The following is a 60,948-nucleotide window of genomic DNA, read 5'->3' as shown; positions in this document are numbered from 1 at the left end:
CACGACGTAGCCTTTTGATTTGACCATCATCAATATTGATTGCCTGCTGCTCCAGTTGGCTTCTGGCCACGTTGTCGCTTCGGCAGCCGTGGTATTTCACAATTTAGCCGCTCAAAATTTGTTATGCCACAAATCCCCAGCAGCGCCTGTCAAAACGGATATCCAGGCGCAGAGGCGACACCTCACCTGCCCGTGAAGCTCTGCTAACAGCGCCACCACATGCAATCAGCCCGATCATAAATACTTCATTACCTTTTTCGAAGGCTCGTCGGCTGTGGAATGTGCGGGATGCACATTAGCTGCAGCTCCTGGCTCTTCGCCTCGCTAGCTGCACATTTGAAATGCTTTTTCCACCTGCCAGCTAAAATAATCACAGCCCCGATTGGTTTGCTAAATTGCTATTTATTAAAAATCAATGCTGCTGGCCAGCCAACGTTATCGCAACGGACGGGCGACAACGCCAACAACAGCAAATCAGCAATTTCAGCAGCCTTAACAGCGTGTCCGACACCCTTCTATGTCGTGTCCTCAGGACAGCACCAATCCCAACCTCACAGACACTGAAAAACCTAAGAGGGAAAATATGTTGAGCTATACTGATTTGGGAAAATAGAATCAATCTTATTTTTTAATAGGTTCTTACTCAAACCTTTTCACCCAAAGTTTGCCACAAGAACTCATTCTTGGTTACTAGAAACTGTTTAAAAAAGTTACTGAGGACATAGGTAATGTTTATAATGTTTTAAATTCCTTTTTATGGATATAGATATAAGATAAACAAACGAAATACGCTGCTGCTTAAATATCAAAACAATTATTCAATGGCAGTTCTCAACTCCTAAGTTGGACGTGATTTATTTCTATATTATCTAGAGACTACGTTTAATAGTACTTTTGGTGTTTTTTCTATTACTTTATAAATTTTCAGAAAAGATTAAAGGTATAACGACTTTTTATTAAGTTCCCTAAAATCATCTTATTTTAGTTCAAAACTCTTTGAAGCATTAAATTGCCACACAAGATCAGTAATACAAAGTGGAATTCTACTTTTTAAGCCTGAAGAAGGAATATCGTCGAACTTAAGTCCCATTTTTATCGGTGCACTCGGACAGTGTCCTGTAAACGTGGCGGGTTGAGCCGCAACACTGGACAACAAAGTCGGCATCTGGGGTGGGAGGGCAGCTGCTAATTGAAATCCCATTCGAGGCGGGTGTGTTCGATGTTCCGGAGCCGCAGGGGCCAGTGTAAGCAGATGCCGGCGGTTGTCCTTACAGCACCAGACATATGCCACACCCCCGGAATGTGTGTGTGAAGGCGGGAGGAGAGTGGTGTAGGCGGAGGGAGTGGCAGGCAGGACCTGCTCCAAGCAGCTGCCACTGCTGTCGCTGCTGGTTTTGGGGCGACATTTCCGGGCAGTCCGAAGTAATTGCTCGGCAAGCTGTTGCCGTTGACAAACGTGGATGGGGGGTGGCAGGTGCAGAGAGGTGGGGGAGTACGTGTGTGTGTGTGTGTGGCAGTCTGGTTACCCGTGGACACTGGTGTAGTGGTCAGCTTAGCCTTCAAGCGGCTTACGTTAGGCATTTCGTTGTGGCGGCCAACGCGGCGTATGAGGAATGCCAAGTGATGGCGGCCGGAAGCGAAATTCGGCAGTCGCATTTGCCAGTTCTTAAAGTTAGGACAGCGGGGGGTCACGGAACCCCACAGCAAATCGAATTCGGATGCACCACCCCCTTCCCCACTTCTGTTTTTTCTTTTTTTTTCGCTTGTGCACTGCAGTTACGTGACTTTTTGGGGCCAATTTTTTATCGAACGACTTTCTCTTCTGCGGAAAGAGGGAAGAGCAGAGGGGGAGGGGGAATCAGAACCTCCGTCTGTATCCGTAGCCGTGGCCGTATCCGTAAACATATCCGGATCCGGGGCTTTGCATCGCAGCCGAGCGGCCGCGCTTTGCATATTAACTAAGTGAAACATTTTCGTTGACAACTTTTCAAACATTTGTGCGCCCTGTGTAAATATTTACCGGCCGGATAGCAGGCGGGGCTAGGAATTGGGATGCTATCCGAATCCGTAGCCTCAAGACGTTTAAAATTGAAATTTAAATTCGATACATAAACTGGGGAAATAGCTGAGGAGAGAAAAAAAAGGGACTCCGACACATCCTTTTGACCGTGCAGCTCAACATATCAGTCCCACACTGGATTTTTGGGGCTGCTTTTGGCAATTTGAAATACAAATTTTACACCATCCCCCGGAATCAAATGAGCCAAGGCCAATAAGTCTGTCTCCCCTCGGTTCCTTTATTTTCTTTTCTTTTCCAAATTTTTTTTCCTGGTTTAGCCCTCTAGCCCTTTTAACAGTCTGTCTGGGCCTCACAGGATTTGTGGGCAGTAGTCCTTTCCCCAGTCCTAATTTCCAACTGCAGGAAACACACACACACACATACACCCTCACTGATATTTATTAAATATTGAATGTTTTCCTTTGCTAGATGACTACGCCGCTGGCTGGCAAAAAGGAAAAGTTTCCCCTTTTCCTCGGGCAGGCGACTTTCATCCTTTGTGCCGAAAGTAACTGGGGGAAAAGCCCCAAACAGTCGAGGAAATTCGAAACTTGTCTGGGAGTTATGGGGATTGACCAAAGGCTAATACACGATTATGCAAAGTCGGCCAGAGATAGACACATCAATATGCTATTCCTATTGACAAAGCAAAAATAAAAGCGATACTTTGGATAATATTTTATGATACACTTTATGCGATTCTCAGTTAGCTGTACATGAGAATTATATACAGTAATTGATAAGATAAACTTTATGCTTGAAAACACCACTAATTGTTTGGTTATCACTGTAGAAAGCACAGTTAGCTTTTATTTATTTTAAATGATTATTTGTTTACATTTTTTTAGGGAACAAAAACTGTTTGATTTCTGATTATGAAAAAACAGGAAATTAGCAAATGAAACCGGCTGTTGGTATTGTAAAAGAAACCAGTATTAGTCAGCATTAATTTGTTTTTGCACCCCTGCAGAGAAAGAACAAATTAAAAACATTTCAACAAATTAAATTTGTGTGTTTAAGGATTAGTCCAAATTTAAGAAAACATAATATTCAGGGCCGGCGGAAGGTGTATACCGGGTGTTGAGCACTCCACACGCCAAATCTTAGCGGGTGTGGAATTCAACACCCCAAAATGCTTGACTTGTAGAAAAAAATTTATTTACATCCATTATTATCAGTTGAATGTATGATTCAAAACTGTTTCTCCGGCCCTGCATATAGAGTATATCGAAGAAAAACGAAGAGAAATCCCGCCTTTACCACGGCCCAATTAAATCAGTTTCTATTTAAATAGATAGATAGTAACTCTCCCAAATACTTCCCAAGTTAAGCATTTTCCAACTTAATGTAAAAACTACTTAAATAATTATGAGATTATCATAAATAAATCTTTTCAGATTGGTACTTACTCAGTTAGCTCCTTGATCTGCACTGCAATCTTTCGTCTTCTTGAAGTAAGATAATCACCGCAACCACTTTATTCGCAACATTAACACTTAACACTTTACCCTGAAATTAAATAAGAAAAAAAAATAATAATACATAATTTGTTACAAATAATAATAGTTAGAATTATTTTGTTAGTAAAAAAGGTATTTACCTCTTTGGGTTTTTTATTCACTGCATCTTGAAGTTCACTCCAAGCAGAACGGAATAGTCATCACTGTAATGAAAAGAAGCATTCCAAAATATTAGTTAAATTATTTTATACAAATCGGTTGTTTAAAAAATACATACCCCAATGAGGTGATGCACTGCATCCTGGAGTGGAGTTCAATAAGATAACCACTGCAACCACTTTATCCGCAACATGTACACTTTACACTTTACCCTGAAATTAAATAAGAAAAAAAATAATAATAAATAATTTGTAACAAATAATAATAGTTAGAATAAATTTGTTAGTAAAAAAGGTATTAGTAAAAAAGGTATTTACCTCTTTGGGTTATTGATTCACTGCATCTTGAAGTACACTCCAAGTAGAAAGGTATAGTCATCACCTGTAATGAAAAGAAGCATTCCAAAATATTAGTTAAATTATTTTATACAAATCGGTTGTTTAAAAAATACATACCCCAATGAGGTGATGCACTGCATCCTGGAGTGGAGTTCAATAGAAGATCACGCCATTCATAATTGATCCTGCAGCCTGTTGTCCAGTCCATTTATGTGGTGTCAGCATACTATATATTTCCGGTAACCGCATTCTTACAACTATTACTATATATATACTACATATATTTATATTATATGTCGCTACTTGTTTACAATTATTAATTGTGTTTGATTTTCATGTACTTCAAGTTCAATATTTGATAAAATTTACCTTTCAAATTTCTTTAATGTTCTTGAAAACTTTCAGATCTTTATCTGTTTCTTTTAGTTTCTTTGTCAAAATATTTATGATTTTTTAAAATATATAACTTAATTATTTATTGTCTAAAGGATGTACTTATTGCGTAATAACTTTGGTGCAGTGCATCCTGATGTCGAACTTCAAGTTACAAGTTGGATGGTGTCACCAATTATTTTCTGCAATCAGCCAAATACACAACCAAAAACCTGAAAAAAAAATATAAAAAAAATTTAATTAATTAACTGCATTTTTTTAACAAAAGCCACGTCATCACATAATTAAAAAAAACTGCAACTCACCTTTTCAGGTTTGGAAGCCCTGCATCCTGGAGTCCACTACATGTAGGAAGGGATCGGGCACCTTTAAGTTCATGCCAAGTCAGGTCATGATGCAGTGCATCCTAGGAGGAGTCGACCCATGGTGCACTGCATCCGGGAGTGGACTCCAGTAGGTGGAGTCGACCCAAGATGCACTGCATCCGGGAGTGGATTCCAGTAGGAGGAGTCGACCCATGGTGCACTGCATCCGGGAGTGGACTCCAGTAGGAGGAGTCGACCCATGATGCACTGCATCCGGGAGTGGACTCCAGTAGGAGGAGTTGGCCAGATACTCTCTCCCACTCTGGAACCACGTCACTAACACACACGCACACACACACACTTCCAGAGACCGGAAAAAGTTTCTTAGAGAAACTGCCGGTCATCCCGGAGAACTGAGAAATTGGCCAAAATCAAGGGGTATCCCACTACGTATCAGCCAGAACCACTTGGGAATTATAGGTGCGAGAAAACGAAAAAAATAATTAATTATCATTGTCGCTGACGTGGCCATATTAATTTAATTAACATTTAGTTAACATTACATTTACATTATATTAAATTAACATTATTTTAACATTAAATTAACATTAATATTAATTAATATTGAAAATTTGTGAGGTCATCACCCCACTCAAAACTGTTTCTCCGGCCCTGATAATATTTAAAAGCATTTTATTTTAGAATCAAATCTTGCCCCAAAACATACAATTGACGAACACTTGTTTTTAAATAGAGTTAAACTTTCAACAGTTAACCAAAACAATTTTTAATTATCAAAAGAGCAAGCCAATTTTAGGAAATAAATGCTTAAGCTTCAGCTGATATTGCTTAAACATTATTTGCAAAACTTATAAACAGATTGTATTTTTGATTGAGTAACCACACCTGTTTGTTTTGGGTCTATTAAAGCCGTGGGCTGACCAACTTCGATTAAAATAAAGATAACCAACACGTTATGTATATTAAATTGCAAAGTGTTTTATTTGTTTAGAGTAGATTCGTTATTTCCTTTCTTGCTTAGCGTCCCCAGATCTCGACGGTGGAGTTGATGCCGCGGTTGACCTGACCACGGAGGTTCACGGTGGCAAATCGATATCCTGGACCACCGGAGTACAAACTGGGACTTGCTCCGGAGTTGTTCTTGAAGTTGTCGTAGACGTACACAATCGAGATGTTGTAGTAGCCAGTGGGGTAGTTCACGTTCACGTTCCAGTAGTTGTTCTTGATCGGATTGCGGGCTTCGGTGGTGCGGGACAGCAGGTAGTCGTTGGAGTTCCTGCGGCCCCAGGTGGCACTGTAGGCGTGGCAGCCGAGGATCACGGCCAGGACAACGGAGAGGATGAGGAGAACACGCATTTTGCTTTGGTGCTTTGAACGCTTTTCGATCGTTTAATGTCAGCTGTGCGAAATGCGCCGCTTTTTATACCGCTTCGCGGCGAATGAGTAAGACAATGTTTACAAAAGCGTTTCGCTTTTAATTAACTTCTGTTACAGGGCGGGCTTATCGGGCTCATGAAGTGGCCAAGGGGGCGAGAGTCTGGCGAAAAAGCCAAATAGTGCAAAATGAAATCAAAGTATAAGAATAAGAATCCCCCATGCAATCAAGGGGCCCACCGATAAGATTACCTGACTCACGCCAGTCGTCGTGCAAAACAAGGCAGTTCCGTAAATTTCTTGCCAACCTTCCAGGAAAAGATTTGGTTCGCTTATCATTAAATGGAATAAATATAAAAGAATATCGGAAGAAAATCATATTGCCAGATTTCTGCTAAAAGTTACCACATTTTAGTTGGAAACACTTGAGTTGAAGAGGTAAATTAAGTACTTCTTATCAAAAGTTTTCCATTGCAAACAAAGTTAAGATATCTCAATCATTGAACCTTATTAGTCAGCAAATCTATACCACTTTAATTTCATGGTGATTTAAACAGACCGTTTAATATATTTACAGTTGTCTTTTAAAAAAGAAATGTCTTAAATAATACATAACCCACCATTATTATCTATGCCAAATGGTAATTAGACAAGCTTTCCGAAAATGTCAAAGCTTTTTGTATTTGTTTGGCCAACAAAATCTGTAGTTATAAGTAATTAAATCATGGCTAAGTAATTAAAATGTAAATCACTAGAACAGAGGAATGTTCACTTAAACCAGAAACAATTGAAAAGGCTTTACAAACAAGACTACGTTCCATGAGGAATTTTAGTGTAGAATAAATAAGTTAAAAGATGATAAACATCCCAGATGACAAGTATAGTATTTCAAATGACTGAGCAGCAGAGTATTATTTAAAGCATCCCCATTATAGTCCAACCTAAGCTGCAAGCTATCATTAACTTGTTTGAAATGGAGCTTGCCTCAACTTTAATTAAGTCCAGGGATTATTGGATTCATGCTTGTGGCATTGCGGACTGGGTGATGATTAATCTCCAGCGGAATGCGTTTGTGGAACTTACAATTCGCCCGACAGCGTTTACACTTTCGGCCAGGATCAGAGGGGGTGGCTGGTATCCTTATCCTGTCAGTGAGATTGTGCTGATGGTCTGGTCCTGGCTGCATATTTATTGCGAATTACCACGGCCAGCAGTCGGTTGCTTTGGAATAAAACCTCATTACTTGCAGCAGCCGTGGCTGATAAGGGTGGACGTATTTGTCACTTATGAAAGGGATAATTCGCCACGCTCCCAGGACAGTACCCCTCCTCCCCTTCCCCTCCCCCTCTTATTACTATATCTGCAATACAAAAAAGTTGCCACAGTGAAAACCCAGGGAGACAAAACATCGAATAATGCCTGAGGGAATGTCGGGGGAGCATTACTTTCGCATTTCCACTGGCATCGCCATTATCCGATTGCAGTCTGTGCCGGCATTTTGTGCAGCAACTTGTTAATCACATTTTATTGACACATCGCCGATTCTCGGGGGAGTCGATTTCCATTTTTAAATTGGCCAAATTAAGGGCTGCTTTTGCCTTTGCCGTCGCCTTTGGCGGCCCCTTTTCAGTTTGACTGCTACATGCGTTCGCTTGATAAGCAATTTGTTGTAGACCCCCACACGGACTGGCTCAAACGAACATGAAAGACAGGTACACTGAAAGAATTTAAAATTAGTTATGTATATAAAAATGTCCTTTTTTGCCATGGAATAATACAACTTATTTACAACTAGATGTGCAATGTAGCCTTTAAAACAATTAACTTTAAACTTGGTTTAATATCAAAATGTAAAAACATAGTTCAAAAATACCTTTATACGCAGCTTTTAAAAATTAAGATTAAGCTTTAATAAAATTAAATAGATAAAGTCACTTCTTCGTCTAGATGTACACTTTTAACAACTTCCAATGAAGTTGAAGAGTGTTTAAGTTAACAAATTATAACAATTGATTAAAATGTTAATTTTAACATGCCGAATAAAATGTAGGATTGGTAAAGGTTGCCCTACTTTTTTAAAATGAAAATTAAATTAAATTAAATTTGAATGGATACACATGTATTTTTCCAAGTGCACACACATGCACTTACGAGCGCCAGATTCGACAATTGGCAAATTTAAAAGCAATAAACGTACTGAGAGCAAATTTCTGGGTTTATGCCTCGTTCTCGTTTAGCCTTTTTTAACTGCTTGTCACGGGCGTGGAGAGGGGGAAGTGGGAGGGGCAGGGGGGTGGTGCAACCCCCGAGGGGGGCGGACGAACGCGTGCCGTCCGTATTTTGTGGCGCTGGCTGGTTCCACCCTCTGGGATTGGGATTGGGATTGGGATTGGTATATGTCTGGGATTCCATCGCAAGCTGCCACTGCCATTCAAACGAGGACTTCCCTTTCATTTGCGCTTTCAATGCCAATCGCTGGCACGACACTTTCCCACTTTTCCCCATCAGCTATGAGGACCCCTTGAACCCCCCTGAATCCCTTTCCCCCCGCAGGGCAAGAGTTCAAGCTGCGCTTTGGCAAAATGTCAAGAGCGGAATGTGCACTTTTGACAGTTTCAGTTCATTCGTCGTACCCCCGGTGGAAACCCCAGTCTAACCCTAAACATCCCCTCGACATCCGCACACATGGCAACCCTGACACGTACCCCTAATAAAACTTTCTCGTCGGAACGAAAGAACAAAGTCAAATATTAGAAAAATAAAAAAGTGGAATATGGCAGCAGCAGGAGCAACGGCAGCAGCGGCTGGTTTATTTTATTTTTTCATGTTTTTAATGTGCTTTTTGTGTAGAAAGCCGTAGAAACCCCGCACAATCCCCTTTATTACCCCTTCTGCAATCCGAAATTTGAGTTTAGTTGCTATGCTAAACAATGGAAAGGCGGAATTATAATCCACACAATGGGGCTGACTCCTACTTGCATTATTTCGAATTCAAGGAATTTTTCATATTCGAGTGCTTTTCATGAAATTTGGTTTAACCAATGCGTTTGTTTGTTTGGCTTCATCTACTCAAGTATGCTTGAAGTTGCCAAAACACCACAACTTTCCGTTTTTATTAAAATTACAATTTAGTTTCATTTGAAAGTTAGTTTTTGTGTACTTGTTATGGTTTTTATATCAACAACTTTGCGTATACAAGTATTTTATTTTTATTTAAAATAGTAAAACGGAAAGTAATACAGGTTTGTACACTATGGTAATTGTATATTTTTATGTTGAAAATATATTAATAATTGTATTCACTGTACTGCATATCATTCGAATATTAATTCAGCTGATTCTGAAATGATTGGTGAGAGTATTTTTTTCGGTAATTAAATGTACTCCAATTACCCATAACATGAATACCTAAAATCAATTTAAGTTATCACAATACATGCATTGATAAATAATTCGCAAATCAAATGTGGATTTGCTTTATTTTTAATGTTTCTAGTAATTTTGCCAATTACTGATTTAACTATTAAATTTTAAATTCTCAGCAAAAGTGAAAAGTGTTTCAACATTTAGTTCATTTAAATAAAAAGCTTTAACCTTTATTACTGAATTTTTCAGTATTTAAAAGGCTGATTACTTGGGTCCATAAACCTTTGCGGATTCCCTTCATTACTTCCTTAATGGAAGTGGAAATAATACTAAAAATATATTTGCCCCAGGACTGGAAATTCCTGGAATTTTCCCTTACATTAAAAATTCAGAATAAAGTGGAGTAATTCCATGCGTTGTGAGATGCAGTTTGTCGGCGAAACCAAAGGGTTGCGACTTTGGCCAATGAGTGTGGGTCCTTTATCCTGTGTCCTGTGTTTCTGCTTTTCCGCGATATGCAAAATGGTTTCTGGCGAGGACCACGTGGGGAGGCCCAATGGATGTCCCCCTGCAATCGCTAATGAATTCTCTAAGCGATAACACGGCAAAAAGAATTTAATGCGCCAACAGCAACAAAGCGAAGGCAAACATAATGAAAGCGGGAAGAGCGGAAACGGAAGCGGGAAAATAGGAAAAAGAATAGGAAAAGGAAAAGCCAAAGCCGAAGCCGGAGCTGAAGCTGAAGCCAGGGCGTCAAAGTTGTTTGCCCTTTGTTGACGTTGTTGTACCTTTGCTTTGGTTGCCATTGTTGCCGCTGCTGTTGTTGTTAATTGCTGACTTAATGGCGCTTTAATTAAATCGCAACACTGCAGGCGGCCCAAGTTGGAAAATGAAATGGTGGGGGAGTTTGGTGTGGGTGGGGTGGCTGTGGAACGGAGTTCAGGGGGTGAGGCTGCTGGGTGGCGGAATTCTTGCACATGGCGACTTCCGGTTAGTCACGAGCCAACCCTCCGACCAACTTGATTTGTGACCCTTTGTTAGTTGTAAACGGTCGAAAGTTGTAAACTGCTCTTGCCATTTTATTTTATCAATAGCCAAAACGCAAGATCTGGGAATTTGTCTCTTTTCTAGCCAGATCATAACTTTAAGAGGGAATTAAGTCTCTATGCAAAAACTGTTCTTAAAAAATGTATTTTGGTTCAATGAAGTTTGCCTAAATAAAGCGTTTAAAATTATTCAAGTATAAATCTAGGTAACGTAAATAATATATTATATATAGGTAATAATAAAAATATTTTAAACCCATTCTTAGCATCAAAATTTTGTGGAGTTTTTGCAAAAAATAAAGAAAGAGCTAACATCATTAAATGCAATAAATAGTAAATGTAATTGTTAGATAAATATTATTGTATGTTAAATTGGTTAAAACCCTAAATTGCTCTCTGTGAACATTAAATTTAATTAAAAAAGTATTTGCCTTTATTATTGACAAATAAGAATAAATATAAATTAAAAAACAATATTTGCTTGCTTTAAATGAAGTCATTTATTATTTAGCTGATCAAATAAAACGCATGTATTGCATACATTTTTAATGCTATTGTCGTGGCTTCTTTTCGGATTCCACAGCTGTCATCACTTGGCCCCGCCCACAAGTTATCCAGCCACATGGCCAAAAGCTGCAGCTGCAACCGTCTGGTGTCGCTGGCGATAAGTTGCTGTTGTACTGTTCTGCTGTTTTGCCGTTTGCTGTTGTGGCAGACACAACTTTAGATTCGATCTTGGGTGCACCGAATGTTTAATTGCCGGCTTGGCTGTCTATCAAGCTGAATTATTTCAGTGGTTATTGTTGCTCGCCGTGCAGCCGGGTGTAAAATTTTAATTAATGCAGCGGCAGCATATAACTAACAAACGAACGAGCGAACGAGCAACTGAAAACGATTTCGCTCTGGTATTGAAGTTCGCTGTCAATTTGATGAACTTTCCCAACCAATTGGCAGTTGGAAGTCTGGCAGCTAGTAGTTCTTGCCCGTTGTTTTTGCTACAATATTTACGTTTAATCAAATGGAAAATACACTGCGATAACTGGAAGCTGTAATAACAGTCCAGTGAGCTCTCGCAAACATAATCGCAGTTGCGGGCTTTCCGCTCGTTTGAGAGCGGAAATCTATTTATTTTGTGGTTTGCAGTTCTGCGGCTCGGCCGTATATGTAAGTTTATACATCATTTTAATTAAAAGCGGTAAAAAAAACACATCATCTGCACGGCGTGCACATAATGCTGAGCAGATAAAATTGCAATATGCCCGCAATACCGCAATTTGTTTAACATTCCAGGCAAACGCGGACTGCATAAACAATTAAACCGATTGAGTTGAAAATCGCGCGTAAAAAATGCACTGTTGAAACCGCAGGATAAAAACATTATATTTGTAATCTAACTTTTCGATCATTGCCGGCTGAGGCCGTTTGATATGTTTACCCGGGTTTAATTGGTTTAGTGCCCGGTGGTATCGATTTCCGGCGCGGGCATAGTGCCACAAATCATCAGCATTCATAAATAATAAAGCCTTTTAAATGATTTAAAAACGTTTTGCATATTTCATGTCGCTCTCAGGTCCTCTGGCTGCCAATTAAATGCTAAATAGATTAAAATAGCAAAACGCTGCGATAAACTCAATCAGGAATTCTGATTTATGCCTGCCAAATGGGCCTTTGCAATCCAAGCGAGAGCAATCCCCCCATTCATCAACCACACTAACGCTCAAGGAAATTCTAAACTTTAGGACAAGTGCGTATATATAACTGACAATTCAATAAAGGTGCACCCAATACGATTTGTCTTGTTTCTAACAGATTAAGTATCTGAAACATTCTTTATTTAAATTTTAAAATTAAAAGATTGATTTATGTATGTAACCTAATCCAACAAATATCCTCATAAATAGTTTTATTACTATTTCAGCAAAGTTGTTTTTGTCTTCAAAAGTTTTTTTTAGAAAATGCTTTTACTTCTTCACGATTTCTTGAATTATGTTGCAGAGTGTAAAATATATGCACATATACGTGTACCTACACAAACCCCATCTAAGTCCGGGGATCTTATCAATGCAGCCGACCACAAATCGGGTAGACAGACACTCATAATGCGTCAACTAATTGCTCATTAATTCCCAAACATGATTTCCAATTCAATCAGACTCGGCTAATTACAAAACTTAATCCGATGGAATGGAAGATGGGGAAAGCCCACTGAGTACACCTGTTGCTATATCCGCGTGGGGCACTTCCGCTCCTCGCTCCTCGCACTTCTGATTTCCCATTTTCCCATTTCAAGTGGAGGGGGACACGCAGGACCAACGATGTTGTTCCTCGGCAAACTCGAGCCCGGATTTTTCCATTTAGCTTGTTTTGTTTTCCGATTCCGTGTTTTTTTTTCTCTGTCGGCTCGGAGGCAAACACATAACGCAGCTTTTCCCCTCCTTGGTCACGCCCCCTCTTGTGGGGCTGCCACTCAAAGTTTTGTCGTTATGAGAACGGGTGAAAAAGCGAATGTCCAGTGACAGCTCCGCAGGGTAAAAAGATTGAGTATACCCTGTAATCTAGGGGTATATGCAATCTGTTAATACTGTTCATGATGGAAAAAGTTAGATATTAAAAACCTTACGGAGATTGTTTTAAAGACTTCCTAAGACTTGAGCTATTTAATAAGGAAAGTTATTTAAAGGTAAAAAAATATTTTTGTATCATTAAATGTATCATTTTGAAATATAACATAGTTAAGTTTTAAAAATCTCATAAAGATGCATTTTAATCAATAGGGTATTCCCAACATGAGATTTGAAAAGATTAAACAAATTAACCCTTCAAAGTATTTAAATCTTCCAGAGCAACACTTGAGTATTAGGGAACATGATAGTCGATAGGCCTGACTCCATACTCTTTGTAATTAGAGCGGCGCGAACGAATCCCATGAAGAAAGGGTATCGTGGGGTCAGCAAATGCGCATCGCTCAGTTTTTGACACGCACGGCAAATATGTTTGTCCGAGTTAAAGGATGGCAGTCCCTGTCCAGGGGCGGTTTAAGGAACTGCAGGGTAACTTGTTCAACCCTGCAGCCAAGACACAGAACCGTTTCTATTCTTAATTTCTTCAATGGGATTTTGAGCTTCAATTTAAAACGAAGTTTTTATGGAACGATAACATCAAAATTCGATGAAAATATTTTGAGTTCTGAGAACATAAATTCAAATCCAGATTGCTCGAAAATTATGCTTCATTTTATTGAAAAAAATCAAATCGATCATAATATTTAATCTTTTGTGTGGTTTAAAGGTGAACTCTATATTCGAAACTGCAGCTCTGAAGGAGTTGTTACGCATCCTCTCTGCATTGGTGATGAGGCTTATTTCCATGGCCCCACATAAGAGGCCCAAGTCTTGAAAGTATCGCAATCCGCTCCTGTTGTGTGCGAACGTGCCCTCGCATGGATCTTTACCGCCCATCGAATCGGTCCCCATCCATAGTCCCCTGTTCCCAAACCCCAGTTTCACGGGCCTTTGATGCAGCCTGCTTTTTTCCCCAGCTGCTCCCCATTATACAAACCGTCAGTAGATTAATAAAGCACCGAGATTGCTCAGATTGCAATTTTTGTTTATGATTCAAAAGGAACATTTAATTTATTTGCTTTGTTTTTCTCTCTTTCGTTTTCGCCTGCTGCTCTTCACAAAAATTGAATTTCTGTTTTTTCTTAGCTTTGTCTTAGTGCCACGCCCACTTCCATCGTTATACTAGCGTTTGGATAGAGACAGAGGGGCGGGGTGGAGAGGGGCTAGGTGGTTTTGGGGGTGGGGGTCTTAAAGGTGTGAGGGCGTTTCAAGTGTTTGTGTGTGTGTGTGTGTGTGTCTTAGCAGATATTCCATTTTGTTTTTAAAGACGAAAACGCATTAGTTTCGAGTTTCTGTGTACACATACAATCATACGCTAGAGTATATCTAAAAGTAGGATACAGAGATACATCTATATAGAGTTAAAGAGTGAGACATATGCAGAGTGAATGACAATTTGTTTTTGCTCTGTGGTTTCTGGGTGTTCGTGTGAGAGTGTATCTGTGTGTGTGCGTGTGTGTTAAAGCCTTTTCCTTCCGGGCCTTGCACGTTTGCTGGTATTGGTTTTGTTTTCCTCTTAATAGCCTTTACAGTTAGTTTTCAATTTGACGACAAAATATACGTTTAGTCATAGACATACACTCACGTACACATATATAAACATGAAACACATTCAGTTAGTTATAGTAGTAGTGGGCTAGTGTGTAGCTCTCCTTAGCTTTATAATCTATTTGAAATTTGTGTTTGTCTTCCTCACAGGATAATCGTAGGTGTGTATAGATGTTTGGGTATGTGTGTCTGTGTTCTTTGTGTTTGTGTGTATTTGTGGGGCTGCCCGGCAGCCTTTGCAGGGATACTTATTAAATGCAGAGCGCTTTGATAGTTTTGCAGTTCGGTATTTCCTTTAGTAACGTTTCCATAGTCGAGTGCGAAGCTTAAGAATAAAACATACGGAGTTGGCTTACTTAGCTAGACGAATAAGCGGCTGCTGGTCTGGAACTATTTTCTATTTCATCCTTAGTTATTTTGGGTGCGTGACTGCTGTTTGATTCCTATACTTTGCTGAGTTGCTTGTGTTTGATTATTACAGAGAACATTTAAACTACGTTTAGGTGGCGGCCTTCTGTTAAACGGCAATGCTTTAACTATTAATTTCACTGGCTCATTTGGAATGCATTGGAATGGGGAGAGGTGTTTTCAGCCAAGTTCAAAACAACACGAAATAATTCATCTTCAAAGTCTGATGGTCACACCTCTCCCCACTCCCTGATACTTGCCTAGTGTTATTTGGGGGGTTGGGGGTTTTCTGGGGCATGACAACTTTAAGTTGCCGCCTGACTTGGCTAACGAAAATGCAAATTAATACACAACTCTGGGGAAACGAAAACAGCAACAGAAACAGAAACAGAGAAACAATTCTTGGCTAATTCAACTAAAAGGCATAAACAAACAACAGGACGTCTTAAGCTGGGGATTTTGGCTCACGTTGGGAGCCGAGTGACAGAACGAGAAGCAAGTGCAAGTGCACTGAGCGAAATCCCAGCTGCACTTGCATATCTGATGGCGTGTCCTGTCAAAAGCGAGCAGATTACTCCCCTTTGACATTGAAATAATTGAGCAACGAAACGATTGCGACAAGGTTCTCCAAAACTGAATTATGGTGCGTTATGTGAGCTGGGAGCAAGTTAGGGGTTAAAGGCATCCGGATTTAAGGGGGTTAAGGGGTCAAGGGAGCTCTACGCATGCATGTGTAATTGTGTGTTCGTGTGAATAATGCTTATCGGTTGTTTTGCCATCGGTTTAACATTTGCTGTCTTTGCTTTTCACCTGATTCAGATTCTGTTTTGAACTTCCTCCCTTATGACATACGCAATAGTAATAATAATAATCAAGGTAAATAAATATATCGCTTTCGTAACAATCTCGAGGACAACATTCGTGAACAAAAGATTCCGCATCCTGTTGTCGCACCTCTCTCTCTCTCTCTCTTTTTCTTTTCCCCTCTCGTTCGATCCTTCGTCCTTTGCTTACACCTACACACATTCAATAAAATATGCACATCAATAATTCACATTCATTTATCATGTAAGGTTTCTGTCTGTTTGTTTGCGTGTGTTTGTGTGTGTTGCGCTGCGTGTGAGTGTTTGTTATTCAATTGCTAACTACTTAAATGTCAGTTTTATCTAACGCTTAACCCTCGTGCCGCCTGGGGGCCACTTGGTGCCAGGGTTTGTGTAATCGGGTTCGAAATTGATAGCCACAAACTGTTCTATTGTGTTGGGTGGACCTCAGTTGCTATTTGAAATTTGGTGTCCCAGGATATCACTCATACGCAGTGTAGTTCAAACGTAAACTTTATGCTGAGTGAGCTGTTCAAGCGACGTATTATTTGTACTTATCCCTTATGCACACATGGATTTAGTTTTCTTCTTTTCAACGCTTAAGTGACAATGATTCTAAGCTGCATTACTCATACGCAGTGTGGCAGTGTGACCCAAATGTATTTTGATCTTTGTTTATACTCCTCAACATATTTACATTCAACTGATAGCGGTCCACCCCAGTGTTGTAGTGTGTGTGTTTATCTGTGGTTGCTTACGTATATCTGAAGTTAGCTGGCTTTCATTGTAATTGGTTTTGCGCCAAACTCTAACAGGTAAATTCACATTTAATCTCACATTTAAAATGCAAAAGTTTCAATTAATTTATCATGGGCTTCGCTCCGCTCCGCTTGACTCCACTTGACTCCCGCTGCGGAGTCCTTCGTCAGTCCTTCGTCTCGCTTAGATGTACATGCCCAGGTCCGCATGGAAGTCCTGCAGATACGATAGCAACTGTGAGGGCGTCGGTCGTTGCTTGGCCTCGCTGTGCCAGCAGCAGTTCATAACGGTGAAGCTATGAGTTGAGAAAGGGGTCAAGTCGAGGGAAGAAAAATATATGTGTTCTTTAGCCTCGGCCAGATATTTTTGGGTCTTCCTCAGGATACTCACAATTCATCCGGACAGTTGACGGGCTGCTCCAGCCGAAAGCCGGCGGCCAAGTAATTGGTAAGCTCGAATATATCCACCTCTTCGTGAGGCATCTGGGCCAGTGTGACCAGCTCCCAGTAGGTAACGCCCAGCGCCCACACATCCCCCTGCGTGGCATACACCCGTTTCTGGAGTGATTCTAGCGATAACCACTTCAGAGGACGATTCTCATTGTCGCCCAGACAATCGTAGTCGTCGGGGAAGAGATCGCGGGATAGCGCACTGTCGCAGATCTTCACATAGGACTCCTCATCAAGGCTGGAATTAGAATTAATAAAAAAATAAAGATATAATTTTTGGTTTAAATAACATTTTTTCAAATAACAGCTTGATGTTTTAGATATCTCTTTTATAAATACTCACTAGCAATTGCGTGTGGCAATATCCTTGTGAACGATTCCCAATGAATGAAGATAGGCCAATCCTTTGGTGATGTGCAGCCCAAACTCAACCAGCTGTCGGGTACTCAATGCAGTGCTCGATTCCCGCGACTTTTGTAAGTATCTATTTGAGAAGAGAATTTAAAGATGATTTCATAGTGAGTTACGAAGTGCAATTATATATTATATGTGTAAATTTAAACATGTTCTTTGAAAGGAAATCAAACTTGTAGGTTATTTAAAGTAAGCAAGCCGTAGTTAGGTAATGTAATCTGAATTAAGCAATAGAAGTGATAGTTGAGATCTCAAAAAATAAATAGAAGAAGATACATATAATAATAACAATATAAATTAAGTAATTATTAATTGGAGAGTTCGATATATATTTCATAGCTTAGATGTTTCTTTTGATATTTAAAGTTTTATCTTTTAAAGATTTATTCAAACACTTTTCGTTCACTTACATTTTGAGATTGCCCTTGGACGGATAGGGATAGGCGATCTCCGGCGGTCCCGGCAGCTCCGTGTTGGCCAGGAGCGGCGCCAGGATGTGCTGGTGGCTGACTCCGATCAGCAGGGAGGCGTCCTGCAGCAGACAGGCCACCTGGGTGAGCGAGGCGCCGTCGATGACCGTCTTCACGAGGGCCTCGCAGGACTCGCCCAGCTTGCCGGCGTAGATCCTGCCGAAGGTGCCCTCCTTGACCAGCTCCTCGTAGCTGAGGGCTCCTGGCTGAACGCTGGGAATCCGGCGGAGCCTCTGGTTGCCCTTCTCCCCGTGGCTGCCCATCGTGATGGTGCTGCCGGTGGGGATGCCACCGAAGAGGCTCAGGCTGCCACTGCCGCTGTTGCAATGACCGTTGCCATTGCTCCGAATGCTCTTCGGTGTCGACAAACTGCAGGCCTGAAGATTAAACAGAAAAAATCAAGAGTTAAAAATGTATATAATGTACTGCAATAAAGATTGCTTTAAATTTCAAATTAAATTGGTTTCTTATTCATTAATGAATTCTGACGCGTATGTTTAATTATTAGTGTCGCATTTATATTTGAGCCGGTTCAACCATTAATTGGCTTTTGACATCAAAAGAAAACTAATGACAATGTGAAACACATATTGGAATTCAATTTCACTTTAATATTAAACTCGTAAAGCTTATAGGTTAAATTTTTAAGCTTTGAAAATATTTTCTGGTTGTAATTAACACTAAAACCAGTTAAAATCCCACTCTTTAGTGCATTAAGTAGCTCAAGGCAAAGGTAGTTTTGAAATTTTAAAAATTTAAGATGATTATAATTAACACCTAAACGAGTGAATAACAAATTTATAACAGTGTGCAATACATAAGCAATGCCATCTTAATCTTGGCTGAATTCAAGCCAATAGAGCAATCAAGATGGCCACCCTTGAATGCTTCGGAAAGGGGTTTCCGCTCAAGTAAGCTGCTCAGTGGCAGGACACTTGAGTCGAGGAAACTGTATAAATTTCCATATTTCCGTACCCCATCTAATTTGGGGCAACTAGATGGGCCAGACCCCCCACGACCCCCGCCCCCCCCGCAAAAAGGGCCAGTTTGGCAACAGAAACAGCAATTTCATCTGCCGGATTTGCATCTCTCAACTTGCATCCGTTTACCGTAAGTCATGCACTCGGCTGCGCTCCTCCGTTCATTCATTTTAATGAATTGAGTTCCGTTTCCGCTCCAAGGCACTCCCACATCTTCCCCGGCTATAATTTTTGCCCCGCGCGGAGTTGTCTTACAGCATGAATAATTTATTGGCTGGCAAAAAAGCTTTAATTCGCAGGGCATTATGTTTGCACAGCCGCCCAGGGGGGGGAATTTTCCAGGGCCGTTGAGCTCAGCTGTAGGAAATTGCGAACTCGTCTTGGGCAAACAAAGTCTACTGCGATTCCAGCAGATAACCAGCAGTAGGTTCTGTGGGGGAGTCCGGGATGGAGAGGTTGCCTTAAATTCCTGCCTACGCAGCACATTAATTCTCATAAAACATGAAACAGTTTGCCAAAAAATTGGAGAAACTCGGTCTAATAAACACGAGAAAAATCCCCCAGAAATCTGCATAACTGCGGCGCTCGACTTCAAGTGGATCCAGTGGCTTTCCCTGGACACTAAATCTCCATCAACCAGAAGCGACAGGAGCAGAAGAAGCAGCCAAAGCACCAGCAGCAGCAGCAGCAGGTGGATGGCGTTTTTATTAAAAGCCACCGTTGGCAATATGCGGGAATTATATTATTTTGTGTGGCCTGACAACAGCTCCTGGAAAAGCAGGACAAAAGGACACGACCGCCGGGAGGAAGCCAAACAACACAATTGCAGCACATTCGCACAACCACAGCTACAGCAACAGAAACAGCGACAAAAGGCAATAAAAACAATAGTTGGCTGCCTTTTGTTAGTGAATTTCATTTCATTATTGCCTTCATTGCCACTTTCCTGAAGGGGGAAACCCCCTCTCCTCGCTGCGATTCCTGCTGTTTGTCCTTTATTGTATTTGTCGTGCTGCCACCGCTGCCGCCGCCGCTGCCGTTGTTGGCCCACAAAGAAAATTCAATTAAAACGCAACAATATCGCACTCCATCATCAAAGCTGTCCGCTGGCCCTTCAAGTCGGGAAGGAGGTCCTGTGGCTGGCTGCGATTGGATTGGATGGGTGGGGCGTATCCTGGCTGAGCCATAAATCCTGCGGGATCTACATGCAAACGAGTCCCGCTCCCTCACTCTCAGTCTCAAAGACACAGCGATTGTCTGACAGACCTTGAACCTGCCTGTCTGTTGGCAATCCGAGTCCTGAGTCCTGGTTACATTTGGAGTCCTTTTGTTGGATGGCGAGACATGTGCCTGGTTGCGTTAATGAGCCCCGTTCAAGAGTAATTAGAATTCATTTAATCGGTTTAACATTAAACAGCCAACACGAAGTTGCAAAAGTACCCGTTTGAGTTGTTATTAACTGAATATTGCTGCACAGGAAAAAAATCCACTCAGTTAATGTGCAATTATTTAATTTACTTATAAATTACCAAAAAAAAAAAATATATAATACAAAACTATTTCAGCAATTAGCAGACTTTTAAGAATTCTGCTATTTAAATAACAAACTACATTTATAAGAATAAGATTGACTAGGAAATTTATTTAATTATAAGACATAGATACTGTAAACAATTTGACACTTTTGAATAAACATATTTGTTTCATTTTTTAATTAGTCAAAAAGTAAAATATGAATTTGAAATGCAATGCAGCGTCTTTTTAACTCCTCCAAAAATTTCCTTTTTTCAGAGCTTTCCTTGAAATTAAAGTAGCTGCAATTGTACCAAATCAAGCCTGCAATATTCAAAAGCACTCAAAAAGGGCGTAATAAATAGTTAAGTGCTCCAACTCGGTTTCAAACGAAATAATTGTCTACTTCAATTGACTTCTGCCCTCTTAACTTTATTGCTTTCAATCTTAGTTGATTGTCATTGGAGGAATACTTGAAATTTTTGCTCTGTGTGAGCAGGCCAATAAAGCCGGAAAATGTCTGTAAAATTAAAAGGAGATTGGCCCAATGTTTATTTCCAATAAACAAGGATGGGGAAACCGATTTTATGAGAGTGGTGTGTCCCCTGCTTTCCCCAGCTCGAATTCCAAATGGAAATGTTCATTTCTGTTTTCGTTGCGGGGAGGCGTGGGCAATATTAAATGCGGATGTCAAACGAGGAGACATTATTGGCTTGGCTTTTCATTTGAAATTCGAAATGGCCAAGAAGACCGAAAATAGCTGCCAATTGATGGTGACCCCATCCACTCCACTTTTGATCGCAGATCGCTTTGACATGATACGATGGTAGGTGGTTGGATGGATTTTCAAAACGAATTTCCAGCTGGGCGTCAAGGATACAGGACAGTCGTTCTCAGTCGGGGTTGCAGCTGGTCCTGTTTCGTTGTTGTGACATTTCTAATGACAACAGAGGCTGGGGGAGGGGAGGGGAACAGGGGGCGGGGGATTGGTGTTTTACTGGGGGTTGGCCTGCAAATGACGTAAGCACAAACACCAACGAAACACATACGACTTGACAGGCGTCTGATTTGCTTATGTCACTTGCAGCTCTACGGCTGCCCGCAGGAACAACAACCGCAACCAGCTCCAACCAGCTCCACCGCCCCAGCCACGCCCCTTTTTCGGTTCCACAGTTCGCACGGCTTGTAATTAAAAACGCTTGATGACAATTTTGCCAGAACGTCGCCCGTCAGCACGTCACTTGCCGGCAAACCCGAACTGCAGCCCAACTTTTTGGCAACGGCAGAGGGAAAAGAAGCAGCGGGTGAAGGCAAAGGAAAAGCAGCAGCAATTTTCACACAGTTTTCCCGACACCGCACAGTAGGGCGGGTGGGCGTAAATATTTTAATGAAGTCTCACCGCTGCAACTTTCGAGTTGGGCAACCTCTAACAAAATTCTGTGGCAAACTTTTCTTTTCGAACACAATACTGAAATACCATCGCGGAGTCTCTTAAAAATTAATTAATTTAATTAAATAAAAAACACAAACTATTGCTGACATTCAGCACTCTTTAAATTGTCAACCAAAAATTAATTTCATTTATCATATGATGAAAGTCAGTTTGAGGACAATATATCTCAGGCATTTATTATGTTATTTCGCACGAGAAGATACCACAAAATAAATGTGAATAAAAGTCAACTTGAAAATAATCATGCGAATGTTTATAAGAGTTTATTATTTATTTATTTTATTTATTTATTTATACATATATGATAATAATAAATTATATAATAATAACAATAATAAAAACAAATATATTAATAATATCATAGTATTACCGCTGCCACTTTTAAATTTAAATTAGTAAACAATATCAATAAGAATAAATATACTTAAAAAAAAAAAAAACTGTAAAAAAATTAATGCTTTTTAGGTTTTAAGCTTAAAGTGTGCCCTTAAAATATTTATTGTATTGACTTAGGCATCCGATCTCTACCATATATGATAAACTTTGTTAGGTTGACTGTAAGCTTTTCGATAAATACAATTCCTGGATTAGGTTTATAATGTATTCATGTTCCACTGTGCCGAAAATTTGTGTTGACACAAAATGAAACTATGCAAATTGCTGCTGGTGATGCCGATGCAAATATGCAGCACTTCCCGGGACCCTGGCTGCATTTTACTTTAGACGGAAAATAACAACCAATTTTGAACGCATCACGCATACGACCTGTCGCCTCGAATTAATAAGCCATCGCAGCGAAGTGGAAACAGATGAAATGCTGGCAGGCAGGTGGAGCTGACAGGGCGACCTGCTCGTCGTCCTTGGCTCAATTATATTTCAATTTACCTGACAACAGGTCTCTTCGCTTCCCTTCCAACTTTCCCTGTGATGTGGAAAAGCCTTTAATCAAAGTGGAAAGCCTCTCTGTCTGACTTTTCCCTCTGCAGTTGCCTTTTTTCCTTCTGGGCCAACTAACTGAACTCTCATTATTTTGGCATTTCCATGGCCGATGCTGCCAGGACAAACTGTGTGTGCCTTCTAATTTGCCCGGGCCGACTAATTTGAATTTCGTTTGATTTATGCCTGATCGATTCGACCAGCCCCGCCCATCAAATTCCCCTTAACTCGCCCTCTTCCCTTCGCTCCCTCCTTTGATGCATGGCATTTTGATGAGCCGACCTCGTTAGGCCCGTCGTTTAATAAGCGTTTTCGTGGAACCCAAAAAGGTTCCTTCGACTAATGCATAATTGAAGAGCAAAGATGTCGGCTGGTTTTACCGGCTTCTAATTAAAGGTGGCGCATACTTAACCGAAGTCGCCGCTTACACGCACTTAATCACGCATAATTGCCTTTCAATTAGCCATTGCGTGTCCGGGCCACGCCCCCTACTCCCTGCCCCCTCCCCATTCCCCCTTTTCGCCCCCTTTGATTCTGGTTTCCATAATGCGTTTGCACCATTTACACATGTACCACACGGATTTCCATTGATTTTCTCGGTTTGTTGACTTTGCAAATTAAATGATTGCACAATCCGAAAGCGCAGTGAAGTTTTGCCCAGCAGTTGGGCACTTGTATGCCAATTGGAAAACTGTCAATTAAAGCTACGGACACCGAACACAAGCACATTTTAATGGAGAAATCTTGTACTCTAATTCGCTTCAAACGATTTCCATGTAGCGCCAACGCAAAAAGTGAAGTGCAGCTTGCATCGAGTGAAACGAACAAAAAGGGAAAGGGGGGATTTTCCTTTTGGTCCTTGGACCACAAAGGGAAAGTCGGGACAAAAGAAACATCCGCCACTTCCGTTTGTCTCTCCTGCGGCTGACAGGAAGCAATCAATATAGTGTAATGCCAGACAAAAGCATCCGCGCAGTTTGCCCGACCGAAAAAGGGGGAATCCCCACGGGAGATTCGAGAGCGACTTGAAAAAATATCGACCGGTGGCTGGGTAATTTGTCAACCTTTGGCGACGGCTTTTGTTCGCCGGGTTAACCCTTGGAGTCGCCACCTGGCTGGTCACATACCCCGTCACCCATTAACTATCTTCTTGAAGCTCCAATGTGATTTTTTTGCCCTCTCACCCCAAAGTTTTTTCACAAATGTAACTAATGCCTTTTAATCAAAAGCATGAAATGCGGTAAATCCATTAACGGACTACGTGTTGCCGACTTTAACTGGGGAGAGATGACTCCCCTTTTTCCCAGGATTTTCCCCCCATGGAGCATGACTTTGCCCCATGCTGAGCACTGGTTGATTTACAAATTTCTTTAATGGGGCGACAACAACATTTTTAATTAGCACCTGTTCCTGTTGTTGCTCAGGTTGCCTGCCATTTGTCGATTCGGTAATCTCCATAAAACAGGAGGACATGCTCGCAGCTCCATGGAAATTAATTTCCAACTTTTTCCCGCTTTTCCCCGCCTCGTAATTCCTTCTGCAGAGCAAATACTCCCAAGCTCTTCGACAACTTTCTCCTTAATGATGCCATTCAAATGCGTGGCGCGATGTTCTAGGTTCCTCCTTAACCCATTACAGCCTTTGGGGTTCTGTTCTGTTTGCTCTCTGCTGCCAGCTGAACCAATATTCTAATGCCTCTGTTTAGATTCCGTTTCTCTGGCTGTTGGATCCCCTGCACATGGCGCATCCGCCCCGTTGTCCCATTTGAGCCTCCTTTTTGGAATTTCCCTCTTGTTGTTGGTGCTGCAATAATATTTTGCAAGTGTTTCTAAACAAGCACAAAGTCATGTTTCAGCAGCTGTAGTCTGGTGTCTGATCGCTGCTGTTTTTATTGTTATGTTCCACTACTTCCCCCAAGTTTAGTTCCCCCTTAACCACCCCACCAACCCCCTTTCCACCCCCTTTGTTATAACCTTCGCTGTTACTGCTTTTTGCTAAACTTTCGCTGCACATTAAAGCAATTTGGCCAACGCTTATAGACTGATTTAATAGAATAGAAAGGGGAGGGGTGAAGGGGGAGCAGGGGAGTGGCCCCACACACAAATGAGATATTTCCACACAAGTGAACACAGCCAGACTGCAGATGTGTGTGTGTGTCTGTGTGTGTGGGTGCGTAGAGTGTCTGTGTGCAATTGGATATAATTGTTTGACTAAATGAGTGCGTTCGCCTCTTGTTTGTGCCCCCAAAATGTGCTTTACTTCGCTTAACGCTCACACATATGGCCAAAAGGAAGGGAAGGGAAGCAGTGGAAGTCAAAGGATCCTTCAGATGGGGATATGAACGGAACGGAACAACAATAATTATGGCAAGCACTCTCCAACTCCAACCACATCCGCACATCCATCCCCACTATGAATCCACAGAATATCCACTCCAATTTGGTGGGAATGGGAGGATATATATCGAAGGAGCGGGTGTGGTTAGGGTAATTCCCTTCCTTCTGTTTCGATGGGTCCTTCCACTAGATAGAGACGAATTCAAATGGATATGACTCTTGGCATTGTGCGCCGCCTGATAACCATGTAAGTGAGTTGGCTGTTTCCATAATGAGAACGGAATTGAAGTCTAAACATACAGAAATCGTTGGGCAAACAGGCGATGGGATCAAGCCAAAGGACATGCTTTAAGCTGAGCACATAAAAATCCCCTCGAGTCTCCTTGGAAATTGAATATTTAATTATGCGTCGATGGAAATTGCGTTAGAACTTGGTGACGAAAATGGCCCAGACATCATGATGTTGGCGAAGTGGAGTGGGACTAGAAAAATGCCAGCGAGTTCTGGGAGTCCTAGGAATGTTTACAAGGACAACAATTGAAAGAGGCTGCTAAATAATTTATTCCAATTTGGCAGGGATTTCCACAACGCCAAGAAGTTAACTTGGCCCAAAAGAAATGCTAATGTTCTCCCTAGAGGGAAAATGCCTTAAGGAGGAGGCATGGCACATACATCCCCAAGTCCATGCAAAATAATCTTGGGAACCTTAATGGTTCGCTTCATTTTGTGGTTAGTTTGGATTAAGTTTGCTAATTTTCACCCAGAGGGAGCAAAATTGTAGAGATTAACTGGATTGGAAACAAAAACAAAGATAAACAGGTGCAGACTGTCTGCGTCCGCCTCAATGGAGCACCTTCGCTTATCTGAGCGGACATTCCACCTCCTTCCCCGCCAGACTCACATCACTCGACTCTCGAGGCACTGGGTTTGTGTGTCGCCTCTTGCCACCACCTTCTACAACCTTCCACCTGCCACATGAGGTACGTGAGCGGCACAGCAAAGTTTCCCCATCCGAAATCAGACCCAGACATCCAGACATCCTTGAGCGGAGGAACGGGGAACGAAGGGGGAAAGCCGCATATTTATGAATGGCTCTTGTTTCGAGTTTAACGCACTACGGGAGCTTTATCAGCTCGTAAATATAAATTAGAATTTAATTTTTATCGTCGAGGAAGGCAGTTGGGTGAAGAAGGAGGGTCCTTCGCCCGGGGAGCAATCGAGTGGTGCTTGGCACAAATTAGAGGGTAGTCCTGGCAACTCGGGAAAGCGGAGTCAGCTTCAAGGGTATTCCCATTACCATTTCCATTTCCATCTGGCCTGCCACGTGTCGCAGTATATCAAAGGCTTTGATTTAGCAGTGGGTCCCAGTCCGAAACCCCATTTCGAATCCAATCAAACCCCTGGGATACCCGATAGTGGGTTAGCTAGTTGAAAGAAGGACTCACCTGGGTCAGCTGCGAGGAGGCGTAGTAGGAAATCCTCGAGGGACAGATCGACTCCGGCTTCGAGTAAATCGTCTCTGCGGTCTGCTCGAGGTTCATGGGCAGCAGGGCGGTGGCATAGGGCGTTGGCGTGGGTGAGCTCCTGAAACCTGTGGATTGTGCGAATGCGAATGCGAATGCGATTGGGGTTAGTTATCTACGCAGAGTGGCTAATGAACTTACGGTCGAATATGCTGCAGGACTTCTTGCTGTCCGCCGGGTATTTGTTGAGGCTGGCAATGGTCGCATAGGATCCCGTGGCACTCGGCGGTCTGCCCAGAGGATCCAGGCGGATGAACACGTTCTGGTGGCTGCCGTATGCTGCGGTGGTGAAACTGGTGCTGAGGTTCGGGATAAAGTGTTAATGGGTTGTGGCTAAAAAAACGAGGGGGGTGGGGGGAAGGATAACTTACTGTAGCGAGTCCTGGCGGAGCTGTTTGCGGGCCCTCACATACATCATGCTGGCCACGAGCCCAACGGCCAAAACCAATCCCAGAGCACAGGCGGCGGCGCTCAGGAGGGCGGGTCCTTGCGAGGGGGCGTGGGCGGGGGCGGGCGATTGATTGGGCTCAGGTGAGATGCCTGCGAAACGGGAAACGGATACGGATGAGTGATGGATGATGGATGATGGATGAGTGGGTGTGGAAGTGCCGATGGTAGACCCACCTTTCGCACAGATCTTGTTGCGCTTGAAGTGCAGCCGGGTGTCGTTGAATCGAGGAGGTGCTCGGACCACCATGTTCACATTGACTGGCATCTGCAGGCTCACATTTCCCGTGCAGGGCAGATACACCAGGAAGGACTCGATCTCCTGCGGCACCAGGCCCTTGTGCGGAATACTCAAAGTGGGCGTGCCCAGGGCCTCCTGGTCGGTGTTGTACTCGATACTTATGGCATAAGGCAGCTGCAAAAAGGGGGGAAGACTAAATAGTGAGGGGTTTCCCTTAGAAGGTCCAACGAAACTTACTGGATACGCAATGAGGCTCTGCCAGGAGAACTCCAGCTCGTGGACATCCGCGGGCACTGGCACGGTGAAGTGCATCGCATACGTGTTGATGGCTCCCTCGTGCACATAGAACAGGTCCGCCTCGAGTCCTGCGGGAATCGAAAAAGGAGAAGGTGAGAGTGGATGCGGATGCGGATGCGGATGCACTGCAGTCGCAAAGCGAAAGTTTCCCCGCAATTTGCTTGGTTACACCCACTCCATTAGAGCCAGAAGCTCCCGCCGCTGAGCAAACTTTGTGCATTTGCTGTTTACACTCCCCTCAAACATTTCTTTTTCTGCCATTAAGCGGAAATTGACTTTCTCGATGGGGAGACAGGGTGGAATCGGGCAGCTCGAGGTGACAATGCTGGTGGGTAAACAAAACCCAAGACACAATAATAATCGAAATCGAATCCGTCACCAGCAGGCGACTTTGCAGGGAGTGTCTGGAGTCCTTCTTCGAAAATGAGGAGCGACAGGAGTCCTGGGGGAAGAGGGTATTCGGTATTCGGTTGGGGATATTAAAAGGTGTCAACTGCGACTGCTTCATCATCGGCTAGAATCGCATGGGCGGGTTCAAAGGTCCTGATCTTCCCATTCCCTTCCTCCCATTCAAATTCCCCCACCCGCTGGCACTGAAAGACGAGCTGCTTGAGTTAAAACGACGTGAAATTAAATTTCTTCATCCGCTTTCGTTGTTGCTCTCCCGTTTCTATTCCTTCACCCACATTATTTACTCCGCAGGATCAGGCTAAGTTCGCTTTTCACTGGAGGAAAAGGATAAGGAGTGGGGGAGAGACTCCGCCGGATGTTGAATGTAGCAATTCCGCTTCCGGGGAACTGAGTGAGGGGATGATTGGCGCAGGAGGAAAACGCCTGCATTTAGGATAGAACAAAGCACTCGCTAGCTGCTTAAAACAATTTTAAATCCAATTACAGAACAAGAAAAAGCATTTTTCGTTAGCTTTCATCCAGGTCTCAGCTTCATCTACATCTTCAGACTGTTTCTCTCACCCAGCTCAGCTTTCTATCCTATTTCCATTTCGAGTTTGTTTTCAAGTTCCAAATTGGTTTGCTCCCCGTCGCGTTTTTAACTTGGGATTCAAGTGCACCACCTCAACTACCTGCTGCTACACTTCATTTTTTTGAGCTGGTGGGAAAACACAAACATAACCCCAAAGTGCTTCCCATCAACTATGCACAAACACGAAAAAGGACAATGTTCCGGTTATCCTGTGCCTTTTAGTCCTTTCCCTTTCCTTTTCCTTCCATCCCTTTCTAGAGAACTTTGAGGGGAGTGGAAAGCATTTGAGTAAGTGACTGCATCAATTAATTCAGATCAGATTTGGGGATGTCACAAATGTTCCACCACTCGATTCGCTTAACCCTTAGAGTTCCTGTCACCTCGATTGGCTTCACTGAGGAGCACATTCGTGAACTGCACTTCAAGCAGCGGCAATTGGCATTTCTCACCCTCTTCTGCATCCTCTTCATCCTGCTCTGCTCCTTGATATCTCCTGAAATCCACCTTAAGCTCCCGTTCCTCCTTGTTTCAAACTTTGCTCGTCTTTTATATCACGGTGCCGCCAACTTTGCCTGCGAAAGTTTCGCCGCGCTTATAAAAGCCTCCCCCTTTCTTCACTACTTTCTTCCATATCTCCTCATTTCTACTTCCCCACTTCCCTGACTTCGGAATACCTCCTCTCCTCTTCCATCCTTGGCCATAATTATAATACCTGCCATTGCAATTGTCTGAATGACTCCGCCACACACGTGACGTTCCAACCGCAACTCATAATTACAGAGTGGGAAAAAGGGAGCCAGAGATTTCCAGAGGTGCTGGAGAAAGTAGGGAGAAAGTTGGAGACTCTAGTATTGCCAACAAAGAGCAGACACTATTTGCATAAGAGATTAAGGGGTAATTAGTGTCATTAGTTGGGAAATGCACTCCACTCCCTTCAACCTTCAACTTCAGATTTCAAGGGAACCTGGAATCACCTCATTGCTGAGTAAGGAATTCCTGTTAATTGTCAGTGAATCAGAAATGAGAATTGGTTTCTGATTTCGTCATCTATATACCCCTTCCACTTGATCCCCATTTCAGAGCAATAAAAATGGATTCCAGATGGCGAACCACCCTGCAAAAGAAACATTTTGCGACCCGGAGGGGGAGTACATTAATGTGGGGATTTCGGGACTGTTTTCTATTCATTAAAAATAATTTTCTTTCGCATTAACTTTTCATTTGCAGGGAAATTTCTCAGCTCGCCGCCGAAGGTTGTGGTCCACCCTAAGGGTGAACCAGATGGAAGCTGGTCCGATTGGGAAAGTGGAAAGCGGAGAGCGGGGATCGGGTGGCAAAGAAAAAGTGTGCACATCAAAGCGAAACTTGTTGAAATTGCATTTTTACGCACCCTTGAACAGGAAAGTCTTCAACGGAAGGGGAGGCGGAAAGGGAAGGGAAAAGGGGGCGTGGCAACGGGGGAAAATGGTTCGTTGCTGGGACAACACATCCAAATTGAACTCAGAGGCGGAAAATCACCAACAAAAGCGCAGAAAATATTTAATTTTAATGTCGTCGACACTTCATCGAGGAAACAAGTTCAAGGATTCGTCTGCGAGAATTGAGACGAAATGATAAGAAAGCAATAAACTTTGTTTACTGTTCAGTGTCATTTTGCCCACCGAAGAAGTGGAAAAGCGCACAACAAATTGCTGAAGGGAAGTCCACATTTGCATGTGGGGAGTGCACCGAATGGATCCCAGAAAACTTTGTTGCAAGGAAGTGGAACTAGTCCATGCAACCGTAACGAGCCTTCCACATGAAGAGATTTCCATGGGGACCGAAAAAATGTCGAGGATGAAAGGGAAATGAGGTGGAAGTCGGGATGAAAATCATGCACAGGAATTTTTCATTGGGGAGTGAGAAATGGGAGAGAATGAGGGTCAGTTTGTTTGATTCCATGCTGCTTGTTAATTTTCAAATCGGAACAAATTCGAGGGTGGCAACCATTTCCAATGGAGGAGGGGACATTTGCCAGGGGTGTTAACTGGTCGTTAAAAACATAACGAGCTTTCAGAGGTGGAGTGGGGAAACCTGAGAAGGGGCAGGAAGGACGCTCAAAGGAATCTCCGCGAGTCGAAGAAAGAAAATGGCGAGGAGCAACAAACAAAGTGGAAACTTCTTTTGAAATGTCGCTAATGAAATCCGATTTGCATGGGGAAAATAGGTGAAGGAGGCAGGGAAAGCGGTGTTTGTGGAGTGCAATTGCCGGGAAGGAGGCCACTTGCTACATTGATCCCGAATGCATTTGAATGCCTTGAAGGCGGGAAAGATGGATGATACAGTGGAAAACAAGTAAGGAAAATAGTATGCATTCATCCATCAATCGTGAATCCATCTCCGCCAGCTGTAGATTATTTTACGCCATCTACTAATTGAAGTGCCCTGATTTGGCAACTGGGAAACGGAGTTGAGTGGAACCTGCATAATGAGATGGAAGCGTTTATGCTCCAATTACAGCTAAGTGCCGGAAAATGCTGTGACCAGCTAAGCAACCAATGATGGAGTAGCGACCGCGAACTAGGCCAGTTTTCCACGGCTCCTCTTCGGAGTTTTCCCCTCCCGCTCGCACTCGCACTCCCATTTCCTTTCCCGAGATCCATTAATCAACCTGAGGAGCAGGAAAATCGCGAGCCAAACGACAAGCACGAGGCCATTCCGCCTTGGCACGTCTATGAAATCCATGCAACTCCCATCAAGAGTGGGTGGAAAGTGGGAGTGGATTCGGAAGTGGGGGAACTTGGCCTTGGCTCGATCTGGAGCCGGCGCCATCAATAACAAGAATTCGCGTGGAGCAACAAACGGAAAATCAAGAAAACAAACAAGGAACAGCCGACAGGGAAATAACATGGAAAGCAGACTGAAGATGAGGAGGGAAGTGAGGAAAGGGGGGAAATGTTCGAGGGAAATGGAAAACGGGGGAAAGCTACTTGCTGCTGTCAGCAAGGTGAAGTTGGGTGGTTCAGTGGCTCAGCAATTCAGGTTTAGGCCCAACGGAAATCGATTTGTGTGCGATTTGTTGTGGTCTCGCCTTGCTAAGTATCCCTGTACTATTCCACCCCTCCCTTCATCACTCCACCCAGAACCTCTCCTTAATGGTCAACTATAATTTCGGAACTATTAATGACTGTGACATGGTCGCCGACTCCGGGATTGTTTGTGTTTTCGTGGTCGGGGATCAATGAATTTGTCCTGCCGCACTTTGGCCTCCAACTATTAATCATATGTTCTGGCTTGGAGTGGGTGTGTCATTCTTCAGTTAGTTCCCCCAATTGGAGTTTCATTAATGGATTAGCCACCGGAACTGGATCTGGACTTACCCATCAGTTTCATCACCTCGTGGTGGCTGATGAAAATGTTCAGATAGCCGCTGACCGAAGTGGAAATCGCCAGCCAGAGCAGGAAAATGGGAAGGGGTTGAAGGTGGCCCATTTTGGAGGGGTTCTACTCAGTGGTAGTGGGTGCTGCGTGGAGTCAATAAATTGTCAGAGCATGTGTCGCCAAGAGTGGCGACCATTTCCACAGCTCCACTCCTCCTTCGCTCCTCTTCCGGGCTTTCCCCTTTGACGGCCAATCTCAATGTGTGGCCATTGAAGCGCAGCTTTAAGGGGAGTGAGGGGGAGTTTTCCGGGTGGGGTTTTCCTCTGCAGATTTTAATTCGCCTGCCAGTTGCCGCTGCTTCGGGTGACGGTTGTCAGTGGCTGGTGCCACAAACAGAGGACTCACAACAGATCCCAGGCCCTCGAACAAGCGTTAAAATCAAATTCCAACTGCAGCTAACTGTTCCGCTTGAAGGAGGGAAAGGACAGCCAATGGCCAAAAGGGGTCCGTCTACCAAATTTGGGAACTTTTCAGCCTCGGCTTCCGCTGGCTGCTCCTTTTCCCTCTCCTGCAATATGATTCAGAGCAACTTTTCCAGTTTTGTTTTGCTACGGTTGCTGCTGCCTTCCTCCCCCGGAAAAGTCCTTCCTCCTCCGGCTTTTTGCATCAGTGTGTCCGACTTTGGTCCAGACTGAGTTTGGTTGGCTTTTATTGGCTGAGCTCCTGTCAACTAGTCCTGGTTTCCTCCTGGTTCCTCCTTTGCCGTGTGTTGTTTTGTGGCTATCTGCTGTCACTTCCCTGCTTTCGGTCACTTCATACTTCTTCTCCTCTGCTTTATCGCGTGCCACCTTTCTCCACCTGCTTTTCTCCGACTTTCCCCTTGTTAAAGTCCAGTTTCTGTGAATAGAAAGTGATTTAGTTTAGTGCAAATCAAACTGCAAAAGGGGAAAAACAAGTCGAGAAAAGAGATACGTTTATGAGAGGACTTTGCAATCGTGGTGACGTGTGGTTGAAAAACAAAATAGAAAGTTCCCCCATGCAAAAGTAATTAGAAAGTTGGAAAAAGATTAACAGCTTTAAGTTGTGAAGGAGATCCATCCCAACTTTCCCCGGAGTGACTAACTCACATCGCATACGAGTATGAATTGGTGGTGGAAGTAAGTTGGCGCTTTAATAAATTTGAGGTAATATTTATGTGTTTGTTTGGCATAAATTATGAACTGGAAAAAGGGAACAACTTTTGGCTTTCGAAATGTTTGTGGTTCAAGTGGTTGAGGTGGTTAACCCCCTCGCATTGTTGTTGTTCTACGTGTTTATTCAGGTGCTCCTTCGTCCTTCCCCCTGTTTATTCTTGCTGGTTGCGTGTGCAGGTAACCCGAAAGGAATGCCAACTGCAATTGCGGAGTGGGTTGGTTGGTTGGTTGGTTGGTGGGTTTGCTGGGTTGGTCGGTTGGTGGGTCAAAGTGCAAGGGGCGGTGGTTGGCAGGGCGGAACCGTCGGTGGGACAGTCGAGTGCTCCCAAAATGAAATTGTTGCCAAGAAGCAACCAAACTGCTTCAATCTCCATGGTAAAATCGTTCTCTTTTCTCACTTCTTCCGTTTTCTAGTCGCAATAAAAATCGAAATCAGAAAAGTTTTTTGCCGGCGTTTTCGATTTCTCTTTTTTGTTTTTTGCGCTGAAACATTTTTGGAATTTTAAAGTTTAACCAACAGGAGATAGTTTCCACCGGACTAAGGCAATTTCCGAGTTTAGCCAAGGAATGCTGCGGTCTTTTTAATTAAACTTATCTGCGCCAAAAAGGAGCGCCGCGGGAATGGAACTAAATCACTTGATTAAGGGCCTGATCATCAGCATCAACTGCCACCTTCTACTTCAGCCCCATCATCATCACCTTTATCATGATGAAAAGGAGCAAAAGGAGCAGAAGCAGTCGCATCTGCAAAAGGAGAACGAATCCTTGGGCTTCCGAAGTCATTCAGCGAGTGCATTAATAATTCAAAAGACAAATAAGCGAGGGGGAATGTGTGTCTTTTGCTCTGTTTGTGTGTGTTTTTTCTGAGGGGGAACCCGTGTAACTGATTTAAATGGAGCAGCAGACAAACATTCAGCAGGAAGGACTTCCTGGAGTGGAAAAAGTGGGGAGCAAAGGGGGGAGGAGCACCCATGTTTTACAGCAATCATCCTCTGAGTCGATAACATATTAACTACATCAACTCAATCATAATCAAAGGAGGGAAACTCACGGGGGAAAATAAGTTTCCCTCGAGCATTTTGTGCTTAGTCACACGCATCATCTGTCAGTCTGCCACGCCTACGAATCCAGCCCCCTTTTCTTCCCCTCGGCAAGTGACAAATTGAGCATTTTTCTGTTGTTTCTGAAGCAAAAGGAATGATGCCGCAAGATGAGTCATGAACGGATGAGAAAACTTTTCAATTACTCGGGGGAAAATCTGAGGGAGAAGTCGGTTCCGTAATGAATAATAATCTTTGCCGCTGCCTGCATCATTTTTCCCGGCTAATATTTATCGATGTGTATTATTTTCCGGCCCCCTGAATCGGGCCTAGATTGAAAAGGCTTTCGCTTTGGTGGAGTGGGGGAAACGGGGCCTGAGGCTCCTCCCGACTCGTTTCAATTATAAAATGGCTTTCGCTTCTAATTGAATCGTGAGCTGTGGAGTGGGGGGTGGGCTGAGTTAATATTTTATTTCTACCGATTGCTCCTTCTCCATTTTGCGGGGCTCTGTTTGCTTAGCGTTTCCAGTTCCCCGGCTGCGCAACCCCAACCCCAAATGCCCTGTCATGGCTTCAGCCCACCCACTTCACGCCCACTCCCGCTTTCCTATTTCCCCATTTCCCAGCTCCTGCTACCATTCCCAATCCCAATCCCATTCCCAATCCCAATCCCATTTGTTGTTGCTTTTGCTGGGAAAACAGCCGCGGGGCTTTTCCGAGTAGCAACCAAAACTGGCAATTCCCCACCTCTCGACTAACTGATGATAAACAACCGAGTGCGGCAGGATATCCATCTCCTTGGCTATTAAAACTCAGATGGAATCTATCTTGGCTAATAAAAACAAAAACAAAATTTCGCATTGGAGTAATGCGAGTGGCCAACATTCAGTAAACTGAAACTCAAATTTAGTTTTGCCCACGGCTTTTGCTGGGCACAAAATGCGAATAGTTTTTCCTCCCCCCGAACAAAGTATCGAATTGCTTTTGTTCTCATCCCAAAGGCAAGCCTCATTAGCTTTAACTGACTAGCCACACTAAAACAAAAATTTATTTTTCAGAGTATTAAAAATTTGTACCTAAAATGAAAAAGAGCAATAAAGAGTGGTAAAAACTCTACAGCAAACAGTTTCAAGCCTTATTTAGGAAGCTTATGAGGTTTTCCAGTACTTTATAAAAAAAAAGTTATTAGATGAAACGGTGATACATTTTTTTTTTAAGAACACTTCGTTAAGATAAAATATTATTTGCTTTTAAGTGGTAAGGGAGCCTTGCTTTACTTTATTAAATTATTACTAACAAAAAACTTGTATCTTATATTAGTTTTTGTTATTGTATATAACATAACAACAAAAAAATTTCATAAAAATAAATTTTTTAGTTTATTACCATTAAATTACAATCGATTAATTCTATATGACGTATAAAGCATTTAATTATTTTTTGATATATATTTATTTGATATATTACTTAATAGTTTTTTCTATTAGATTCGTATCACAAAACATGTGGTAATTTACTTGTGATTTTGTTTTACATACTACATTCATGTATTCTCTTTAGAAAACGAACTGCCTAACATATTTTTTTGTTGTTAAAAAAATGCCTCGTTTGCTTTAATTTGTCTGGTGAATAAACAAGCGCGTTGCCGAGGTCGAAGCTCATTAAATGGGCGTAAATATTTGAAAATGGACTCCAAATGGAGAATGGACTTCGCCAAAAACACAATGCGAAATTTTCGCGCTGACCGGACAAATTGTAGCACATAAATTTTGATAACTGATTAAAAGTAACGAGCGACAGTTTGCCATGTTTACCTGGCATTACCTGAGTATTGTTGTATATTTAATGCCGAATTTGTTGCCGAATGTTGTGCCAACAATTGGGAATTGCACTGCCCCCGAGCGTGGCGCCGAAAATTCCCGGCCTAATGTCCAAAATGTTCGTCGGACTGGCTAATTTGTGCAGGCAATTAATTTACATTATGGCAAGAGGGGAGAGACGGGGATTGGGGAAAAGGTCGGCTCGATTTGTACCATTTTGTTTCATTTTGTCGCTGCGCTCCACTGAGCTAACGATTTTCAGCCGAACATGTGTAGTAAATATATTTGGCCGAAATACCAGGACCTCTAATGAAAGACATTCAGGTTCGTGGTTGAATCGGGTCGCTTTGCCATTAGTGTCTAGCCTGGCCAAGCAATTAAAATCACAATTTGTGCGATTTCGCATGATGACAGTTTCCACTTAATGTGGGCTTCCTAATTACCAACAGTTTGGAAATTACTTTCGTAATTATAGCCCCCCATAAGCTACGAAAATTATTGACCTTTGGCTCCAATAATAACGATTAGGGTGGGATTATATTCCGCTTATTGCAAAACGGCATAAATTGTATTTTCGTTTGAGAAAAATTCAGCAATTTTAACCTTCCAATTATTTACCAAATGATTACTTATTGAAAGTGAATTTGAACGGCGTGCAAAAATGTGAAAGCTATTCAAACGCACATGAAATAAAATAAATCAACAATAGTCATATGCAAATTAATTTCCATTGTGTTGGATTTTCCTTTATGTAAATATGTACTTTTTGCGTTTGCACAAAATGTATTTTAACAATCTTGGATTTCGAAAGTTATGCAACAGAAATTTGGTGCTTTAAAATTAAAGTACAAAACCAAAAGCCGGATTATTTATTTCTTTCCTATTAAAAAGTGTAATTTTTTGGTACATTTTATAACATAAAGAATACATTTGCGCTTTCAGGGCTTGTGTTTGAAACTAAAGACCTGAAAATCTAACGACACGGGGGGATTTGCAGTATAAAGCTGGGTAAACAGAATGTAAGCTTTTAAGGATGCTCGTCTGCATGGAGGCGAGTGCCTAGTAAATAACCCCATAATGACCGTCTCACATATCCAGTTGCCTGATCCCCGGGACGGCGAACTGCGACACTGGCCAGTTGGCCATTTAACATGAAATACAACCTCAATTACGTTTTACGAGTTTAACTCAACACCGTGCGGTCGCCTGATGGGAATTTTCAATATTATGTGGCGTGAATTTATGGTGCCGAGTGACAGAAGCCCAGCTAAGCGACGACACCCAAAAAGGGGGGGAAAGGGAAGGGGATGGAAGGGGGGAATGGGGACTTTTATCTCCGCAAAAGTATCTCAACGACAGTCGGTCCCTCGGTTTTAAAGCCCCTCCGAATGACGAAGGCAGCGAAAACGAAAACGGCAACGACAACGACAACGAGAAAGACCGACACCCAAAATCCCCTCCAGACAATGGGGCAATAATCATTGATTTATGGCTGTCATTTCGGTTATTAAAATGATATTTTCCCCGGCTCAGGCGAAAATCTGACTCGGAACGACATCTGAGCCGGCTATCTGGGTCAACACAGGACACAGGCGAGCAGAACGAGCCAGTCTCCTTCAGTGGCCCTCTTTTTAGAGTTTTATGGCCCTAATTGAAACATCAAGCCGAGTGCCCTGCAATCGAGCGCTAAAAGCGTGCCTAATCTATGCATATTTTCCCAAAGACCCCTAATCAGAAGGAAAGCAGGGCTAAAAAGGAAACTGTGCCCCACACTTAGGCCAACTTTTAGTTTCACTTTGTGCCTCCTTTGTTGCCGCTGCTGTTGGTTGTTGGTCGGGCACTTAGGCATTCAATCAACGTGACTGTCGTGTCGAGGCGTTGGCGTGCACTCAGTGGTGCGGTGGTTGGGTGGCCACTGCCCAAATGCTTATGGCTCATGGGTGCTTGGGTGGTTGGGTGGTTGGGTGGTTGGGTGGCTCGGTGGTTGGGCGGTGCTAAGTGCCGGGCCAGCCCATTTAGAGGCGGCCGAGCGCAACGAGAGATTTGCATTTTCGGCCTTATTCATCTCCATTTGGACGGGGAACTCCTAGAGGGTCAGGGTGTAATTGGTGTTACTTTCGTATCAAGTACTTTTCTAACTTCTCTATAAGTCACAGTACTTCCCTTTTTAATTGAAAGTAAGAACAAGAGGTAAAGTTATTTACTGGTTTCAAATATTTTCTACAAAAACACATTTTGTAGTATTGCAGAATATTTCTAAACAAAAACACAACTCATACTCAAAAAGATTGCAAGGTTTATTATTGTTGGATGAAATACAGTAAAAATAAATTCTATTAGCTCAAATTTTAGAGTTATTGAATTGCGTTTCGGATCGATAAATTCCAATTGTCTTAAACACTCAGATTAAATTTTGAAATACTGTTCGACTTTCCCAGTTCGTTCTTTTCCTGCTTAAAGTCTAAAGTAAAAGTTATACTTGCAAAGGAAATAATTAATGCAAGGAACGTTAAATATATAACACGAAGTCCTCATTTATTAAATTTTTGGCGTAATTGATTGCTCTTAGAAAAAAATATCCATATAATTTATGTTTTTTGTATAAAATTTATTTACAAGAAAATCATTTTATTAAAGGTGAAGTTGGTCTAACGTGATTCTGTTCTGCTTATCTTCTTGTATTGTGTTAAATGTGTGTGTTAAATAACGAAAATTAAAGGCATATTTAAATTTAATGTTGTAACTATAATTAAAACGGAAGAAGGTTTCTTTTATTCTAGAGACCAGACAGGCTAAAAAAGTAAGGGCATACCACAGTTGGAGTCCTATATCGTAAAGTTTTCCTATTTTTTGGCTGCTCATTTAGTCTAGCAGAGTTTGCATTTGCTTTTTATTGCCTACTTCTTGTCGCTCGGAGGTAAAAGCCACTATTCTCACACATAGCAATTAGTGTCAGTCCACCCTCGCAAACTCACTCAGTCACGCAATGTGACACCATAAAAAAGAGCAAAAAAAGCATATATACGTGATGGAGGGAGGGGTTGCCCAGCACAATTATTTATTTAGTTCCGGTCGAGAGTTTGAAATGGGTGCGATTCATTGTGACGGGTTCAAGCGGGTGTTGAAATCGGTCAGAGGCAACAAAACACATTAAATGCTTACTTATTTCACCGGGCAATCAGCTTTACGCCCGTCGACTCAGGACCTTTCGACTGATGTGGATACGGAGCTTAATCCTTTTTCGTTTTCATACTTTTGCAACTGCCAGTTGGAATTTGTACACTTTTGATTAGCACGTATGCTCATATAGTACACTGCACACCGAGCACTTAATGCCCCATTTAAGCCGTGTCAACATGCGGAGACCGCGAAACAATATTGTCGACGGCAGGGCTTTTCTTTATTAATGATTCGGTTTTGCGGCTTGCGGCCCTTCGCAGGAACTACGGCTTTTCGCCACTGGCAATGGTAGTTGTAGCAGTAGTTGCAGTTGTTGTTGTTGTTTGGACGGAGAATTTCGCGTTTTCCTCGAAAATACACACACACCCGCACACACGTAGTTTTTCCCACAATTTCCGGCGGTGGAAGTCCTCGACGACCGAGTGTTTCGAATAGTGGCGAGCGACTGAATCAACGGAAGGTCCTTCGGAGTCCTCGACTCTTGACTCTCTTTTCAACGAACTTACCCCACGAGGAAAGCACTCGGTTTTCCTGTGGGCACATGCGCACTTTTCCGGGGCTTTTTGTTGGGTGTTTTGCTGCTGAAATGCCGGCAGTAAATTTTGGGCGGCCAAAGGGGGTGGCGTGGATTTTAGGGCCAGAGAAAGGACAATTGTTTGTTTTGTGTTGTTGTTGTTGCTGTTGGTGTTGTTGCCACTGCCTGCCACATGCAACTGTTGCGCATTTTTTTTGCAAATGGCTAGCGATAAATGTTGTTGTTGCTGTAAACTGCGCTTGTTTATGATTGCACTTGATGTCGTGTTGAGTTTTGGCTCCTTGCGTTCGCTTTGCGGAAGTCCAACGGAACTGGCTCCACTCGGAGTGCGTATTTTGAATAATTTTTATGAATTTGTGTCAAATAAAATCAGTCTTAAAAGGCTGAAAGGTCTTAAAAAATGGTGTTTGCGTTTGGGTTTTATTATTCGAGATATGAATTATAGATATTCAAAACGCAAGGTTGGTTTGGGAAAATAGGTTAAATGGGTTTTTATGAAATTTGGTAGGGAAATAAAAAAGATGATTTGAATTTTCTACAAAAAATCGAAACCTCACTTTTTAATCTCGATTTATATTTTTTAAGTTTAAAAAGAAAAGAGTTTAAAAAATTATATACTTTTATGCAAGTTTAATCTACAAACTACAAAATTATATGGATTCAACCTTTATTTTAACAGTTTTACTAGTAACAAACTTTATATTTGGGAAAGTACGTAGGTGAGTTTTAAGCTTGGATTACTTTCAGTCTCTTAAAATTGTTTTCTTTTTTTGACTAGAGCTCGGACTTAAACTGGTTCCAACAAAGTTACAGCTAAGTCTGCACTGTTGTTGTGAAATTAGAGCATGGCACTAAATATCCCTAAGAGGACCTCTGGTTGCATTTGGGGAATGTTGGACAGCAGCCCCAGATAAACTAGGTTGCCTCCCCAAATGGGTTTTTTGTGTGGCGAAACAATGCAGCGTGTTAGTGGCCAGAAAGATATAGTACTAAAAATCTAATTGCTCGAGAGTGTGAGTGGCTGATATATCCACTGTCCCTGTGACAGAAACTGATGAACGGCTGCCCTTCGCAAGTAGCCCCATTTTGTCAGAGCAAATTCAATTTGTCACTCAACAGCCGACGAAACGGAGCAATTTCCTGTTGCCAACTAAAGTGGCAGAAAAAAAAAAACAGAAACAGCAGAAAACAGGAGCCAAAGGACAGGGGCAAACAATCTCCAAACTAATTAAATAAAACGAACTCCGAACTAAGCAAATTGGGCAACTTGTCGCAGTAATTACATCAAAATATCTATAAAGAGGGAACAGCGAGCTCTGCACAAAAAGTTCGAGTAGCAAAAAAAAAAAACAAAAACACTGTAATAGAAATATATATGAGCTCTGTCAGCTTGATTCATTTGGCAAGTGAAAATAGGAAATGGGGAGATCAAGGAGAGGGAAAGGGAGCGGGGTAAGAGGTCCTGGGACAGGTCCCCTGTCCAGCTGACAGATGGCCTGGACGAAACTTCTTGCTGAAATGGGCAGATATTTTTACGACACAAAGCTTAATTTGCTGGAAGAACGAATGTCAATTAAAATTTTTTAATGAAATAACTTTCGTTGATTTGTCCCACGGCCTCTGGACACGACAGCCTCGTCGCCAGGAATTCAATTAAAAAAGGTTGATTAGTTCGCCATTAGATCGGAGAATGCCTCATTACCAAAGGCGAGCGAAGGCAAACAAAAAAGTGCCAACTTTTTAGGCCCTCCAACTTGTCCGCTGCGATACGCTCGGACTTTTAATTAAGGAAGGCAAACGACACGACTTGGGAGTGAAATGAAGCGGAGAAGGGAAAACCAATTACAAATCATAACAGGGCCTTGGAAAATAATTGAAATTTTCATGGCTAACCAACCAGGCGGCAGGCGGCAGTCAACCCCGTTTCAAATTCTGCAATCTCAACAAACGACTGCGAGTTGCGAGTTGCGAGCTGTTCGCACGTGGGGCACGTGCCACGTTGGGCGCCATTAAGCTGCCAGCAAGTAAATTGCCTGTGATAAAATCCCCGAAGGTGAACTACGCCAATACCGACTGATAAGAGACCACTAATCCCCCAGCCGAGCACTTATCGGCGGGGCAAACACATCGCGCATCGCACATCTCCATTCCCACCCAGAAACCCCCCACTCTTCCACTCTACCACTCGGATTTGGCCACACGCTCGCTCCTTGAGTAATGAGTGTAAGACTTGCCGGAGATAAAGTAGAAAGTGGAAAGTGGAGAGTGGAGTGCGGAAGAGGAGAGGCTAAGCCAGTCAACCCCCGATGCAACAAATGGCAGCTCTAAGGCGGATATAGTGCACCATAAGCAGCCGCAGCAAAACAGTAAATGGAAGTGGAAACACGAGTGGAAATAAATAGTTGCAGGCGGAGTTGCAGGACTCGCAGGAGGAAGGATAAACCGGAGGAAAAGCTGCAGCCGAGTGCCAAAGTTCACACCAAACCCATCAGGGATTTCGGGGGAAGGAGAAGGAAAGGGTGGAATAGGGATAATAATGCTGGAGTAAAAACAAATATGCGTTGATCTGTGGCAGGATTTAGTCGGGGGGTTGTGCAACAAAAGGAATGTGTGTGGCAAACAGAAAATGGAATCAAATCGCAATAAAGAGAGACACAGCGAGTGAAAACTAAACGGAATGGAATCCCCTTAATGCGGCATGTAAACAAAATGGGCACGTGACCAGAAAGGGAGAAGCCGGCAGGAGTTGGCCGAAGGACCGGGGTGGATTCCTGATCCCGGACAGCGGGATGGGGCCAAAGTTGCCAACTGGCCAACAAATTGCCGCATGAAAGTAATCCTGACAGCCGGCAGATTGTTGCGCCATCATAAAACCCAGTCGGATACTGAAACCGAGACGCAGACTTCCAAGGCGCCAGGATCAGAAAATAAGGAAGCACTTTGCGACTTGGCAGACACTCGCAGGACATTGTACTCTGCCCAAAAAGGATAAAAAAAGTATTAAAAAGGATTGTGCATTATTCGCTCTGGCAAAGACCGGAAATGACCAGCACTGACCACCATTTCGAAGGACTCGAGTGCAGCTGCAGCTGCAGTCCTTGAATGGCTGTCAAATCAAACATCTTTTGAGGATTCCCCTCACCCCTTTTCCCCTTTTCATTTCCTGCCACGCCTGTCGAACCATTTTTAAAAGTTCTTCCCTCCTTTCAACACTCGCTGTCAGTCGAGTTTTCCTTGGTGATGTGGCACATTCAGTTTAAATACTTTTCGTTTTGACGTCTTCGAGATGAGGGAAGCGCCGCCTCAATTGACTCACGTATTTCGCAACTGTTAATTAGCTCGATAAATGTGAAAATAATGAGGGTGGCGGAACTTTGAACTCTGTGGCCTTACAATTGGCAAGGCAAATGTTGTTTCAAGCGAGTTGTCTCGCCGTGGCACTTCTGGCACTCCGCCGGCGCCCAATCAGAAGTTTACGGCCAAAAGTTATGAAGTCCGAAAGATAATAATGCGCCAACACTTTATGCCTGATGCCTGGCACTAACTCAAATCCGCCACGAGGCCAACAGCTCCTCCGCCCTGTGCCGCCGAACAATAAAGTTAAGTGCACTGCAAGAAATTGCTGCCAACTTGCGCCCGCCCAGCCGAACCACTGCAATCAGTCAGGACAATCACATTCTGGGCGATATTATTATTGCCGGGGCCCCCGAAAACTCGAATCAAAGTCGCAGCCAACTTTCAGTCGAGGAAATTGTTTGCCGCTTTCCATGCAAAGCAGCGCCTCGGGGGGCGTCGGAAGTGCCGGGAAACTTTCATGGCCAGCAGACCAGTCTGGCTGGTTCTGGGTTCTGGGTTCTGGGTACTGGATACTGGGATCTGGATCCTGCCGCACTAACCAAAGGACGTCAACTGTCAGCCGGGAGTTTGGGTGGCGGCCAAAGAGGATAAGCAGACTAGCAACACGAAGGATACTTGTTTGCGGGGACGGAAAGGCCAAAGGAGAACTTCTTGGCAAACGCTTTTATTGCTCTTAGCCGGCTGGATGTGTCTCCACTTCCACAAGTGGGGACTTACAGAAAGGACCTCCCCCGTCGAGGAGGAGCTGTACTAAAGTAAATGAAGCGTGACGCTTTGTTTTCCTTTGATTTAGTTTTATGAGTCTGCATCGGATGTAATTGAATTATGCAAGTTGGCGCCGACGGCCAACGGCAGACGACTTTATTAGCATTCGATCGTAAAATGGGGATAAAAGGGGAGCAAGGGGGTGCGGAAAGGGGATGATGACACGGATGAAGGATAACACCAGGAGGCAGGACTCAGAATTCAGGATACAGGATACAGGCGGACTCAGACATGGTTACGCTTTCTAGCAGTGATATTTGAATTTCAGATGATTCCGCACAACTCGCGATGCAATGAATCGGAAAATATGTGGATGAGACTGGCTGATTAAGGATACAGGATACTCGATACCCAGCCAGAAGCCCGAGGAAAGGCATCGCCTGCCACATTCGAATCGAGTGATAAGCAGCTCCATGAATGCGCAATGTGATGGCAACAGGACGGCATCCATAATGAAATGCCAATTTGCTGGCGAACAATGCTTTCCCCAGCCTAATTGACACCAACGGATGTCCTGGATGCAGAAGTGGGCAGAGAATCAGAAATCGAAACTGAAACCTGAATAAAGTTAGGGCCAGAGCAGCAAGGACTTGCTCTCAGGTCAGTCCTCTTGTTGGCCATGGAAAAAGGAAAGAAATCGATTTGTCAACTGCCTCGGAGAATTTGCAGGGGTTTCTGTTTCAATATTGTGGGCCAATAATTAATATGTGAGTTGCCGTGGTTGCAGAACCAATCTGTCAACCCGTTGCGGGTTTCGTTTATCAAAAATGTGGTGCAGGGGTAGAGTCCTTCCCCCCAACTGACAGGACTCTCGGCTACGGGGACTTCCAATTACAGTTTCATGAGCTGTCAGATAGTCAGATGGCCAGATGGGTTGCGAAGGAGGAGTCGAGTGGGTGTGGCCACGGTGCTGATCCCCAGTTTATTTCCGGGCCAAGCCAATGACAAATTGAAATCAAAAGCGTTCGAAGTGCATCTATGCAGTCTTTCCTCGCAGAAAAGCATTCATTCCCCTGCAATCGGAGAGTGGTTTGTGTGCTGTCACGTTGAGTTCCATTGCGTTCGACAAGGACTAAGTTGGATCATACGATTCAGGGAAAGTGGCCATTGCCTCGCCACTCCGACTCTCAAAATGATATCGTAATTCGCATCATGAGGAGAGACGTGGTCAACAACTCGCTTCTGCTCCGTAATTTTGGTTGGCTATCGGTAGCTGCATTCATCAGCGAAGGAACAATGCACTTAACCAGGCCCCTAGGACAATCTTTCCGCACTCTTTCCCTTTGCCAACTGGGAAAACTTCCTCACCACGTCGAAAAGTTGCCTAAAAATACTCACGTCCTCGGCACGTGACCAAAATGTTTGCCCATAAACAAGGAAAATATGAAAATGAAGAGGCGAATTCGGCAAATAAAGGAAACGAGAAGTTCGAGAGGAGGAAGTTCGGAGTCGGTAATCGGGTTGATATATTTATCCTGGCCGAAAGTTCGCACGAAGCCTCTTCAAAAATTCATCAAGAAGACGCGCGCAAGTTGACTTCGGTTGAATGGAGTTAGTGGGCGGGAACACGCCTCCTTCATCGCTCCTGCGGGTGTGGACATTAACCCCAATTGGCTAAATGGCTCATTAGGTCAGTGGGGGAGTCCTTTCAGCTTATGTTTGTTCCTTCAATGGAAATGGAAAAGGAAAACTCAAAACGGAAAACAGAAAGGAAAGAATCGCAAGCGAATTGCACTGCTGCGTGGTCAGTTATAATTAGGGACATTCTCCTTCGGAGCTTTACGACCGAGCGATTAGGCGAAAGGATACAAAGGATAATGCCACCGAGGGGTTACGGCTTGAGCAAGGCCAAGGCCACAGGATACAGAACTACCCACTCCGTTCAATATAATTAATTGACAACATGGAAACATTTCGCAGTGTCCTTAGGAACCACCAGAATCGTAAATATATCGGTTACAGAAGGCTCTTTCCAATTGGAAAGTGGCCAAAGTCATGTCCTGGATATTTGTTTAGGAGCCGTTAAAAGGGAGCGGCTGTGAGAACACATAGCGACCACGAAAAGTGTATCCCCTTTTTGGTTAAGCGGCTTTGGGGAGTTGATTAATTGGCCATAAACCAAGCGATTATCATTCTAATTTTGGAGGGGAAAGGGGAAGAATGTTAACAAACCCCTCTACTAAAACCCAGTGGAACATCTTTCTCCCCTTTCGATGTCCAAGTACCAACAATCTCCCTGGATTAGCCAGGATGTGCGATGTCCTTCTGCTGCAGGGTGGGTGTTCGAGTGATTGCCACTTGTTCGCAGGAAGCATTTCTCGTGGTCTCGAGTTCCAATTCCATTGGCCTGGCCAACGTTTACCGTTATGATTGCAGTGCCAAACTTCTCCACCACTTTTCCCTTCTCCTCTCCCTTCAGCTGGTGATTTTCCCTTGAAGTTGCCCCGTAATCAAGGGATGGGGGTGGGGATGGGGATGGGGAGGCAGGCCGTAATTGCTTAATTTGATTACGTGCCGCCGTAAAAAGCAGAACAGGAAATTTGCACACACACACATCCTTCGTGCTGGGTAATGAAGTTAGGATGGATGCACGGATGGATGGATGGTTGTATGTATGTGTGAGTGGATAGGTAGAGGGGTGGATAGGTAAATGGGGAGTACGATCCCCAACCGCAACCCCCACCAGAAAACCTCCCCATTGAAACGGGAGCGACTTTAAACTTATCGCAGACGGCAAACAACTTAACTCATGTTTCGGCTGAACCTTTCGCCGCCTTCACCCGAATGTCGCAGGCCATTTGCCATAAACAACAAACGAGATGAGGATAAAGGGTCCTGGAAAAGGGGAACAATGGCGGAAAAGGATCGAAGTGGGAAATGGGAAACTGTTCGCCTCGCGCGATAATTAGAAGCGCCCAGTGCACGCTCAATTAGAAGCTTGTAGCCCCATTCCATTGGGGTTTCAAGGGGAATGGGAAAGGGGCAGGAGTACGTGAACATGGAAAGTCTTTCTCCCGCCCAACTGCACTCTTCCTCCCACTCCAAATTATCCAGACACGCGATGATCCGGAGCGTAGTACGGCGTGAATGAGTCGCGGATGGAAAAGTGGGTGCAGAAGTGGGTGGATTGTGGATGGGGAAACAGGGCTTGAATGTCTTAATTAACTGTTAGCTGCACTCTGCGAAGTCAACAGGCCATAAATGGCAAGTGGGACAAAGGGACGAAAGGGGGAAGGGGAGCAGAGTTATAGCCTCTAAATAATGTCGAGTACGCCGTGCCTCATATTTATGATTCGCAATTATTCTACAACGTGTGGCGGCAAATCCCCGCCTTTCCCTCAAAATTGCAGAGGAGTAGGGTTTCCAAGGGTTGAGTTATCTGATCCTGGAAACACGGAGAGTGCATAAATGCGAACACGTCGCCGTCGCACACACACAGACACGCATTGATACACCCACTCACTCACACTTTGAAACAATTTGCACACTCACAGAAGGGGAGGCAAATGAATTTGAGTTGTTGTTTTTTGGGTGTTTCCATATACTGTTTTTTATTTTTGGCGGCAGACGAAAGTGTTGGCCAGACAAATGGGGGCGGAGAAGAGGGTGGGAGGGCTGACTAAGGCGGGCTTACTATTACATGTCACTGGGCCATAAAAAAGTTTATGTCTGACATGAGCCAAAAACAATTTGCATATTTTTCCACTGGATAACAACTTAATTTAGGATACCCATAGACATTTTGGGGGGCCACGTTTTGGAGGGGGCACTGCGTATCCAACTGGAACGGCGGCGAAGGAGTAATTAAGCAGTGGAATTGCGGCAGTCAGCCCTGAAAGGATAAAGTGTATAGGGCACAGGGATGAGGATGAGGATGGAGATGGAGAATGTGAACCCCAAGGGCTGCCAGCTGCAGGGCCACTCGGGCGGATGCGCGATTTCGGGACCTTTCGCACCTTTGAAGCTCAGCGGGTGGCGTCGCTAGATTGAAATTGCTTTTCACATTTCCCATTTACTTCTGTACATTTCCCTTCTCTTGGCTGCATTCTACGCTTTCTTTTCTCGGCGGCCCCGCTTTTCTTTCCTTCATTCTTTCGTTTTCCCCTGGCTGCTGCAGTGGAAATGCAATTTATTTGCTGTCGCGGGCATTAAACGCGCTGCGCTGACTTTTGACTGACGCCATATTTTCCGCCACATTTGCAATATTCGCACGAGCCGAACGCTTCCGCTTCCGCTGAAACTGCCACTGGATCTTTATGGCTTTGGCCACGCCCCCTCTACCGCCCACCGCCCTCCAGCTCAGCGCCCTCTCAGCTTTCATTTTTCAAAACTGTCAGCTGCGAATATTTCACAGTCGCTTTTTGGCATCGCACCACCCCCTCCCCTCCCCTCTCCGGATTTTCCCCACCCACCGCTTTGTGCTTAGCCATCGAAGTGTGGAGTTAATGGCCAGAGCTGTGAAGTGCTCCGCCGTAACCCGAGCAATCCTGAAAGGAATCCATTTTCCCCCACTTTCCAAGGCTTTAATTACGCCGGAGCTACAAGAACAACACGTGTACAAGGTACACCGATGAAAATGAAGACTAGCTTCAGGTCCAATTTACATGTGCATATAATAATATTGCTTTTATAATTTTGATGAGAGAAAAATATTAAATTTGATATGTACATGGAAAAATAAATTATTACATTGCTTTCATTATTTAGATGATAAAAAGTTTGAAATTAAATCATATTTTTTCCCCTCGCTCTCTCATTTACTAGAATAAGTCTCCTGAATAACAATACTACACAAAAGATATATCTTTTCATTCGTAAAGAAACAAATTAATTTCTCATTATAAAATGGTTCGATTCTACTTATAGTTCATTATTTAAGTTATTGCTAATCTATAGTGATATTAATAAATATTTATTATATCAATACCTTAAAAGGAATTATGAAATTATTTTCTTAAGTTGACCATGTAAAAATACCTATTTTTTTTTTAACTATTAACGCATAAAATACCAGGAAATACAAGATATTACAATCAAAAGATAACTTTATTATATTGTAAAAAATTTGTTTGTAATTGTTTTAAAAATTGCAGAAAATTGTAGTAATACTTTGGGGAATAACTTTCTCTAATTAAGAAAACAACTGCCATTCCTTTTTAAGTTCCAAAATTTTGTTTGCATTGTAGATGGGACTGGGGCAGCTTTAGCCAAGATTATGCAGCATTTTTTCATTAGGAGTGGCAGGCGGAGCGATTCGTCTGCTCCTTGGCAGTCATCAAGTTGCTGGCCTGCGGCAGGATATGCGACGGAAGTGGAGCGCCAAAGACTACGAGTCCTTTGTGAAGGAGATCCGGTTCAAAGCGGACCTGGAGTGCGAGTGGTCGTGTTCACTGGTTTTCGTGTTCAGCTTCGACTTGAAATTAGCATAATCAACATGAAAAGGCAGTCCCAGGAATAGCAACTCACTCGCCCAGGATTTCACCGCCCCCCCTTTCCCCATTTTGTGGTCGAGTTTTTCGAGCGCCTTTAATTACACAGCCCTGCACAAATGATGAGCTGGCAAATTTCCACAGAGATCCCCGGTGGGTGTGTGGGCGGGCGGGCAAAGGATGTCTAGGTGGGCGTGGCAGCGGCACAGTGACTAAGGATTTTGCGCAAATGGCCCGCAGGCAGTGGGCAAAGTCGAGGCAGGAGTCCAGACAAAGCGATTAGTGAGCTCGAGGAGTGCATGCCAAATGCTCCAGAGACCGAGGTTTCTTCCCTCAAATTGAGATAAACTTGAGATAAAGTGGGCCAGGGATTTTGGCCAGGAAAAGGCGAGGGGAGAGGAAAAGCTAAGGCCAGAGGCAAACCAGGATGAATCACACGATAAAGAGATGTCAGCAATGAAACGAATTAGGACAATATGTTAAGTGCCAAAGTGATGGCGATGCTTGCTCTCCATCAAATTGGCAAACCAGAACATAGGAGCAAACTAATAAAAACTAATGAGAATGAAATCCCCATAAATCTCATTTTCTTTGCTCTTCTGCTCTTCCTGCCAGCGGAAGACTATTAAAAATTCCCAACATCCAGCGGGATTGATTGCCCCCTAAAAGCATAAAAAAGAAGTCTGCACTACAACCGATATTGAGAATATTTTATACCCAGTAATCAGAATTTTTCTAACAAGTGTTTTGTATTTTGTTAAGCAAAATTGAAATTAATTTAATTAAGGTAACATATTAAACACATTTACTGGCTTCTATATCTAATACCTAATTTAATTGAAAACCCTTATTTATGTGTACCCTGAACACTCTATTAAATTAAATTAAAAAACTGGCTGTCAAACAGGAGGGACTTATCCGAATGGGCGAAATATTTGACAGATTGTCCTTGCGATGGGTAGATTGATAGATTGGGGTATAGATTGCTTAAAATTCGCAACAATATGCTAATGGAGACCTCTCTGTCAGTCAAAGTCTCTCTAGAAACAAAGGAACAAAAGACGAACGTCTCCATGCAGATTAAACTGTCATCTCTGGCGAAGAAGCCAAGGCTTAGCTGACTGTCTGGCAAACTGACAAAGTTTGGCAAATGGCTCCGATGGCCAATTGTCCGCACTTTGAGCTGGACATGCAATTAAAGTTTGTGGTCCTCGGACACTTGAGAAAAGCTCGTGTGAGTTGCCCAATACCCGGGGCAATTGTGTGCCCCTTGAAGAACCCTCCTCGCTCGTTGAACACTTTTAATTGTTCAACAACTTTCGAGTGGTTCATAGTTCCATGGCCTCAATCAAAGATGCCAGTAATGTTTGTCCATGAACATGAGCCTGAACACGAAGGATGGCAGACGGAGCACAATGCCATTGAAGGCGAAGCGCTGGGGAAAATTCTGTGTAAAATTCTGGGCGAAGAAGGCGACGGCATTGGCAGCAAGTCACAACAAAGTCGCAGGGAGAACCCCATCTAGTGGGTACGGAGCACCCCCTCATCATTCCTCCTCATCTGAACTGAACTCAACTCAACTCATCCCATTCCGCATTGTGAATGTAAATACATGTGCGAAAGCGACCACCTGAGAAATCAGCACGCCAGGAAAAGCACCTCGGGGATGGGTGACTGATCCACTCAGTGTTGTCGCAATTTTACACTTAATAATGGTTGCAGCAGCAAAAAATACTTAAAAATACAACAACCAATAAGAACGTATTGTTGGAAAAATCTGTTAAATGTTGAAAGCAACCAAATGGATGCTAAAGGTAAGAAACAAGCTGAAAACTCTTGAATGTCTGTGGCAGTCATAAAGCGATTTTAAACGACCCATCACAAAATTCTCAGAAAATAAAATAACACTTAACACACTGTTTAGAAAGCACATAAAATAAAACTTGAGCTATAAAGATTTCAATCTTTATTCAGTGCTTAGTCTAGTTTGATAAACAAAGATACTTGTATTAACGCACAAATAAAACAGCTTTCAGTTTCAACTAGCAGTAAAAAAGAATGTTATGATGTATCACATGACATAGATTAGCGGCTAATTAACAATTTCATAGGTTTTAGGTAAAAGCCCTAAAATAAAAAAAGCTAGTTAAAGAGCTTTAAAATCTATTGGTTAAATTAAAAGTGTGTGAAACCAATAAGTATACATAAATATTTATAAATAATATATACCACGACAAGGATTAGCTGCTAATTAACAATTTTATGAGTTTTTGTTTAAATAAATATAGTTTTTAATATTATTGATTTAACCTTCTTAGCTATATAGTTTGGAATAGCTGCTACCTAACCATTTGATGGGTTTTATTAACAATTTTATACAAAATAAAAAAGCCAAGTAGACATCTCTGCCTCCACCACCTTGAATGTTACCAAATCGCTTTAGCTCCGCCACAAGGAGCAATAAAAATGATACCGAAATGCCGGATTGTGGGCGGGGAGGGGGAGTGGCAGTGCCATTATGCTTGTGTATTGATCTAAAATTGAATGTAAATTGCGGCAACTCGAATGATGCACGTGGGAAAGAGCAGCTGCCCGCTGGGAAGAGCACTTCAGTTGGGACTTGGCCGCGTTGCCAATGTTGTACAACAGCAGCGGGATTCCTTTCCCCCGAAATCCTTCCACCCGTCTGGAGTCCGTCTGCCGCGACAGGGTGTCCTGGTGGCTCCTGCTGGCTCCTGGTGGTTGCGATGTATCCTGCTATCCTGGCTTTTCTGCTAAATCATGCGACGGCCATTAAACCTCGCTCGTGCAGCCAAATGCAACCGACTGCAGCAAGTGTCGTTGACTCGGCGACAGAGTTTCTCCTCCGGTCAGTTGACCAGCTAAAGGCAAACAGCTACCAGCTACCAGTTGCCAGTTGCCAGTTGCCAGGATCCTTTCACTCGTAACTCTTCCAGATAACCGGCGGCCAGCCAGCATGTGTGCCCCGAGCGAAGTGGGCCATAAAAGGCCATTACATCTTATCTTGGCCAATTGCCTTTGGTCGAAATTCTCTCGCCGGCGGGGGAATTTATGCCGGGGGCACGGCCCCCCGAACAGCCAGGAATGCAAATAATTTAAATCGGCAAGGAAACACCTGCCGGACTCTCGGCAATGTATATACCACACAACAAAAGGTAGCGTATGTCGATGGAATTTCGACTGCCCAACTCCTCTTTATTCCGCTCAGCTTTGCAAAGCAGAGTTCCATTGGATTTCCCCCATGTCGTTCATCTTGCATATTTCGCTTGTTTATGCTTTTCCCTCCCCCTCCCCCTCCCGCTCCCCCTCCCCCTGGAAAACTGTCTTATTTTCGCTCCGTTTCGCTGGGCTTCCTTCCGTTTTATGACTTCATATTGTGTGTGGCATTGAGTTGTTGCCGGCGCTGTCGTCTCGCAGATTTTACGACCATGATGGCGCATTAAATTTTATAACTTATCAAAGGGCCCTCTTTTTTTTGGCAGGGGAATGTGTCAAAAGCGGAATGACTGGGGTGTATCGCTCGAAAGTCATTTAAATTTTGGTTAACTGTAAATTGGCTCTCTGCACTCACCCTTCGGAAATTTGGATGCCACACCCACCCACACACACACACACACTTTTGGGGGCCGCACGTTAATTGAATTTCGCGTCAAACAAAAGACTCTGCGGCTGAAATGTGGCTTGTCACACCAAAAAACCAGGCACCGGAAGAGGATGCAACATGGAGTGGGTGTGGAATCGTCGGCACGGGACTTTCCGGGGCACAAACGCCGTATACGGAATACACAGGATGTACGGATGTGTGTGTGTGTGTGTGTGTGGGTCTGGCTTTGACTTGATTACGACACGCGATGAAATGGGTCTCGATGACACCCACATGACACTCCAACGGGGTGACAACTTCCCCATTTCGAAGAGCACTTGTCCCGCTGTCAAATGGACTAGTTGGAGAGTGTGCGAACAGCTCTTGGACACAACTGTACTGATTTTGGACAGAAACTCGGAAACTCAGATTAAGCAGGCAAAAATTGCTGTTCAAAAATGTGTTTGAGTCCAGAAAAAATTAAATTGATCTAACAAATAATGATTATAAACAATTTTAACATTGTTTTAAATCACTTCTTTATTGATTTTTGAAAAATAAAAATGCTCTAGCAAATCCTCTTTACTTACACCATTAAAACGGTTTTGACTTTGCTCTAAATCGCCTATTGAATTTTTATTTGGCATCTGTGTACAAAGTTGCATTTTTTATTGATAAACTACACAATTTAAATTTAAAAGTAGCTTACATTCACCTGCAAGAAATAAGTCAAAGGCTAAGGAGCTTTTTGTGTACGTTATCTTAAGTGTTTACTTGCAACATCGAAACTGTTGTGACTTTGTTTTGAATCTCTTATTTGATTGGTTTAATACTAACTGGGAAATAAGTTTCATTTTTAATAAGATAAAATAAAACCTTTATTAAAATGTATCTTTTGTTTCGTAATCAGCAGCTTATGCTCAGCTACAAGCAGTAAATCAAAGGCTTATTGGCTTTCATTTCACATGATCTTTGCCGTATTTAATTAAATCAACTTTATATAATCACGAGAGAAATGGCAGCTGGATTTAATAATTTTGATATTATTTTTAAACATAATACCGTATTTATTTCAATCAAATTGTTGCACAACAAGCAGTCAATCCATCCGCATTTCATACCCATACCATTCACAACCAATCCCGCCTTTACTCCCTATGTACAAGCATTAAATGCACTTGTTATTTTGCAATCAAAGCCAATTAAAGCTATGGTAAATGGATTTGCGTCTGACGTTGATCTCCGTAGATGCCCCACCGCATCCCCAAATTCCCCCCACAACCACAAACGAAACAAATTCAGGCAGTGCATGCGAATTAACAACAATATATGACTGCATAATTGGATGGGCTTTGGGTGTTGGGGTTCGGGGTTAGGGGTTCGGATTGACTATTGCGATTGTGTTTGTGGCTGGGCGAATCCTGTGCAGGGCAATTGATTTAAATTAAATTTAAAATGGAAATCAATTAATTGCGATTGCCAGTGATTTTAATTGAAATTCGTTTTCTACGACCGAAAACTAAAGCCCAAAAACGCAAATGAAATTGGGCTGGCTCGGAGCTCCGAACTCGAAAGCTCGAAACTGAAACCGAAACTGAAACTGAATTAACTGGCGAGGAAAAGGAGAACTCGATGCCGAGTCAATTATTGTCGATGCTGATGCAATTTTTGCGGCTGCCCCTCAGCCGACATAAATTGGCTTTGGTTGCGAAATTAACAATTTCATTTGATAAATCAAAGGTTGCCTGGCCGTCGGACTGGAAGGGAGATGGAATTGTTCACTCAGTCACATTTTGCAGACGCAGATTCAGTGTGTTGCACTTGCAGTTGCTGTTGCATTTGCAATGCCAATGCCAGTTGCATGCACCACTGGGCTGTGGCAACCTTTTGTGTGTCCATATTCAACATGACACGAACACCCACGCATCGGGGAGCATTCATTATGCATTGTTGCTTTCGCACACCAGCACACCCACCCAAAGCTCACACACACATCAGCACACACACACAGACGCACGAATTTGCATTTGCATAATTGCATCTGTCATTGGCATTGGCTTGATGCCTGCAATTGCATTGGCCATCATTTACCCACCCACTGAGAATTTCGAGCCACCCACTGCAATTCTGACCATTTTACTCTGTGTTCAATATGTTCAACATGCAACATTTTGTTAGCTTTGCTATGCAAAGTATTTCGAGAGTGTTCCCAATCCCGAATTCACCTTTGTTACATGAAATAGGTCATTTAATTAAATTGGTTAATATTTAATTTGTAAGAAAAACTTAAGTTTAATAACTTTATAAATTTTATAGTATCCAAAGCTTTCCGACTACTTTATATGTACCAAATACCTTTGTACTCAATACCAAATATATCTAGAATTCAACAATTTATTATTTTCATTGAGAAACCAATTTAATTACAGTCGAAAACATAACTTCTCTCTTTTCGTTCACTCGTTTGGAGTTATTAAAGTCAAGAACGAACATATTTGCCAATTCGAGAAGTTTTGTTGACATTATTGTAAGTGCATTCTGGGTCCCTGGACTCTTTTATTTGTTTTTACACTCTCGACATGGCAAACACAATTTGCCGCAGACTGCCGATGACTGGAAAATCTCGCACTCGACTAAAATACATATCAGAGAAAATGACTATAACATTTTAAAATCATAGCAGGTAAATATTGACCGAATGTTCGCCACACAAGAGCAGCATTCGTCGCCGGCTGGCCATCCAGTTAGATAAATCTACCAATATATATATACATATATAAATGGATAGATACATATAAATGTGGATAGGCAAAGTGTTTATAGAAAACAGAGAGTTCGGAGGTGAGTGGCAGACTTTTAATTAAAAGGCCGAATGGGGCCAAAAATGTTAGCAAATATCGAAATATGCAGATTGAGTGCACAGATTCCGGCGATGCAGTTGCCATACGAGTTGATCGAAAATAGACTAATTTTTTACCCCGAATCGATATTTGTTTATCAAGCTCGACTGAGTCATAAGTTATGTGAGGACTTTTATGGCCATTACTTGGTTTTCCCTTATTTAAGTGTGTGTGTGTGTCTGTCTGTATGTTATTGCATGCACTTCATTTATTTTATGCGTTCGCTGGATCCTTAAATGTTCATGTATTTTGTTAGTCATTCTGCAACCCCCTCATGCTTTCCCCTCAACTCCAACCCTTCGTTCCGCTGCATAAAATTTATTTCGCTTTTATTATCATTTCGTGCATTTGGTGCACACCCAAACCCACAATATCGCACCCCCGCATTTTTCAAGCGGAAGGAACGGAAAAAATTCAAAGAATCGCCTGCAATTGACCTGCCACTCCCCCGCTTTCCCTCCCCACGCCCCTTTCACTCTCGGCAAAATGCTTTTCCCAGAGCAGAGAGAAAAATGGAGGAAAAAAATAGTTTTCGCCCCCATGTAAAAATATGTAAAGTTGCAACACGTTCGTTTTGGCCTTGCTTGTATTCCTTAAAAAAAAGCCAGAGAGATCCCCACTATATATATATATCTGTTCCTTTAACAATAACAACAAGGACAATGGCAGTGACAACAAGGACAATACTGTATGAACTAACAGAGGAGGAAAGGGGAAAGGGGGAAGTGTCGGTGGGGATTCCCTGTCTATTTTAGTTGCTGGGGTAATTTTTTCCGTCGTCGTCGCTTTCTTTATGTTTTGCGTTCAAATAATGTCATTTCGTAAATTGCTTCACTTCGCCTCCATTCCCCCAAACCACCGAAACACCCTTGTTGGCATATTTTTTTAGGGCTTCCAGCTGAAACACAAACATAAAGCGATATATATCCCACATACATATCGAGAGTTCGGTTGGGACCTTTTCCTTTTATGTTTTCTGCTCGTGGCTTGTTGTTTTTTTTTTTTGTATTTTGTTGTGTCGACCGCCAACAATTGGCCTTTTAGCTCCGACTCTGGCTTTGGTTGCCGGTTTCTGGCTCCTGGCTCCTGGGTCCTGGCTCCTGTTCCTCCGCCGGCAGCGTTTCCTGTTCCTGCGGCTTTTGTTTCATGGCAGCCACTCCTGTTCCCGCCCCTCCCCCTTCTCCCCGCAATCCCTTTCCACTTGCAACACCCGACGTGTGTCCATGTCCTTTTGAAACTTTGCCTTTTGTTTGGCGCGAAAATCAATTAACGCGCTCAATGAGCTTCAAAAACTTTTGCCCCAGCACCCTCACACACACACACACAAACACACAACAAAGCCAATTTACAGTTAACCAAAATGTAAATGTCCTTTTCGGAGGGACGCCAAAGGATGAGGGGGCAGAGGGGGGATTGGAGGCAAGTGTCAACTGCTTTGATAAGCTGTTAAATTTAATGTGCTTCAATGTCATAAAAGTCTGTGGCAGGGACAGCAGCTGAGCGGCGGAGATTCAAAGGAGCCATAACAAGAAAACAAGTTCGGGGAGGCATATGAAGTCATCAGCATTGCGGGAAAGCCTCCCCCGAAAAAGATTTCGTGGTCTGGGGAAATCTGAGACGAACAACTCAATAGTGCATGCAAATTGAAGTTTTCTTCTACAAAGAGCTTTATTGAACTCGACCATTTAATTCCTTTATAGAGATTATAGCTAACAAAAAATATTTTGAAAGGATTACCATTAAAAAGCATATTTTATTAGAGAGATTAAATCATGAGATTTAAACAGCAAAAAAAAAACACTTATAATCCCATGTACTGACACAATTAAAAGATGCAAAAAAAAAAAAAAAAAAAAAAAAAAAAATATTTCTTCAAATTTCGCTTCAAATTTAATTTAAGAACTAGTTTTGTTGCATAAAGATATTAATATTATAGGATTGGTCTAGGCAAGATACCATAAAATTGTTTATCTTAAGTACAGCTCAATAAAATAAAATATATTCTTAAGTTCTTCGGAGGGCATTGTAAACTCAAAAGAGTAAATGGGTTTTCCGATACAATAAATTGAATTTTGTCTATTAGAATTTAAAAACTGAAAGCTGGGGAAAGCAAGCATAAGCCAAATTCTAAAGATATTGACGTTTTATGATACAATAAACGATGCTTCCACATCAAATTGTAATATGGTTTGGTGATATACTCTTTGCACGGGCCGCATTTGTTGTTATTGTGCAATGTTCCATCAATTGTGCTATATCCATTTACTCGGGATTACCAACTTCTACACCAACCCGCCGTTTACTTCACCTGCCCGATTCCCACGTGCCTCATTGGCGGCGCCACCAATTGCCGAGTCAGATGCAGACAGCGATACTGATACGCACTTGCCGCGATTCACATTCAATTTGAGATCAATGCGCGAACATAATACGGAGCATCAAGCTCTCCCCCTCAAAAAAAGGGGGTTTTGAGTTCGAAACCCGAATGGCATTATGGCTCCTGCTGGAGGCGCCAAAGCGATTTGCTACCAATTCCGCCATTTGCCCAGGTGATTGCATTCGCACATGTATTTGCCAGCTAAATAGGAGATGTGAGGGCTTTTGCAAAGTGCTTCCAAGTCCTGCTTTTTGCGGCAAATATCGCATGCATCCTGGGGGAAACCATCCACCGAGGGTGGATGGAACGGATGGACTCCACGAAACTTGTCCGACAATTAAAAGTGGCCAAACTGCAGTCAGTCTGCAGCGATTGACAGGGCCTTTGAAGTGGCCAAGAGACCGCAAACTTTAATTGCATGTCCGGCTCAAAGTGGGGACAATTGACCAATCAAGCAAGTTGCAGAACTTTGCCAATTGTCTTTGATTTCATAGGCGGCCTGTTTGCCTCGGTTTGCTTGAGTTGCGTGTTTGCACAAATTGCGGCTTGTGGAGAACTCTCCTCTGCTCCTCATTTTCCCTCTCGGCTTCTCGGGCTCTCGGGTTTGAGTTTCAGTTTCCAGTTGGGAATGCCATTTATTGCCTGGCTGTGGATCCACTAGATTTATCTGAGTCTCCAGCCCATTGTCGTTGGATTTTTCGCACCCCAAACTTTCGGCTCACCCTCTTTAATTCGCACTTGGCTTCTTGCCAAAAAAAAAGAAGAAAATTCCCTGCTTTTCGGGTCTCAAAAATTCGGCTTATTGTCGTGTTCGGTTTGCGTGTTGAACTGTGTGTTGTGCTGGATTTTTGGATTTTTCCCAAACAACAATTATTTTAGATTTGTGTTTTTTCAGCCGTGAAATTAATTTCGGCTCTTTGTGTGGTGAACGATTTGTGTTTGTGCGGCTACTGAAAACTTTCATTAACTGCCTGTGACCTTAATCAAGTGTTTTGGGAACTGAGGAGTTTGGCTTTAACAACCTTAAAGGACCCACCCACAGGAAGACCATAGAAGTAATTGCAGTGTCCTGCGAGGCAATCTCATTTTCCAGTCACTCGGAATGGGCATTGAACTTGGGCGTTGTCGGCCATCGATACTGAAAACTGATTTATCCCCCCACTCCCCCTGCGAACTATTCATGCCACTTCCATAATTTTGCGCTCGCCGTTGCCATGCCACCGGAATCTCCGCCCAGCAAAGTGCACTGAGCCGTAGATTTTGCTCCGTTCCACATGCATGAGTGCATTTTGACTCTCGACATGCCAATTGCAAAATTGTTTTTCGTGCCTCCGACTCCGGATCTCCTCCATTGGGGACAGGTTGCCCCGGCAACCCTTGCCAGGCATTAACAACACAATCAGTCCGGTTTTTGAAGAGCTCTGCTCTCCTCCTGCCGATTTGAAGGTGTTCTCCATCTGCATGTGCCTCTGCTTCTGCATCTGCATCTGCATCTCTATTTTCAACGGCCTCTCCATCAATCCATCGAGTGAATACGGATACCCACCCACTGCCTAAAAAGCACTATCAACTGCCAAAATCATTCCACGGAGCATCCGAGTGGCCATCACTGACCATTTTCCACGGGTAGCGCTCTTCAGCTCTTCAGCTCTTCAGTTTTTCCCCTTCCACAGAGCTCGCTTCCAAAATGGATTAAAAATGCCCTGTGTTCACGAGAATTATGGAGATGGCGCCGGCAAATTAGTTTAACTGGCAGTCGACAAAAAAAAAAAAAAAACGGAGGACGCTAAATTAATTTCAATGCCAGGCTGAACTGAACTGAACTGAAACTGGAACTCAGTTAAATTCCGTTTGACAGTGAATAAAACTGCTCGCGTTGCGTCTGCCAGTTTGGCGAGGTCTGGGTTAAGGGTTTTCCCGAGTGAGGGGAGGGGTTTTCCCTGGGTTTCGAGTGCTGCCCGAATAAAATGCAATTCATTTGGCGCCACTGCTGACGCCATTGGGCGCCATTTTGTTGCCGCAACTTTTGAGTGGAAAGGGGGAGGATTACAAGTGCAGCAAGGCAATGAACAAGTTTTTTTCACCCCATCGCATTTTTTTCCGCCAAGTTCTTGGCAAAAAAGTTTCAAGTTTATTAGAATGGCAGTGTTGCAAAATGCCAGTGTTGGCCATGGCCAACGCCTCTCGCTAAATGGGTCCAGTAATGGCCAAAGTTGAGCGCTAACTGCCGGCCAGCTCCGGCCATCTGATAGTGCACTGGGCAAAAAGAGAAATGAAAAATTAGTTCTTAATGAACTGTCAAAATTGCTTGAATTGACAAATCTAGTAACAGAATTTTTGATTTCGATTTATAGAATCATTCAATTAAATGTCTGGCAGGCTTTGGTTAAAGTGTTGTTTTGTTCACACAGGACAAAATTTTTATTGAATAAAATAATTCGATAGGTAAAACATATTTTAAGTGAATACTTTTTCAAAAAAAAATTATTTAATTAGTTATTGAAATATGTAGTTGGCTTAGTCACAAATTAGAATACAATATTATTTTGATATATTACAAATCAATTAAAAACGTAACACTTAATTTTTTTTAGAAAAATGTGTGAATTGTAGTAAAAGGCTTGTTTTTATTTTTATCAAATCACTGAATACTGAAAATGTATAGTT

At 42.9% G+C, this 60,948-nt stretch overlaps 2 protein-coding genes and 1 long non-coding RNA gene across 3 annotated transcripts; all 3 read right to left on the bottom strand.

Moving 5' to 3' along the window:
- Positions 1-3,545: 3,545 nt before the first annotated feature.
- On the bottom strand, positions 3,546-4,169 carry LOC108096598. The gene is made up of 3 exons (XR_001771714.1): positions 4,134-4,169; positions 3,660-3,722; positions 3,546-3,568 (listed from the first exon to the last, which is right to left on the bottom strand). It is a non-coding gene; the product is annotated as an uncharacterized LOC108096598 (long non-coding RNA).
- A 1,528-nt stretch (positions 4,170-5,697) lies between these two features.
- LOC108096557 lies at positions 5,698-6,133 on the bottom strand. The gene has a single exon (XM_017198246.2). The coding sequence runs from the start codon at positions 6,089-6,091 to the stop codon at positions 5,753-5,755; it is 339 nt and encodes a 112-aa protein (XP_017053735.1). The 5' UTR covers positions 6,092-6,133; the 3' UTR covers positions 5,698-5,752.
- A 7,994-nt stretch (positions 6,134-14,127) lies between these two features.
- LOC108096919 (tyrosine-protein kinase RYK) lies at positions 14,128-39,740 on the bottom strand. The gene is made up of 11 exons (XM_017198871.2): positions 39,297-39,740; positions 32,081-32,978; positions 27,680-27,807; positions 27,379-27,616; positions 27,126-27,294; positions 26,896-27,053; positions 26,677-26,822; positions 17,955-18,391; positions 17,474-17,614; positions 17,072-17,368; positions 14,128-16,976 (listed from the first exon to the last, which is right to left on the bottom strand). Exons 2-11 carry the CDS (start codon positions 32,190-32,192, stop codon positions 16,865-16,867), a joined length of 1,938 nt encoding a protein of 645 aa, XP_017054360.1. The 5' UTR covers positions 32,193-32,978; positions 39,297-39,740; the 3' UTR covers positions 14,128-16,864.
- Between the last annotated feature and the right edge of the window lie 21,208 nt (positions 39,741-60,948).

This window comes from Drosophila ficusphila, unplaced genomic scaffold (assembly GCF_018152265.1).
Source record: "Drosophila ficusphila isolate 14025-0441.05 unplaced genomic scaffold, ASM1815226v1 contig_414, whole genome shotgun sequence".
In the NCBI taxonomy this organism is placed as follows: domain Eukaryota; kingdom Metazoa; phylum Arthropoda; class Insecta; order Diptera; family Drosophilidae; genus Drosophila; species Drosophila ficusphila.
Note: the sequence above shows the minus strand (reverse complement) of the source record. Positions and strands in the feature narration are given on the sequence as shown.

Excerpts from the sequence above, each read along its gene's own strand:
- LOC108096557 (XM_017198246.2), bottom strand. The coding sequence starts at position 6,091 with ATGCGTGTTCTCCTCATCCTCTCCGTTGTCCTGGCCGTGATCCTCGGC.
- LOC108096919 (XM_017198871.2), bottom strand. The coding sequence starts at position 32,192 with ATGGGCCACCTTCAACCCCTTCCCATTTTCCTGCTCTGGCTGGCGATT. Across the intron at positions 27,617-27,679 it reads AGAGCCTCATTGCGTATCCA|CTGCCTTATGCCATAAGTAT; the intron begins GTAAGTTTCGTT and ends CCCTTTTTGCAG. Across the intron at positions 26,823-26,895 it reads GTCCTGCAGCATATTCGACC|GTTTCAGGAGCTCACCCACG; the intron begins GTAAGTTCATTA and ends CACAATCCACAG.